Raw genomic sequence first — 72,089 nt, 5'->3', positions numbered from 1 at the left:
TAATATACGGGAGACTGGAGCACCGGTGCTCCAAACTCCAGTATATTATACTGGACATTTATACTTGCTGGAACTCCCGTATATTATGCTGGAGTTCTAGTGTACTTATGCTGGAACTCCAACATAGTTATCCTGGAACTCCCGTATAATATGCTGGAGTTCAAACATACTTATGCTGGAACTCCAGTATAATATGCGAGCGTATTTTTCGGGTTTTGAACAGTGTTTTCGCTCAGATTTATCTTTAAATGAAAAGTGGCTAAATTTCGATTACTTTTGAAACTGTGGCTATTTTTGAATGACTAATTATAAATCTGGCTATTTTTAAATTTCTCCCTGCTTGCTAGCCTAAGTAAAAGTAGATTGGTACTGGGCTGATCATGCGCGCTTATCAGGTTTACTTATAGGAATTTAGCGCCGTGTATCAACTCAACTTACTAATTAGCTAGAATTAATCTTTATTCGCATCATGTAGCCAATAAATGTGTATCATCATAATAATATATATATATATATATATATATCAAAATATATATCACAACTTATTTTTCTTCTTTGTGTATATCAAAACTTTATATTCCTTCTTTGTATATCTAAAATATAAAATTGTAAATATAATTAGTTATAATTTATTATTGTCTCTATCCAAGTGCATAAATAAGTGTACTTTCTGTATATTGTAGTGTATAACATATCATATAATGTATATACTAAAATTGTAAATCATAACTTTATTTTGTTCTTTATACCGCAACAAATGTATATATATATATATATATATATATATATATATATATATATATATATATATATATATATATATTAAAATATACATAAATATCCATCCATTCAATCGTTTAAATTAAAAATAATTCGTAGATAATATGTATTTAATTTATATATAATATATGTATAATCGAGTACAACTTATATATACCAACTTGAAAAAAAGTAACGAGTGAACTCCGCTTAGTGTCAATTGAACACTTGTAAGTTTTGTACTTGCAATATGAATAAGAATAGATTAATATATTTGTCTAATAATACGATCTTAGTTAAGATTTTTTAATTAGATATCTTCCATTAGGATATATAAGAAATTGAATAGAAATCGCTGGAACTGCTGAAATTGAGCTTCACTGGCCACGTGTAATCTCACTTTCTCTTTGAGAAAGGGACACAAGAACTAAGAGTATGTATACAAATGAAGATATTAGACACAAGAAAAGCTCTAAAAGAATTCTTATTTTCTGTAAACTGAAATACATTAACGTCAAGATTATGCACTAAGGTAAGTAATATCCATTTCAACTCTAAAATCCTACATTTTGAAATGATTTACTGAAATGGGAAAACCATTGTCTAATTCCACAAGAAACTCTATTCTATTAAAAGATAAACATTCAAGTCACTTGTAAGACAAAATTGTTGTCATATATAGCTATAGTTTACTAAAATTTCATAGTTAATTTGTAGCGTGAAATACGTGATGTTATGCCATAGATAAGGGCAGAGCTAGTGTATTGGTTATCAGTTCATCTAAACTCAATATATCTTAATAAATTTATTTAATATTTATAAATTATTAATTTAGAACTTAACAGCTTAAAACAACTAAAATCTTGAATCCATAAGCTTCGAATTGAAGAGGACCCTTGGCGTAAATGGTAAAGTTGCTGCCACGTAGCCAGGAGGTCATGGGTTCGAGCAGTAAAAACAACCTCTCACAAAAATGCAGGGTAAGACTGCGTACAATAGATCATTGTGATCCGGCTTTTCCCCGGATCCCGCGCATTGCGAGAATTTAATACACCGAAATGCCTTTTCATAAGCTTCAAATTATGGCTGCCCCTCTAACTTTTATGAACGTATGCCTAAAGATTTGACTATACTCAATACACACGTCAAGGTGGCAGGATTAGGTATCAAAATAATTCAACTGAGCCTACAATTAGACTAAATATAATTATCTATATAACATGAAGTAACCTTCCAAAAAATAGCAACACTAAGCAAGAAATGGCTCTCATTTCTATAATGGCCTCAATAGGTTACTTTGAGATATTTGTTGCAATCTTTTGCTTTTTTGTGTTTTGTGCTTTAGGGGATAGAAGTGGCCTACCATGTAATTGGCCATTTCTTGGAATGTTTCCTGGCCTTCTTTTCCATGTAAATAGAATTCATGAAAGGTGTTTTGAAGTTTTTTCAAGAACTGGAGGTACTTATTTACTAAAAGGCCCTTGGTTTGCAAATATGGACATTCTTGGCACAGTTGATCCTGCAAATGTGCACTATATCATGAGTGCAAAATTTGAGAATTTTCCAAAAGGGGAAGAGTTCAAGAAGATTTTTGATGTTTTAGGAGATGGAATTTTCAATTCTGACTTGGATTTATGGAAGACTCAGAGGAAAATTACTAGGACTTTGATCACTCATCAAAGGTTCCATAATTGTTTGGTGAAAACTAGTTGGGACAAAATTGAAAATGGACTTATTTCTGTCCTTGAATTTGTGGCTAGAGAAAGTAAAATTGTGGATTTGCAAGATGTTTTTCAAAGGTTCACTTTTGATACAACATGTCAATTGGTCACAGGCTATGATCCTGGTTGTTTATCTTTAGAATTCCCAGATAATCCCTTTTCAAAAGCAATGGATGAGGCTGAAGAAGTATTATTTATTCGCCATTTATTGCCAGAAAGTGTTTGGAAATTGCAAAAATGGCTAGGTTTTGGACATGAGAAGAAATTAAGCAAAGCATGGCAAGTTCTTGATCAAGTTATAGGCAAGTATATATCGATGAAACGTGACGAATTGAGCAATGGAACAAAGCTAAAGGAAGACAATGAAGAGGGTTTTGATCTCTTAACATCATACATATTAGATGATGGGCTAAATTTTGATGACAAGTCCCTAAGGGACACTATACTAAACCTCATGATCGCGGGACGTGACACGACTAGCTCAGGTCTTACTTGGTTCATTTGGCTTGTTTCAACACATCCTGAGGTGGAAAAAAAGATAAGGGAAGAACTTATGGCAATCATTTCGGTGACAGAATCCCAAAAATGGAGGCTTTTTAGGGCAAATGAGTTGAAAAATGCGATTTATTTGCATGCAGCATTGTGTGAATCGTTGAGGCTATATCCACCAGTTCCATTTCAGCACAAGACTCCACGAGAGCCGGGTATTCTCCCAAGTGGGCATCATGTTCATCCCAATATGAGAGTGATGTTTTCTTTGTATGCTATGGGGAGGATGGAATCAATATGGGGGAAGGATGCCTCGGAATTCAAGCCAGAGAGATGGATTTCGGATCGTGGCACGGTAAAACATGAACCATCTTATAAGTTCTTGGCTTTCAATGCAGGGCCAAGGACTTGCTTAGGAAAAGAAGTGGCTTTCACTCAGATGAAAGCTGTGGCTGCTGCTATTATCCATAATTACCAAGTTGAAGTTATCAAGGGACACAAAGTTTACCCTAATGTATCCATCATTCTCTACATGCAACATGGTTTCAAAGCTAGAATTAAGAAGAGATGGACTTAGTTTTAGGTTTTACTATTCGATCTATATTTTTATTTGGGGTCTGTTTTTCTATGGAATTAATTAATGCCATCTTCTTGACTACGCAATGTATATTCAAGTTCCCTGTCATGTAATTCACTTGTGTTTCAGGTTCAAGTTGTACTAAAACCAAAATAAAAAAGAGAAGTTAAAGTAATTAGCTTGCACATGTGGTGATGTAAAGTTGTTGTATATGTTGGAGGAAAGAAATGATTTTAAATACAAGTCTTAGCCTCTTTTAGTGCAGTTTGCCTTTTATTTGTTTTACTAAAGACTTGGTAAATTCCTGACCATGACAAACTTTATCTAACACATTATTATCACAACAACAAATTCAGTAAAATCCCACAAATAAAATCTGGGGAGGATAGTATATACGTAAACCTTGGGAAGATAAATATTAAAATTTTATCAACACATTACCTTAATATAAAATTTAAAAGGAAAAAAATAGTTGCAAATTCTGTTAGGAAATCGATTTTCTATGTTATTGATGGGTTTCAACGTCCACCTCAACTCAGAAGGCAAGGAGCTCACCAAGTGAGCTAGCACCTAATGTAATACAAAAAGTTTTAAAAAAAATACCGACCTTCTACATCCGCCATTGAATACAAGAAATTACTATTGGAAGAATTGCAAATTAAGTGAAGTAGTTTCTAACTTTAAAAAAAATTGTAAATTTAAAGAAAATGATGGTCCTCAATCCATTGATTAGCCTACTATCACGACTTCATGTTTAATTAGTTGGAAATTTACTTCCAAACTAATTGGTTGTTTTAAGATATAAGTAGGGGTGGCAAAATGGTTAAAAGAAAACAGTCAACGACTTATATTATCCATTAAAAATGGGTTGAATAACGAACTTTTTAAAAACGGGTCAAATATGGATAAGAACCATATTATTCATTCAGAAAATGGATAATCAATGGATAACTAATAGGTTTAACTTTTACATTTGTAAAGCTTCAAATTGGGGGTTCCTCAAGTTTGGGGGACTAGAAATTCTCTCAATAGTGATCATATTCAAGAAGTCGTGGATAATATGGTTACCCATATTATCCGCCTTTTTATCCGTATTAAATATGTTGGTAAACCTGTATTTGTAAATAATGATTCTGGAAATTAGAACGTTAGCTTATAAACGTAAATATAAATGATATAAATGAAACAGAAATTAATTCGAGCCAACTGAATTCACAGTGTTTCCTTAAGGAATTTAATCCTCTCCTAGTACCCAAGGTTATAGATTATTTCCTCCCAGGATAGAATGAATTACACACTGGTGTAGCGGTACTTCAAACCCCAGTGTTTCAGCGAACACAAAGTTCGGCAGCAAATCACACTTACGATTGCTTTGTTTGTAGTTTAAAACAATGCAGAACAAGGGAGGAGAACTCAGAAGTCGAATGGAAATTCTGAGAGGAAGGAATGCAAATTATAGCCAACGTTGAGTTTTCGGTGAAGAGAAGATCAATAGCTCTCAATTATGTTTTTGGTGTGTCATTCTCCAACTGCTGCTGCTCATATTTATAGTAGTCAGTTGTGAGACCCCCCCCCCCCTCCATGGTGGAGCATGCACTAGCTTGTTATGGAGCAAGCACTTAGCCATGGTGGTAGGAGCACTAGGCGGCTGCTATTGCAACTAGTGGTACAATACACGGATTGGAACATATCTGTTACAAACACGTATAATATTACGTTAATATCTACTATTAACAAATAAATTTGGTCCAAAAAATTAATCAATCAATCAATCATTTGACCAAATCCGAAGCCGAAAAGCCAAAGCCGAAGTCGAAGCCGTAGCCGAAACCGAGCTGAGCGAGCGAGCGAGCGACGACGACGGCGCGAGGCTTGCCTTCTTCCTAACTCTTTAAGAGCTACATGAAGTGCATTTGTATATAAATCCATCAAACTCCTTTTCCTCTACCAATGAGGGACAATGTCTCATTAAAAAGAGAGGGAAACTTAAAATTTTACTCAAAATTTTCATTTCCCTCCATTTCCTATTCACCCTCTTTTTAATACCTTTCTATATTAAAAAGAAACTCAACAATCCCCCACATGAATAGGGAATGGCTATATCACGGAAGTATGCATAAAAAACTTGTGTGATTTGCAAGCAAGGATTAATTGCATCTGGATAAGTAGGTTTCCCTTTGAACTTTCCATAGTGAACTTATGTCGGATATACTCGGTCAATCGGTAGATTTGATATCTTTGAACCGTCGAACTTTAGTGTATACCTAGACAACCATAAGTCACACAATCAACCCTTAACCGTCTTTGGTTCTCATTGTTGTGTTCGTTTCAGCCATGAACGTTGCCTGGTTTCATAAGTGTGTAGAGAATTGGCCTTGCAAAATTCTCCTTGAAGCGGCTAACACTTCACACTTATATAGGTGATTCCTAAACGTGTCATCTCGTAGATACACTATTTAATATACCCCGTATCAAATTTAGAAATCATTAAAAAGCCTTAATGTTTTATCCTTGGTACTGAACATTGTCTCATCATGAGAATGGACCAAAATTTTGTTGACAATGTTGAACCGTCATTAATGACTTTGTTTGATCTCCTTGAACCTAGATCTTGGGATCTCCAGTCTTCTAGGTAGAGTTACTGCCATAATGACTTGTTCTCGGCCATAGTCCCATTCCCCTTGATGATTTCTCAACTACCTCTTTAGTTAGGCCTTTTGTAAGTGGATCCGACACATTATCACTTGACCTTACATAATCAATCGTGATAATTCCTCTAAAGAGTAGTTGCCTAACGGTTTTATGTCTTCGTCGTATATGACGAGATTTACCATTATACATAACGCTCCCAGCCCTTCCAATTGCCGTTTGGCTATCACAATGTATGCATATTGGTGTCAACGGTTTGGGTCAAAATGGAATGTCTTCCAAGAAATTTTGGAGCTATTCAGCTTCTTCACCGGCTTTATCTAAGGCTATGAACTCAGCCTCCATTGTATAGCGGGCAATACATGTTTGTTTGGACGACTTCCAAGATACCGCTCCTCCACCAATAGTGAATACATATCCACTCGTGGACTTAGAATCAGCTGAACCGGTGATCTAATTTGCATCACAGTATCCCTCAATCACCGTAGGGAATTTACTGTAGTGCAAATCAAAGTTCTAGGTATGTTCTAAATATCCCAAAACTTGTTTCATTGTCATCCAATGAGATTGGCCTGGATTGCTCGTATATCGGCTCAGTTTACTTATAGCACAAGCTATATCTGGTCGTGTACAATTCATGATATACATTAAGCATCTCAACACACAAGCATAATCCAATTGTGATATGCTTTGGCCTTTATTCTTTACTAGTGCAAGATTCACGTCAATTGGAGTCTTTGCAACTTTAAAGCCCAAGTGCTTGAATTTTTCAAGTACTGTCTTAATATAATGAGATTGTGACAATGCCAGACCTTGAGGAGTCTTATGGATCTTAATTCCTAGAATTAAATCAGCAACTCCCAAGGTTTTCATATCAAACTTGCTAGTGAGCATACGCTTAGTAGCATTTATGTTGGCAATGTTATTACTCATTATCAGCATATCATCCACATATAGGCAAACAATGACTATGTGATTTGGAATATTTTTAATGTACACACATTTATCACATTCATTTATCTTAAAACCATTTGACAACATTGTTTGGCCAAATTTCGCATACCATTATTTGGGTGCTTGTTTTAGTCCGTAAAGGGACTTAACAAGTCTACATACCTTCTTTTCTTTACCTGGAACCACAAACCCTTCAAGTTGTTCCATGTAAATTGCTTCCTCCAAATCTCCATTTAAGAAGGCTGTCTTTACGTCCATTTGATGAATTTCAAGACCATAAACTGCAGCTAAAGCTACTAGCATTCGTATGGACGTAATTCTCGTCACTGGAGAATATGTATCAAAGTAGTCAAGACCTTCTCGTTGTTTATACCCTTTGACAACAAGTCTTGCCTTAAATTTATCAATAGTGCCATCATCTTTCATTTTTCTTTTAAAAATCCATTTACAACCCAAAGGTTTTGTAACGACCCGACCGGTCGTTTTGAGCTTTTGTACTTTGATCGCCAGCTTTCGGGCATGACTTGCCCCGTGTAATTTATTATGACTGATGTAGATCATTGGTTTTGGTTTTCAGGAAAAATTGGAATGGATTTGAAGAAACAGTCTCAGTTAAAAGCTTTGAATTTGAAAGGTTGACTAAGAGTTGACTTATTTGTATATGAGCTCGGATCGAAAATTTTATGATTTGTATAGTTTTGTTGGGTGATGTATGACTTAGAAGCGCGATCGGAATGTGGCTTGAATTGGCAAAGTTAATATTTTGGCGAATTCCGGTTGATAGGTGAGATTTTGATCCGAGGGTCGGAATGGAATTCAAAGAGTTGTTGTAGCTTCGTTATGTCATTTGTGATGTGTGTGCAAAATTTCAGGTCATTTGAACGTCGTTTGGTCGGCTTTTTGATCGAAAGTGTATTTCGAAAGTTTTTGAAAACTTAGGCTTGAATTCGATGAGTTTTGGGTAATTTGATGTTGTTTGAGGTGTTTTGATGATTGGAACAGGTTTGAATGATGTTATGAATTATATTGGCATGTTTGTTCGGGGTCCCATGAGGCTCGGATATGTTTTGGAAGAGTTTTTGGAAGATTTTGCCGTTTTGAGCATAAGCATGTAATGATCCAAAGGTCAATTTTTAGTTCTAGAGATCGAAATTTGATTTCGAGACTTCCGAAATTTTGATAATGAATTATAGGACTGATCTGAAAAGTTTGGTCTAATTTCATCAAGTCGCGATTGGGTTTTTGACACGAAACATGAGTTAATTATTTAACGAGTGAAATGGGTATTGAACTGAGCACATGAGCTCCGAATTGAATTTCAATTGAAGGGCTATGTTTATATTATTATTTGTGACTCATAGGAACAAGAATCATCGAATTCCGAGTTCGTATGATGGAGTTAGAGACTTTTTAGTGAAAAGAAAAGCTGCTGCAATTTTCTGGGCAGTTTCTGCATTTTTCGCACGTGTGAACAGTAGTCGCACCTGCGTGAACAGTATCCGTGTACAGTACCATGTACAGTAAAAATGAACAGTACCCGTGTACAGTACATATGAACAGTATCCCCATATACATTACCCAGTAACAGTACCGTGAACAGTAATCACGAAAATTTCTGGACAGTGTATGATTCGGGCAGTCCGAGAGTTTTATCATTTTTGGAGCTATGGAGCTCGGATTGAAGCGATTTTCACCATATGGATTGGGGTAAGTGTTCTATATCCAAAAGTGATTATTTAATGATTCCATGGTTATTTTCATCATGAATTAGTGAATCAAATGGAAGAAATTGGAGAAAATTTGTAAACTTTTCAAAAACGAAAATTCTAGATTTGGAGGCCGAATTGTTATCGGAATTTAGTAATTTTGGAATGGTTGGACTCGTGGTTGAATGGGTGTCACACCTCCTTTTTACCGGCCCCGCGAGGGGCGTAGGAGTTTTTTCCAATTAAAGGACAATCGAAACGGGATTTATTTATTTATTTCAGAGTCACCACTTGGGAGATTTAGGGTGTCCCAAGTCACCAATTTAATCCCTAATCGAGGAAAAGAATGACTCCATATTACAGTCTGCGCACCAGAAATCTGGATAAGGAATTCTGTTAGCCCGGGAGAAGGTGTTAGGCATTCCCGAGTTTCGTGGTTCTAGCACGGTCGCTCAACTGTCATATTTGGCTTGATTATTTGATTTAATACATGTTGAACCTATGTGCAAAATTTAACTTTTAACCGCTTTTATCATTTACTGTTATTTTTATCAAGAATTGCAACATCGTGGAAACACATCTCGAACCACGTCACAATCAATGTACCCGTGGTTAGAGCCACATTTCAACTCTGTTGAGATTGGGATTTGGGTCACATAAATGTGCACCCGAGTTTAGGAAGATAACATTATTAAATACGCGCCTAAAGTGACTAGCGTATCATTTACTTTGGGTAGGGCCGTGGGATTTTACTAAACGGTCCATCCCGAAGTCTAAGCAATTTTAAAGCAAATATTTACTGAAGGCCCCGCAATTTTGGTATTTTTGTTCGGCGAGGCTCATCTCATTCTTATTTTTTGTTAAAAGGAATTTGCAACGTCATGGACACGCATCTCGAACCACGTCACAATCAATGTACCCGTGATTAGAGACACATTTCGACTCCGTTGAGATTTGGATTTGGGTCACATAAATGCACACCCGTATTTAAGAAGGTAAGATTAATTAAGACGCGTCCTAAAGAAACTACGTATTGTTGTTTTAGAAAAAGGCCGTGAAAAATTCACTAAACGGCCAAATCCAAAGTCTAGTAATGGTTATGTATTTATTGAGGGCCCCAGCGATGTGCGATTTATTTGGCGAGGCTCGTCTCATTTTTTATTTTAAAGGATAAACCTACAGTGACTACATTTGTTCTATTAAGTTTGTCTCTAAAATAAAATAAAATCTCCCAATTAATTACATGCTGAAAAACGTAACTTATTAGTTATTAGTTTACGGCTAATACGAATGGAAAATTGCGATCGAGTTTGTACAAAGAAAGACTGCTTTCATTCTATATTCTATTATTTAATAATACTAGAACATGAGATTGACACACCATAATATCAAAACAAATTAACTAGTCTTTGATTAATTTAAACTAACATTATTAGATGAAGAAGTTATACATGTGCAACCCCATTACTCATTAATCAGTCAACTATATCTTTATACAAAGAAGGGAAAATTCTATTCAAACACAAATCTAAACAGGAGGAATTCAACCGGAACAGAGCCGGATTAATATTTCATTTCACTTCAAGCCAAGAGTGTACAAATGTGTACCTGGAAATGGCAGTATAAGAAGAAAAGAAGGAGGAGTCAGCAGCAGTAATAACACATCAACAGCAGATTCAGCAACACCGCAAAACCAGTAACGACCAGTAGAATAACCCAGTAACAGATTGAAAACTCAGCAATACCAAAGTGCAATCGCAATCAAAGCAGAAGAGAGACGGATACAAGATGCAGTAGTTTACTGATTTTGAATAACACTCGAGGAAAGGCAAACGGAAATTATTCAAGTGAAAGTTCAAATTGTCTTTCTCTTTTCAAAACTCTACCACACTTCTTCAGATTTTCAGAATGTATTACTCTAAAAAAATATTCTCCCCAAAAATCTCTCTAGAAAAAAAATCATCCCCTGATCCTCCTCTCATCCCCCCTTATATACAAAGCAAGACCCTCTTTTACCTCTTTCCCCTTTAACTTTTATTATTACCCACACTTTTACTTTAGTAAAAGTAGTCAACATGGGCCCCCGTGTTCCCTCTTTTTGAAAAGTAGTCAAAGTGGCCCCCATGTTCCATCTTTTTGAAAAGTAGTCAAAGTGGGCCCCCTTGTTCCCTCTTTTTGAAAAGAAGACATCATTATCCACCTTTTCCTTTTTGCTTTTATCATTACGTCTTGTCCCCCACCATAATTAAATAATCTGCAATTGGTTAATTCCCGTATTACCCCTAAAACTACTGTTACTGCCCTGATTCAAAATCTGTTATAACTTCAAAAATCTGTCCAAATAACAATTATCGCACATTTAAATAGCAATTAACTATAAAAATCACACAATTTAGACGTTAAATGCTAAAAATGCAACGTACATTATTTTTATGATTTTGTAAAACAAACTTAAATAAATACTAAATGCAAATGCGACATATTTTTGTAATTTTTTATTAATTTAACCAATAAACACGCACAGACAGAAATACAAATAATTATCAAAAATGTCACAAAAATTCTCAAAATTGCACCCCAAGGAAAATCATTTTATTTTGAATTTTTTGGGAGTAATTCTCATATAGGGCAAAAATCACGTGCTTACAGCTGCCCCTCTTTGCTCGAAGACACGAAGGGTTTTCGTGCAAAGATAAAGTGAGTGATTTTTGCCCATCCGAGTACTCCGTGTGAAGCATTTTTTTTTGTATATAAAAAGATTTGACCGAACCTTTGCTTCAGAGGTTTCCTACATATCCTGGGCTAAACAGGAATCAGGTCAATGTAGTTCGGGAACTTTTGGTAGCTGGGACTACCGCGGGATTGCAAGGTTACTGTTGTTGCATGCTATTACCACTGCTTACCGATCTCCTTGTTACACCGTGCTTAAAAGAAAACAAGAAGCTAGGCTAGACTGCAACTTGTTCTTGTTGCCTTACTTTCTTGTCTGCTTGCATTTCTTCCGGTGATTTTCTTCCGTGAATTTGGGGATGACACTGGCCTTTTGCTTTTCTGAATACCAGTTTTTATCATTTGTTCGGTCCGCAGAAATGTATTCCCGCATTATACTGGTGGGCGACCTAGAACAGAAATGAAAAGACAGAAATGTATTCCCGCATTATACTGGTGGGCGACCTAGAACAGAAATGAAAAGACAGAAATGTATTCCCGCATTATACTGGTGGGCGACCTAGAACAGAAATGAAAAGACAGAAATGTATTCCCGCATTATACTGGTGGGCGACCTAGAACAGAAATGAAAAGACAGAAATGTATTCCCGCATTATACTGGTGGGCGACCTAGAACAGAAATGAAAAGACAGAAATGTATTCCCGCATTATACTGGTGGGCGACCTAGAACAGAAATGAAAAGACAGAAATGTATTCCCGCATTATACTGGTGGGCGACCTAGAACAGAAATGAAAAGACAGAAATGTATTCCCGCATTATACTGGTGGGCGACCTAGAACAGAAATGAAAAGACAGAAATGTATTCCCGCATTATACTGGTGGGCGACCTAGAACAGAAATGAAAAGACAGAAATGTATTCCCGCATTATACTGGTGGGCGACCGAGAACAGAAATGAAAAGACAGAAATGTATTCCCGCATTATACTGGTGGGCGACCTAGAACATGAAATGGAAAGATAGAAATGTATTCCCGCATTATACTGGTGGGCGACCTAGAACATGAAATGGAAAGATAGAAATGTATTCCCGCATTATACTGGTGGGCGACCTAGAACAGAAATGTATTCCCGCATTATACTGGTGGGCGACCTAGAACATGAAATGAAAAGATATAAATGTATTCCCGCATTATACTGGTAGGCGACCTAGGACATGAAATGTATTCCCGCATTATACTGGTGGGCGACCTAGAACATGAAATGAAAAGACAGAAATGTATTCCCGCATTATACTGGTGGGCGACCTAGGACATGAAATGAAAAGACAGAAATGTATTCCCGCATTATTCTGGTGGGCGACCTAGAACAAAATGAAAAGACAAAAATGTATTCCCGCATTATACTGGTGGGCGACCGAGAACAGAAATGAAAAGACAGAAATGTATTCCCGCATTATACTGGTGGGCGACCTAGAACAGAAAAGTATTCCCGCATTATACTGGTGGGCGACCTAGAACATGACATGAAAAATGATATGCCCGCATTATACTAGTGGGCGACCTAGAATATGAAATGAACACACAAATAAGTATTCCTCTCGTTATTCAGGTGGGCGCCTGTCGTCAACAACAACTTTGAAAATAAAATCCTATTTGAGGGCGGATGAACCCGACATATCCTATTCGAGGGAGGATGAACCCGACATATCCTATTCGAGGGCGGATGAACCCGACATATCCTATTCGAGGGCGGATGAACCCGACATATCCTATTCGAGGGCGGATGAACCCGACATGTCCTATTCGAGGGCGGATGAACCCAACATATCTTATTCGAGGGCGGATGAACCCGACATATCCTATTCGAGGGCGTATGAACCCGACATATCCTATTCGAGGGCGGATGAACCCGACATGTCCTATTCGAGGGCGGATGAACCCGACATGTCCTATTCGAGGGCGGATGAACCCGACATGTCCTATTCGAGGGCGGATGAAACCGACATGTCCTATTCGAGGGCGGATGAACCCGACATGTCCTATTCGAGGGCGAATGAACCCGACATGTCCTATTCGAGGGCGGATGAACCCGACATGTCCTATTCGAGGGCGGATGAACCCGACATGTCCTATTCGAGGGCGGATGAACCCGACATGTCCTATTCGAGGGCGGATGAACTCGACATGTCCTATTCGAGGGCGGACGAACCCGACATGTCCTATTCGAGGGCGGACGAACCCGACATATCCTATTCGAGGGCGGACGAACCCGACATATCCTATTCGAGGGCGGACGAACCCGACATATCCTATTCGAGGGCGGACGAACCCGACATATCCTATTCGAGGGCGGATGAACCTGACATATCCTATTCGAGGGCGGATGAACCCGACATATCCAATTCGAGGGTAGATGAACCCGACATATCCTATTCGAGGGCGGATGAACCCGACATATCCTTCTTCCTGAATTATTTACTTACCTACGTTGTCTTCCCTCGTAACTGCTGGGGATTATTTTGCTGGGGATGAATTTTCCTTTTCTTCCTTACCCACTCTGGGTTGTCCGACCCTCTTGAAACTTGGTCGAAACTCTGTCGAAACTCTGTCGAGGATGCTTCTACATCTCGATGATCCGCTGGGGATAACTCTGCTGAGTAAATATGTTATCTTACTCCTTCCAAAACTACTTCCTTTTAAGTAGGATGTTTCATTCCTCTGCAAACTACTTCCCCCTTTTTCTTTTTTTTTTTCTTTTTTTTGTTGCTAGTTTCTTCCTTCGAAGACTACCTCCCTTAAGACTCGTTTTGCCTTTCCCCGAAAGGAACCGCTGAGGATACCGATTTTCACCAAACTTGTGTCGGACTCCTCGAAGCTGCTGGGGATAACACTGTTGGGGAATTATTTACTTACCTATTGGGGGATAAAATGTTATCAGCTGGGGATAACGCTGTCGAGGATAATACTGCTGGGGGATTCTGATTCCTTCAGAACTAGTGCTTCACTCTTCGGAAGGCTGTTGGGAATGATGCTGGCCTCTGCTTTTTCTGAGCTCAAGTTTCATCCCTTTATTCTGTCTGCTGGGGAACAACTTCCTCCATTGAAACTTATTGTGTTGGGGGCAACACTGGTTCAAAGACCACTTCCCTTGAGACTGGTGTTATCTTTATCCTTCCTCGACTGGGTACCTGACTTCCAGAAAATTTTCTAAATGAAAGAAAAATTTTCTGCCCCAGTTTGACAGTCTCCCTTATGGCATGCATTTCTGTCATCAATGCCATTTCCTTTACCTGTTTCAAATCAAACAAAATTTGTTAGTTTAAAACGCGGTGGTTGGTTGTGGTACTCCTACTGGGATGGTTTTTCCCTTTCTCCTTCCCTGCTCTGCGTTCCAAACTTGTTGGGGATGATATTAATTGCTGGGGATAATCCCTTTCTGTTGGGGATATCCCTCTTCTTTTGTGACATAGCCTGGAAACTTGCACTTCACCGATCTTTTAGTATCGTATGAATTTCCCAAATCATGCTCACTGCTCTCCTTGCTTTGTCCACGGGTCTCGGCCTTGAGGTTTATAACCTTTGATTTTGGCAAGGATATCCCTCTTGACTTCGTCAATCCTTTTGTCAATTCCCTTTTTCTGGGGATATCTTTCTTGACACTGGCCTCGCGCTTGTTCCTTGCTGACTACACCACTTGGATGTACTAGCCAGATCTCATCTTGCATGATTGGAAAGCTGATGGCAGATTTCGAAGTCATTTTTCACTTGTTTTGACCAAACAGACTCTACTGGGGAATTTTTCTATGAAAGGAGAAAGATAAAAAGGAACAGAATAAAAGACAAAGCAAAAATATGACTCTTTGACAAAAAAAAACTATAAATAAAAACCTATCAAATGCAGATATCGACTCTAATGGTCATGACATGCACATGTGGCCTATCCTCCGCCGTCAATCATCTTTCAAGATCTTCCCTTGACGATTCCCCATCTGATTCTCAATCTTATTCGACTTGTAGTGCCCGAAGGGTTTTCACTATCAAGCCTCTCTCATTTTGGTTTTTCTCTTAGCTTTCATCGCCTTATGGTGTCCGTGAAGATTTTCACCGATAAGACTCTCTCATTTGTATCACTTTCCAGTTGGGGATTTGGAGTGTTGCCGATATGACTCTCTCTACTAGGGAATAGAGTCCTTTCTGTTGTGGATCATAGTGTTATGTTCATCGGTAAGACTCTCATTTGTCTAACTTGGCATCTTTCGAAGACTGATCAGAAGGTCTTTCTTTGGACCGTAATGTGGGTTTTTGGATAGGTTAGAAAGAAAGGGTATTAAAGGCTCAAAAAACAAATCAGTTTGGGGTTCAAAATTACAACCTTCGGAACCATATTTGTTTACAACAAACGCAACCCTTGCCCCAGTTTCTTGCTTGGGGATTATTTACTTATTTTTTTTTCAATTTTTATTACACCATGACCGAGCCGTGAGGCGCCTACGTATCCTCTTTGAGGAATCAGGTCGAACGTAGATCCCAATTCCTCTGTTTTCTTCTGACTTTTTTTTTTGTTATCATTTTCCTTTTCTTTTCTTTTCTTTTTCTTTTCTCTTTTTCGTTTTGTTGTTTTTTTTTCTTTTGTTTACCTGCCATGCTTGCATTTTCTAGTCGTTGCTAATGATTCCGAACGAGGGGTATGAAAGAAAAGTAAACAAGGCTCAAAAGGGGTAACGAAGGATAAAGTGTTTCGGTAGCAGAACAAAATGCCTTCGTCATTCCAGTCTTCAAACATGCCAAGTGCAAACAACACAATTTAAACAAAGATTTGTAGCCTCTTCTGATGGTGCTGGACTTGACAATTATATTCAACATTTGCTTTTTCATTTGTCATCTCTAAAGCACCGTTGGACAACACTCTCACTCGCATTATCATGAACGACCCTCATGTCAATTTGGCAAACCTTGCATTTCACGGTTTTCTTTATGTTTTACTTGCCCCAGTTCCACATGACTCGGGTTCCAAATAATCTCTAAAGCACCGTTGGACAACACTCTCACTCGCATTATCATGAACGACCCTCATGTCAATTTGGCAAACCTTGCATTTAACGGTTTTCTTTATGTTTTACTTGTCCCAGTTCCACATGACTCGGGCTCCAAATAATCTCAAACCGTTCTTATTTCCTTTAAATGCTTTGATCACCTTCCCAGGGTTTTATGATTAACTTTTAAGATTAGACCCAAACTGTGTGCGCATGTCATGTCACTAGAATAGGCGTTGAATAAAAATGATAAAAAGACTAAACAAAAGAAAACTGGAAATAATAAAAGACCGGATTTTGCATTAGATTACCGGTGAAATGGTTTGAATAACAAGACAAACAAAATAAACCAGAATAAAATCCTAAAACAAACTGGACAAAACTTAAACAGACCGCTATGACGAATGGAAAGATAAGAAGGTTTGACACAACCCTAAGAATAATCCGGTCAACAGAAATGACAACAAAATAAGCCATCAAAAACTTCTCTTTTGATAACCAAGGAACGAAGCCCCCTCCCAATTATCAAACCTGGCATCTTAGCCACTGAGCTTTGCATCGATACTGCCAAAACCATTACCAGCTTCAACATCATCAACCTTGGTCAGCGAGTTCGTGTGCTTCATGTCACTGTCATTGATCACAATTGACCCTCCCTGAATCATCCTTTCTATTTCCTTTTTCAAGGAATGACAGTCTTCAATGCTATGTCCTCTGACATTGGAGTGGTATGCGCATCGTGCTGCCGGATCAAAGTTCCTTGCACGTGGATTTGGAGTACATGCGGGGAGTGGCTCAATCAAGCCAACATGCCTTAGCCTTTCAAACAGACTGGCATAAGATACTCCGATAGGGGTGAGAGCCTTTCCTCGTTTCAGCAACCTCTTCATTCTTGCATGTTGACAGGGCCGGAAACCTGATCCAGATGGTTTTTGGTAGGCTTGTGTGTGTGGGTAGGCATTTCGTGGAGTCGGGTACCTGGAAAGTGAAGTATGGCTTTTAAGGTCACGGGGAGAGAAGTGGTGTTGGGGAGCGGAGAAGCATTGAGGAGTGATGGAGCTACTCGGGTAGCTGGGAAAGCTGCCATAAGTGGATTGGGATGGAGAGTATGGGGGATCTTCCATTATGGTGTTGGGTGCTTGGGTAATGACAGAGTTCAAGAGGCTTGGCGGTGGAGGGGGCGGTGTTTTCCCCGTTATCCATGCCTGATACATGTCTGCCATATGCTGCCTCAGCATCTTCACTTCTTCTACCAACCCGTTGTTCCGTTCGACCAATTGTTGTCGGTCATTGGTACCGACCCACTCTGTTCTGAGGTTCTGTGTCATTTGCTTTGGAGGGAGGAGTTACCACAACCAACCACTTTTCTATATATGAACACAGCAAAGGGAAGCCATTACGTTAGTGTTAGGGCATTTGACAGATAATCATATATCAGAGATGGAATGCACCTAAGCAGTTAAGCCGTTCTATCAGAAATGCGATACACTCGCGCTTTCCTTTATTTTTCTTTCTTCCTTTTTTTTTCTTTTTCAGTGGTGGTCGAATCTTATGGAGATTGCCTACGTATCATGACCCCGCATGAATCAGACCTTGCGTAGTTCGGACCAATAAAAGATAAACAATAATAAACATTTTTTTCTTATCAATAATAAAACAAACTGGGTTTCAAAGGTTTAAAGATGACCTACAAACTCGAAAATCAAACAACCCATATATTTTAATCAAGAGATTTATAAACTCAAAAACAAAAGGCTAGCTCCCTTTCTCTGTTCGACAAATGCAACCAAATGGTTATTTTTGCAAATGTGGCCCCTTCCAAATTTCACATGAATTTTGAGGTCGGGGAGGATTATTTTATGACACTTTATAAACTTGTCCGTTCTTTTACGAAAATAGCCTTTCGACAACTGAAAGATACTCTAAGGCTATTTCGGCAAGAACGGTTTAAGACGCGGCCGAAGCTGACTTGGCTTATTTTTTACAAAACCCAAAGGTATTCACCTGACCGCTGACTCTTTTTTTTTCAAATTACAATAAAAACGTGGTGTTGCAAACACGGCCCTTCAGCGCCTCGAGGACGAAGATTTTTTAAGGCTGTGTGGGTCAACTGGACCAAAATCCTAAACATGACCCAAAAAGTGGCTGTTTATGCAAAGTCAGCCTTCCGGCGTCCCTTTCGGGAACATTCGGCTATTTTTGACAAAAACAACATCACCCTGACTTATTTATGACTCTTTTTTATCATTTTTCAAAAATAGAAAACTCAACATTGCAAACACGGCCTTTCAACGCCTCAGGGATGAAGATTTTTAAGGCTGTGTGGGTCAACTGGACCAAATCTTAAAAAATGACCCCAAAGGTGGCTGTTTATGCAAAGTCAGTCTTCCGGCGTACCTTTCGGGAACATTCGGCTATTTATGACAAAACAGCATCACCCGACCTCTTTATGACAGAATTGAAATTTGACATGTTTTTTTTTATTATTATTTATTTATTTGCTTTTGGCTATTTTAGTAAAAGGTGGGGTTGGACATCACCCGACTTATTTATGACATGTTTTTTTATTTTTTTTTATTTTTATTTATTTATTTATTTGTTTTTGGCTTTTTTAGCAAAAAGGGGGGGTTGGACCCGATGAGGGTTGCCTACGTATCTCACATCCGGTGAGAATCAAACCCGCGTAGTTCGGGTAGGTCATGAATAAGTAAATGAACTAACATTTTTTTTTAATTGGAATTTGTGAAAGAACTGCTTCAAAAGAAGAAAGGAAGTATTTTTTTGGTTGATTTTCTTTTTGAAAGAAAGACTTGTAAGAATTCCTTTTCTTTTGATTTGAACTTTGAGAATTGCAAAAGTAAAAGGAAGATATTTTTTGTCTGAATTTTCATTTGTTTTCTCTTATTCTAAAGAAGAAAGAAAATATTTTTTTTGGAATTTTACCTTTAATAAAAGAAATACTTCTAAAAAAAATATTTTTTGAATTTTGATTTTTCTTTTCAATTTTGAAAGAAGAATCAAAATATTTTCGGATTTTTTTCTTTTTATAAAACATTTTTATTATTTTTTGTTTTATCAACAATGTTAAAGATATTTATATTATTTTTGCAAGACATATCTTTTTGGAATTTTACTTTGAATTTTCTTGGCAAGACAAATACTCTTTGCAACAAATAAAGATATATATATCTTTTGGAAATAAAAAAAACTTTTCGGATTTATTTATATATATATATTTGCGACAAATAATGAAAGACTCTTTTTCATTTTCATTTTCATGGCAAGACAAACTATTTTCCTTTTCTATTTTTTTTTGAAAAACAAGACAGAACAACGACTCTTTTTTTCTATTTTTCCTTTGCTTTTAATAAAACAAACTAATAAGACATTCTTTTTCTCATTTTTTCAAAATTTCGGCAGAGTTTTGACAGTATTTGGGTATTGGTTTTTTCAAAAATAAACAATCAATTCCCTAACCGCTATTTCTTTTTTTTCAATTTCAAAATATTATTCCTAATATTCACAAGTCAGTCAACACACAAGTCCGAATCAAATAAATGTGCAAGTAGTAGCAAGTAAGATGCATCAGGATGGTCATTTTCATTTTTTGGTACACCTGTCCTAGACAGACCCAACTCCTGTGTTGAGCCTCCAAAGTCAAATGCACGTGATGCAAACAAACGTTCCTACTAGGGATCCGGCATGAAGTCGAGTTATACTAGGTTTAAACCTTGGTATTTGTTCTAGACTGTGTACCCGAGCGGACAACTCGAGTCGAGGAGGGGCAACTTACCGGGAACCAAAAGGTCGTCCGGCTTCGTAACTTATCCGTCCTCTTTCTTATTTCGGGTATTGACGCTAACAGAATAGGGAGCCTCGACCAGCGAGCTTCTCCCCGGAGGTAAGAAGAGAAAGGTTTCGACACAGTTTATATACAGTTCAAATAATATCAAAGCGGTAAAAGCATCATTTAGCACATTAGGCATGTATCATGTAACGAAATCAGATAAAAACCAAATATAACAATTCATCTAAAGCTCGAATTTCTAACCCTGAACCAGTGGTTCTGGGCCATTAATCCCCAGCAGAGTCGCCAGAGCTGTCACACCTCCTTTTTACCGGCCCCGCGAGGGGCGTAGGAGTTTTTTCCAATTAAAGGACAATCGAAAAGGGATTTATTTATTTATTTCAGAGTCGCCACTTGGGAGATTTAGGGTGTCCCAAGTCACCAATTTAATCCCAAATCGAGGAAAAGAATGACTCCATATTACAGTCTGCGCACCAGAAATCTGGATAAGGAATTCTGTTAGCCCGGGAGAAGGTGTTAGGCATTCCCGAGTTCCGTGGTTCTAGCACGGTCGCTCAACTGTCATATTTGGCTTGATTATTTGATTTAATACATGTTGAACCTATGTGCAAAATTTAACTTTTAACCGCTTTTATCATTTACTGTTATTTTTATCAAGAATTGCAACATCGTGGAAACACATCTCGAACCACGTCACAATCAATGTACCCGTGGTTAGAGCCACATTTCAACTCTGTTGAGATTGGGATTTGGGTCACATAAATGTGCACCCGAGTTTAGGAAGATAACATTATTAAATACGCGCCTAAAGTGACTAGCGTATCATTTACTTTGGGTAGGGCCGTGGGATTTTACTAAACGGTCCATCCCGAAGTCTAAGCAATTTTAAAGCAAATATTTACTGAGGGCCCTGCAATTTTTGTATTTTTGTTCGGCGAGGCTCATCTCATTCTTATTTTTTTTAAAAGGAATTTGCAACGTCATGGACACACATCTCGAACCACGTCACAATCAATGTACCCGTGATTAGAGACACATTTCGACTCCGTTGAGATTTGGATTTGGGTCACATAAATGCACACCCGTATTTAAGAAGGTAAGATTAATTAAGACGCGTCCTAAAGAAACTACGTATTGTTGTTTTAGAAAAAGGCCGTGAAAAATTCACTAAACGGCCAAATCCAAAGTCTAGTAATGGTTATGTATTTATTGAGGGCCCCAGCGATGTGCGATTTATTTGGCGAGGCTCGTCTCATTTTTTATTTTAAAGGATAAACCTACAGTGACTACATTTGTTCTATTAAGTTTGTCTCTAAAATAAAATAAAATCTCCCAATTAATTACATGCTGAAAAACGTAACTTATTAGTTATTAGTTTACGGCTAATACGAATGGAAAATTGCGATCGAGTTTGTACAAAGAAAGACTGCTTTCATTCTATATTCTATTATTTAATAATACTAGAACATGAGATTGACACACCATAATATCAAAACAAATTAACTAGTCTTTGATTAATTTAAACTAACATTATTAGATGAAGAAGTTATACATGTGCAACCCCATTACTCATTAATCAGTCAACTACATCTTTATACAAAGAAGGGAAAATTCTATTCAAACACAAATCTAAACAGGAGGAATTCAACCGGAACAGAGCCGGATTAATATTTCATTTCACTTCAAGCCAAGAGTGTACAAATGTGTACCTGGAAATGGCAGTACAAGAAGAAAAGAAGGAGGAGTCAGCAGCAGTAATAACACATCAACAGCAGATTCAGCAACACCGCAAAACCAGTAACGACCAGTAGAATAACCCAGTAACAGATTGAAAACTCAGCAATACCAAAGTGCAATCGCAATCAAAGCAGAAGAGAGACGGATACAAGATGCAGTAGTTTACTGATTTTGAATAACACTCGAGGAAAGGCAAACGGAAATTATTCAAGTGAAAGTTCAAATTGTCTTTCTCTTTTCAAAACTCTACCACACTTCTTCAGATTTTCAGAATGTATTACTCTCAAAAAATATTCTCCCCAAAAATCTCTCTAGAAAAAAAATCCTCCCCTGATCCTCCTCTCATCCCCCCTTATATACAAAGCAAGACCCCCTTTTACCTCTTTCCCCTTTAACTTTTATTATTACCCACACTTTTACTTTAGTAAAAGTAGTCAACATGGGCCCCCGTGTTCCCTCTTTTTGAAAAGTAGTCAAAGTGGGCCCTCATGTTCCCTCTTTTTGAAAAGTAGTCAAAGTGGGCCCCCTTGTTCCCTCTTTTTGAAAAGAAGACATCATTATCCACCTTTTCCTTTTTGCTTTTATCATTACGTCTTGTCCCCCACCATAATTAAATAATCTGCAATTGGTTAATTCCCGTATTACCCCTAAAACTACTGTTACTGCCCTGATTCAAAATCTGTTATAACTTCAAAAATCTGTCCAAATAACAATTATCGCACATTTAAATAGCAATTAACTATAAAAATCACACAATTTAGACGTTAAATGCTAAAAATGCAACGTACATTATTTTTATGATTTTGTAAAACAAACTTAAATAAATACTAAATGCAAATGCGACATATTTTTGTAATTTTTTATTAATTTAACCAATAAACACGCACAGACAGAAATACAAATAATTATCAAAAATGTCACAAAAATTCTCAAAATTGCACCCCAAGGAAAATCATTTTATTTTGAATTTTTTGGGAGTAATTCTCATATAGGGCAAAAATCACGTGCTTACAATGGGTCGTCGGATTTTGTGAGTTTCATCGAATTTCGAAGCGTGGGCTCGGGGGCTGGGTTTGAGCAATTTCGAGATTTTGATGTTAAATTGGATATTTTCGAGTGGGCTTCGCTCCCTTAGCATATTTTAATGATTATGTACTGATTGTGGCTAGATTTGGAGCATTCGGAGGTCGATTCGTGCGGGCGAGGCATCGCGGGCTAGATTTTGGACCGGATCGAGGTAAGTAATGATTGTAAATACTATCCTGAGGGTTTGAAACCCCGGATTATATGTCGTTGTGTTACTTTGAGGTGACTTGCACACTGGATGACGAGCGTGGGGTAGAGCACCGCTGGGCTTTGTGACCTAGTCCATCCCGAACGAAAAGTTTAATGCGTATTTGATAGTTAATTGTTTGACATTATTATATTTTTGGGTTGTATGCCATGTTTGGGGCCTTGTGCCGACTTGTTGAGACCCTTAGGGGCATTTTTACTATATTTCCTCACTCTATCTGTTTGAAAGCATATTCTCGGTCATGTTTTACCTGTTTACTGCTCAAATCTGGCTTTATCACTGTGTTCTTAAAATGTGGAAATTGTTTTGGGCTAAGTTCCCTGTTTTACTGAGATAGACCGAGGGTCTGATTGTGAGATTGATGACTAAGATAGACTGAGATTCTGATGGTGAGGTTAATGACTGAGAGAGGCTGAGGGCCTAGTTGTGAGGATTATATATATCTATGGATCGGGTTGCACGCCGCAACAATGTATATATATATATATACATATATATATATATATATATATATATATATATATATATGTATATGTATATGTATATGGATCGGGTTGCACTCCGCAACAATTCTTATATGGATCGGGTTGCGCGCCGCAGCAATATAGCGCTTGGGCTATAGGAGCCCCTCCGGAGTCTGCACACCCCCAGTGAGCGCAGTCGACTATTTATATGGATCGGGCTGTGCACCACAGCGATGCATGGATCGGGCTGTGCACCGCAGCGGTTACTTTGATTTCAGTTATTATGAGAGATATACAGATCGGGCTGCACGCCACAGCGGTTACTATATGGTACCAATTGAGCGTGAATGCTGAGTGCGAGTACTGATTGGTAAGAGTTGAGTCACGAGTGACACAGAGGCTAGCCCGAGGGGCGATAGATATATACATGCATATGAGTGATGTTTTTGCCTGAGAGGCCTGTTTATGGACTTATTGATTCCACTCCTCTTTAAAGTGAATTTCTATCGAATATGTTGATTTATCGACTGTTTTCACTCATCTTTATATTGAGCCTCTGTCGGAAAGTTGAACAAATGTTTTAAAACAACTTTTATTTAAACTGGGGTTTATGAGATGTTCAGAAATTAATCACTGATTTAGCATTGGTTATTTCCACTAAGATTATTAAGTTATGAAGTGTTTATGATTACTGTTTTGCTGGAGGGGCTGTTTTACAAACTATGTTTTGTCCGAGGGGCCGATTATGGCTTTAATCTCTATTATTATCTTAAATGGTATTGAACCCCTACCGAAACTGCTGGAAAGTATTTCAAAATGATTTTTACTAAAAGCTGGATTTTAAAAGGGAAGATTGACTCGTATTATGATTTGAAGGCCTGTTGTGTTTATTGAGCCTAACGTGAATGTGGATTCATTGTTTCCTGCTGCTCAGCCTTTATTTACTCTTATTACTTAGTGGGTTGGAATACTCACATTACTCTCTGCACCTCGTGTGCAGATTCAGGTATATCGAAACCCGGTAGCGGGTGTTGATAGCTCAGCCGCGGAGTCATCAGAGTTAGCAAGGTGGCTGCATGACGTTCGCAGCACCGCTTCCTTCCCCTCATTGTTGTTACTGTATTTAGTACATTTTTAGACTTTTGTTGTATTCAGACCTTGATAGTTGCTCATGACTAGTGACACCCCGATGTCGGGCTGGTATTTTATTCTGCACTGTTATTCCAGGATTTTATTATAAAATATTGTTTAATTTAACGACTTAAAAATGACTCTTAATGCTTAAAGGGTTAAGGTGAGTGTTGTGTCGGTTGGACTTGTCTTCACGAGAGGCGCCATCACGACCGGGCCGGTTTGGGATCGTGACAGGTTTATTTCCAGGAGGAAGATCAACCAATTCTCATGTATGGTTGTTCAATATGGATTCTATTTCACTATTGACTGCCTCTTTCCAGAACAATGATTCCGAAGAAGACATAGCTTCTTTAAATGTTCGAGGCTCATTTTCCAATAAGAAAGTCACAAAATCTGGTCCAAACGAAGTAGACGTTCTTTGACGTTTACTACGTCTTGGATCCCCCTGATTAAATGTACTTTCTTTTGTTTCTTCCCGAGGTCGTTTAGATCCTTCACCAATCGACTCGCATTCCTTTTTATACGGATATATGTTTTCAAAGAACTCAGCATTATCTGATTCTATAACCGTATTATTATGAATGTCGAGATTTTCTGATATATGAACCAGAAATCGATATGCTAAATTGGTCGCATATCCTATGAAAACACAATCAACTGTTTTTGGTCCTATTTTTACCCTTTTGGGTTTAGGAACTTGCACTTTTTCCAAACACCCCCACACTTTAAAATAATTCAAGTTGGGCTTCCTTCCTTTCCATTTTTCATATGGAATGGATTGTGTTTTGCTATGGGGTACTCAATTTAGTATTCGGCTAGCCGTAAGAACGAATTCCCCCCACAAGTTCTGTGGCAAACCAGAACTTATCAACAATGCGTTCATCATCTCCTTTAATGAACGATTCTTTCTTTCCGCAATCCCATTGGATTGGGGAGTGTAAGGGGCTGTTGTTTGATGAATAATTCCATATTCTAAACATATTTGTTCAAAAGGAGATTCATATTCACCACCCCTATCACTTCTTATCATTTTGATTTTCTTGTTAAGTTGCGTTTCAACTTCATTTTTGTATTGCTTGAATGCGTCTATTGCTTCATCTTTACTATTAAGTAAGTAAACATAGCAATATCGAGTACTATCGTCAATAAAAGTTATGAAATACTTCTTTCCACCGCGAGATGGTATTGACTTCATGTCACAAATATCTGTGTGAATTAAGTCTAAAGGATTTGAATTCCTTTCAACCGACTTATAAGGATGTTTAACATACTTAGATTCCACACATATTTGACATTTTGATTTTTCGCATTCAAACTTAGTCAATACTTCCAAGTTAATCATTTTTCGCAAGGTTTTATAATTTACATGACCCAAACGTACATGCCATAAATTATTTGACTCAAGTAAGTAAGAAGAAGCTGAAGTTTTATTATTAGTTTCGACAACTATTACATTCAGCTTGAAAAGGCCCTCAGTAAGGTAACATTTTCCTACAAACATTTCATTCTTACTTATCACTCCCTTGTCAGATACAAAAACGCACTTGAAACTGTGTTTTACAAGAAGTCCAGTAGAGACTAAGTTCTTCCTAATTTCGGGAATATGAAGGACGTTGTTCAAAGTCATGACCTTGCCAGAAGTCATCTTGAGAAATATCTTACCATATCCTTCAATTTTTGTTGTAGCAGCATTTTCTATACAAAGTGTCTCTTCGGGTACAGCAGAAGCATATGTAGAAAATGCTTCCATCACAGCACAAACATGGCGAGTGGCTACAGAATCAATCCACCAATCCTTAAGGTTTCCTACCAGGTTGCATTCAGAAAGCATGGCAACAAGTCATCAACATCATCATGCTTTTCTACCATGTTTGCTTGACCCATTTTCTTGTCTTTCTTCCGAGCACGACACTCTGTAGATTTGTGTCCGATTTTCCCACAGTTGTAGCGGTTTCCACTGAACCGCTTCTTGCTTGGGTTGTATTTCGGACCAGAAGCCTTCTTTCTCTTTTTGTTATCTTCAACAATATTTGCTCCCATTATTGTTGAATTTCCACGACCTTTCCTTTCAGCTGCTTTATTGTCCTCTTCGATTCTCAATCGAACAATGAGATTTTCAAGGGACATCTCCTTTCGTTTGTGTTTCAAGTAATTTTTGAAGTCCTTCCACAGTGGAGGCAACTTCTCAATTATTGCTGCTACTTGGAATGCTTCATTGATGATAAGACCTTCAGCAAGTATATCATGAATAATCACTTGCAATTCCTGGACTTGGGTAATAACAGACTTGCTATCTACCATTTTGTAGTCCAAAATTTTTGCAACGACGAATTTCTTCATCCCGACATCTTCAGTTTTGTATTTCTTTTCAAGCGCATTCCACAATTCTTCTGACGTCTCCACGCCACTGTATACATTATACAGATTATCATCCAGTCCGCTAAGAATATAATTCTTGCACAAAAAGTCAGAATGCTTTCACGCCTCAATCACGAGAAAGCGTTCATTCTCTGGAGTTTCATCAGGCAGATCAGGAACATCTTCCTTGATGAACTTCTGTAGACATAATGTAGTCAAGTAGAAGAACATCTTCTGCTGCCAATGCCTGAAATCAATCCCGAAAAAATTTTCGGGTTTTTCTGCCGGTGCCAAAGCCGGTGTTCGGCTTGTCGATGCGTTGGCAGTCACCATCGGAACAGCTTGATTTCCGTTGTCATTCGCCATTTTTTCTGTAAAAAATGACACAAACAAACGTTTAAAACTGGAGTAAAAAATCACGTAGATTTTAATCTCCAACAAAACGCCACGAAGGCTTTACTCTCCAAACGAGAGTACACAAAAACCACAAAGGTTTTAGTTTCCAGAATAATAAGAATAACACAAATACAGAAATTAAAATTATTAAATTCCTTAAGCTTGTTGGTAAACCTGTATTTGTAAATAATGATTCTGGAAATTAGAATGTTAGCTTATAAACGTAAATATAAATGATATAAATGAAACAGAAATTAATTCGAGCTCACTGAATTCACAGTATTTTCTTAAGGAATTTAATCCCCTCCTAGTAGGAAGAAATGCAAATTATAGCCAACGTTGAGTTTTCGGTGAAGAGAAGATCAATAGCTCTCAATTCTGTTTTTGGTATGTCATTCTCCAACTGCTGCTGCTCATATTTATAGCAGTCAGTTGTGAGACCTAGGCGGCTGCTATTGCAACTGGTGGTACAATACACGGATTGGAACATATCCATTACAAACACGGATAATATTACGTTAATATCTACTATTAACAAATAAATTTGGTCCAAAAAATTAATCAATCAATCATTTGACCGAAGCCGAAGCCGAAGACGAGCGAGCAACGACGACGGCTCGAGGCTTGCCTTCTTCCTAACTCTTTAAGAGCTACATGAAGTGCATTTGTACATAAACCCACCAAACTCCTTTTCTTCTACCAATGAGGGACAATGTCTCATTAAAAAGAGAGGAAAACTTAAAATTTTACTCAAAATTTTCATTTCCCTCCATTTCTCATTCATCCTCTTTTTAATATCTTTCTATATTAAAAAGAAACTCAACAAAATATGGGTCGGGTCGGATAATTTATCCTTTTTTCCATTACCTATTGTGACCTGTCTCATATCCAACCTAACCCGCACGTTTGTCACCCATATATATAAGCAACTTCTAAAATAGACTTCAGTCCCATTATCGTTTAGCATCGTGAGAGTTTAAAATGTATAGCATTATATATTGTTACTGCTACAAGAAATCTCCTATTCTAGTGAAATGTTAATTATATTATCACCTAACAATCTAACTTAATTATGGTTGAGAAATTAATTGCCAGCAGATGCACAGAACGATTTCGACTTTTCATCTGTCAATGAATGGTCTTAATTATTTGTGAATCATTAGTAGTTGATTCCTGCAAATTATGGTTTTGATCCAACTGCCAGAGATTAGATTAAATGGAGTAAAACTAGAAATGTGTATACCAAAACTAGAAATGGAGTAAAACACAAAGTATCAAACATCACGTAAAAACAAGTAAATGTTGATATTACTTCCCTTACAGCTTGTTTGGATGGTTGTTACACATCGTTTCATAATGTATCGTATTGTATTATATTGTATTGTATTGTATCGTTTGCAGACGAATATAATGTTTAGATTGATTGTATCGTTTGCCGTTGTTTCATGATATTATGCACCAGCAATATGAAGAATAAATCTGCAATATTATAAAGAAAAATTATAATACTGGGTAACTTATTATATAAAAAGGTAGGGTAAATAATAAAATAAAATTAATTTAATAATAGTGAAGGGAGAGATGAGAGGAAAAGACAAGATAACGACGCAACCACACCAAATCGGTCGTTACATAAAGTAGCATATTTCGTCGTTATATAACAATGGATTTAACGATACGATACATTAAAATTTAAGTAATAACTAAAAAAAATATCGTATTTAAAGTAACAATGCGATACGATACAATAGGTAATGACCATCCAAACAAGCTGTTAATGTACAAGGTTATATGCATGCAAATATTTAAGGTAATTACAGGCAAATTTCTATAATAAACATCAATTGGTAACATTAAAAAAAAATATTAATCTATTATGATACGTTAAACTATATTGAACATGTAAAAAAGAATTAACACTTTCATTATATGTAATTTACATCCATATAATTATAGTACTTGGCCGTTTTATCCTTTTTCTAAGTATGACCTACTATGTTTTATTTTCATCGTTCAATTGATATTCTCTCTCCCAGTGGCGCCACCTATATTTATTACATAATTAAGCTATTTTTTTTTTTCTGAAAAAAAAAATTAGGAAAGAATATTACTTTCTTCATAGCCCACAAGCAATTGAAACTGGTCAAATGAGTGAATTGGTCATAACTAAGTACTCTAAAGCTTACCATTGTGAGTGCACGTGCTTTTGAAAACAACAAATTAAAGAAAATCGACTATCAGCTGTATCCAGACAGTATTCACTTAATTTGTGCTTTTTTAAAGGTATTATCACTTTTAGCACGCGCCAGAAACTATTTATATTTGGTAGCCGAAAAAGTATATAAAATTTGCATAGTTTTTGTACATAACATACAGAATGTATATGTATATATACAAAAAATATACAATTTTTCGGTTATTATTTTAAAAGTGACAATACAGTGTCATTTTTCCTTTTTTTATAGTCGCATGCTTTCAATAATGTATAGTTAGTACTTCATTATCCTTTATCAGATGTCTCGAGCTGAATCCTGATACGGAATCAGCGCATTACCCACGAGAGCGGAACTTCTCAACACGAATCCAGAGTAGTTAGACATGGATGAATCGTGTTTATTTACTGAACGTATTACCGCGGTGGTCATTCTCTCTATTTCTTATTCAATTTGAGGATGATACAGTGTTTATTATTTACTGTATATATTGAACGAACGAAATGGGATGGCCTCAACTTAGGAAAAATCACACAAAATTTTGGAGATTGTTACAAATAAAGAATCCACGCAGAATCGAGCATTGTTTATAACAACAGATATAATTGTATTGCCTACCCAATATATTGGGGCCATTTGACAATTTACATCTCAAGTACACGAAACTCGTACCAGGTACCAGCGAACTCAAAAAAATAATATAAGCAAAAAGAAAGCCGCCCTCGGCTCTAATGACTGACAGCCATGCTAGCATACACTAAGTAAGACGAAAATATACTAAAAGATCACAAAACCTTAAGCAATCGTTAGGTTTATCTAAGCGATGCTATTCATATTGTACGACAACAGCTTCCTCAGCCACAATCCAGCCATCCTCACTAGAGTTATCCAGACGGTACTCTGAACAATTCTGAAAATGACACAGACCATGAGGTTACAACAAGAACTCGGAGAAATAGAGAGCATAAACTATTGTCCACAATTAACAACAAAAACGAATAGTTCAGGTATATTAGGAGAAAAACAGCAAACGACAAAAATAGATTACAAGTTAAATTTAGTCAAATATCAGCATTCACTTGCAGAAAGAAAAGAATTAAGAGGAAATGAGTTAATTCAAACTGCAGAAAACAGTTCCATGGTAGATACATTTCAAGAAGTGAAAAAGCTGAAGTAGAAAGTCAGAAGCTATTAAAGTTTTCCTTCAATTCAACTTCTTACTTTCTAACCTCTTAATTTTATTGCTGTAGGTTTTGTTTTGCTCTATCAATGTCACATTTCATTCCTCTTACATGATACATCGACCAAACAAAAGGGCAGCCCGACGCGCATAGGGGGACATTCCTCTCTTACATGATACATCGACCAAAAAAAGGGCAGCCCTATGCACTAAGCTCCCGCTATGCTCGGGGTCCAGGGAAGGGCCGGACCACACGGGTCTGTTGTACGCAGCCTTACCATGTATTTCTACAAGAGGCTTTTTCCACGGCTCGAATCCGTAACCTCCTCCTGGTCACATGGCAGCAACTTTATCAGTTACGCTAAGGCTCCCCTTCATGATACATCGACCAAGAATCTAGAATTTGTTGTCTATCTTTATTTTTACTCCACACATAGTAACGATTGATTTGTTTTTCCAGAACTAAAGAGGGAAGTGTAGAATAAAATGTGCGGGAGTTTTCTTTGAAAAGAACATGTATCCAACATGCCAAGTTAAAGGCTGACCTGTGAGCAAGTATAGACTACTAAAGTCATCCAATTCCAATTATCCAAAACAGGTCTCTCTTTCTCGCTGACTGCTTCCTGCAGAAAATATAGCAACGGAGGCATCAGTTGCATCTCATAATGACGTGACGCACCACAGAGCCTGCACGTCCCCGGATCAACAGCATGTCCAGAAGCTAGAAGCGGCTTTCCACCATATGAGTATCTACGTGTAAAGACAGTAAAAGAGTCTTTTAGTAAGGATGAAAGTCACTGATAATGAAATTGGTGATAATTTAATTATTAACTGATGTAAGGAGGTAAAAATAAAAGAAACCTTGTTCTGTAGAAACGAAAAGGACCCCTAAACCAACAGAGAACTATATGACACACTCTGTATTTACTCTGTTTTATATATTTACCTTTTTCAGCATAAAGTATGATACTCTCCATAAAATGAAGTAGAAAATGGGGGAATAGGGCTACAACTCTCGAAATGAACGACCGGGTCGTTATAGGGATCTTCTTAGCATAATATAAATTATGAAATATGACATTTCGTGGATGATGAATTCCAAGTTGAGGCAGCGTATATTTTGCCGAGTTACTTTTCGTGAAGCTTGCAAACATTGATAGCAACTAGGAGTTTATTGTGACTATGGTATATTCCAGCACAAATGGAAAAACAAGGATTGAATTTTGGGACGTTCATTATGTAAAAGCTGCCCATATAAAGTCTCCTAGGTTAGTTAGAGGGGATTTCAATGTCATAGTTTATTAAATTAAAAAATTTGGTGGACTTACAGTGTATTATCAGGAGGTAAAATATTTTGTTCATTGTATAAGGACTTGTCTATTAACTGGCTTAGGGTTCAAAGGCAGAATATATACTTGGTGGAATGGAAGGTTTGATCAACAATGCATCTTCAAAAGTCTTGACATGTGCCTTGGTAATAAAGCCTTGCAAGATCTTGTTCAAAACTTTGTAGCGGAGCATCTGATAAAACAAGGGTTAGACTTGTTACACCCCGTACTTTGAAGTTGGAATTCATCTTAAGTGAATCAATATATCTTGGGGAGTTTAAGGATTTTTACCAAGATAATGATGAGTTAAAACATGTGTTAAGGAGTATTGTGAGGTTTGCAGACCGATAAGGCATGATGTTACACCCCATATTTTCGTATGCGAAAGCATGTCGCAAGTCAACTGATGTAAGCTTGGAAATGAGATCATCTTTGAAAGTATATAAAGTAAGTTACTCATGTGACTTGGAGGTTTTAAAATTTTTAAAATCATGAATAACAAGTACCAAGAAGGTTGGAAGTCTTAGAAGCTTAAAGAATTGAAGAAAATAAGTTTCGTCGAAAGTCGACAAGTTAGGAATATTATAACATGCACTTTGGAGTGAGACTAGAGTGATTAGTATGATAAGAAGGTTGTATTATGATTGATTTATGTCATGTTTTATGTTTTGAAGTTAGACGAGTAGTGAAACAATAGTTGGCAAATGTCATCACAAGTTACATTCATAAATGTGCTGAAAATTAGGTCAAATATAACAGAGCTATTCTCTAAACATAGTAAGAATTAAATGTAAGTTCCACCTCTAAATTGAAGAGATACGAGCTAGTTTCTAACGCATTAAACCATTTATCAACAAGACATCGAAATAGAGAGTGGACTAACAAAAAGTGCCCAGTAGATCGATCACAGTATGCCAGGCAACAACTTCCGGAACAATATCTAATTAATAGAGAGAAAATCTTGGCAGGATAAAGTGCAGTGGACGATGCAAATAAATAAGAGGAAAGATGTTATATCGTCGCTGCCCGAAATAACCTTTTCAGTAATGTACACATGATACAGCAAGAAATAACATGAGAAGATTTGAACATGTAATTTAAGTTGTACAAATAGTAATACACTACAATTGGAGATGAATAAGGTAATCAAAGCCGAAAGCTAGAAGAGCTGCAGGAAAGGCAGAAAGCTTACTACATACTTCAAGAAATCAAAAGTACATTAAACTTGGACTTTGCTTACTGCTTTGGAGGAAATAAAAAGGTAAATAAAACTGAGATTTTGCGTCTCAAAGTCTACTCCAGCAAGCAAAACTTTAAGTTCCTGGAGGCAATACTTAAAAGTAAATTCAGTAGTACGATGGCTAGCTTTTTAGAGTTTTACCTGAAACATTGCTCTGGATACGCATCTAATCGCTTTTTGAACTTAAGGTAAATCCGGTCAGCATTCAATGCCCTATCATACTCGTAATCTTCCACCTCCCATGTTTCTTCTGGAGTATCAGGATCATCTTCTTTGTCCTTGATTGGAGATAAGATGCTTTTTGAACTGACAGAAGCATCCTTTTTGGAAAGTTTCTCTTCCTCAGCATATATATAGAAGCACGGAATCACTGCGACCAAAGAATCATTTCAGAGTACACAGAAAGATAAAGTAATCATACAAATGATACTCCCAGTGATAATCGCATATCTCATATGTCATTGAAAACACTTGATAATAGCCTATGAAGACCTAAATTTTTGACAGCTGTCAACTCCTCAGCAATTCAACGACTTTTTTGTACATAAAGTAAATACACGCATTGGGCCCTTGATCGATCTATTTAGCTCTTCTATCAAGAAACAGCACCAACTGCCTCCCCCGAAAGAAAAGCAATGAGCAAATTACATATTGTTTTACCAATAAGACATGCCATTTTCATTATCCATGAAAAACATCTTTCAATTTTAGTGTTCTCTATCATAGTGCTAAATTTATGAGAAAAAAAATTTGACTGCACCCAGTAAACAGTTTGATCTCATCTTCTATCATGCAAAGTTAAATAAAGACACCTTACACACATCATACAGAAGGGGCTCTAGCAAAAGATTCTATCAAGTGCAATTAACGTCGAGCAAAACAGAACAGAAGTTACCTGGTGTTTTTTCATCAAGTTCTCTAATCGCGAGGTCAGGGGTTGAAGTTTCTGCCGTTACTTCATGACCACGGATTTGTTTCTTGGAGTGAGAAGCCACGGATGCAGCTTCAGAAATTGCCCTAGCCAACTCAGCAAGATCAATGTCATCATCATCATCCTCTTCCGAAGAGTCAAATGTCCATATATCCTTCTTCCGGTCTTTCTTTGAATCTGATACAGAAGATACAGGTGAAGCGACATCCTTATAAGACTGGCTCTTTAAACCTTCACTGCTTAGAGACTTTTGGATTCTAATAGCTCTCCAGCTGTCACGGAAATGTAATAGATAGACCACAGAAGTTAAATCCAAATGATTACTAAGCTCCCAAGCATTTTACAAAAGACAATAAGTTTGAATACTAAAAAAGACCTTACAGGAGCACTCCCACATTCTGGCGCCAAACAACCAAAAACATAGATTGCACGCTCTTCAATGTTCAAATTTTTCTTTGAAATTGGAGCATAAACCTAAGGAAAAACGCTAGGAGAAAAGTACTTAAAATTCTAGAGCTTTAAAATACAAGTACTCAAGTAATTCAAAAATTAGCCAAATGGTTTCCGAGTACCAACCTGTGCAAGAAGACATAAATCGTTTTTGCAAGCACTGCATTTGAGCAAATCAACACATGTGGTAGGAAGAGGAATAGGCCAATCCTGTTCAAGAAAAAAAATAGAATTATAATTATTTTTTAAAAAGAAAGCATCATCTAACAATAAACTATGCCGTATCCAGAAGGATTCTCTTACAGGAAGTCCACCGATTTTTGTTGTATAATGATCAGCAGCTTCGTGTATATGACCTGCCCATGATCCTGGCATGCCTAAAAATGCTCCCCCCATCTTGTTTTCTAATCCAAACAAAACAAGGTCAATAACAAATGCAGTTCAAATGAGACCCCCTTTGTATTTCTTAGTACATGCCTCATATAACACCGAGCCAAGAGTTTATGAACAAAGTTCAAATCTTAAATCGCTGCATTTTTTGCAGAATAAAGGGAACGTCTAGGCAGAGACAAACTATAATATGAAAATGTTACTCCCTCCATCCCAAAAAGGATTATACTTTTCGGATTTCGAGAGTTAAACATCTTAATTTTGAACGCAAATTCAGACATAGAATCTTGAAGTTTCTTGAAATAAAGTTTGACCACATACTATAAATCACAATAATTAACAATTCAAAATATTTAAAAGGCATATGAAAAAGTTGCGATCAAAGAACAATTTGTCCGAGTCTTGAAATCCGAAAAGTATCATCCTTTTTGGGGTGGCACGAGTAATTAAAACTGTACAGTATACTCGATTCCACTGATGAAGAACCATTACTAAGTTACATAGATGAATTTGTATAAGCACAAATAAGCTAGTTACCAAATTTTTTCCCTAAAACTTCTTGCAAGAACTAATCCATTTCAGATATCAAAGAGAAAATAAACAATTTACATAATCACAGAGCTACTAAAAATAAAACAAGTTTACAACCAAAAAAAGCTAGTTTATTTTTTTTATAGGAAGGAATTAACAAAGCTAGTAACAATAAAATTCTGTCCTTGTACCTCAAGTTTAAGTTTCAACTAGTACCACAAAAATGCCACAGTAAAACAATCACTATACCCAAAACACCTTTTTTTCCTTTAATATGAGAAATCATTATGAATATGCCACCAATTCATGGGTTTTTTCCCCTCATGTTTGCATCAAAATTACAAAAAGGAAGCAGCAAAGACAAGCATTTGAATACCAAAAAAAAAAAATACGTATTCTTCTTTTTTAAGTAAATATCCAAATAAAAATCAGTTCTTGATTGGTTGAAGTTTTCACTTACTGAACATTTGAAAAACCTCAAATTCAACGACCTTATGCTACTTCTTCACGGAGATTCTTGAAACGGCGTGCAGACCGGAAGTAGCAGCTCCAGAACTTTGAGGCTGTGAGACACGTTTTGATTTTTCAGGTTTTTCCCAAAATATAGTGCTAAATTTACCCTTTTCATAAAAAGGTACGAGAAATGACAAAAATGGTCCCTTAACTTTAGGGGTAGGTTTATAATGGTCTTTTAAATATACACCTATCAATCTTAGTCCATTAAGTATTCAAAACCTAAACAATTTTAGTCTCCATCCATATTTTAAACTAACGGTGTTAGTTTCTTTAGAACTCAATAAGAGCTCCACAAATGGAGTGAAGGCCATCTTTGCGATGTCTCCTGACCGCTTCATCTTCCTCCAGTTTGGAAAAATAAATACAAGGCAAAGACTCACAATTTTTTGTGAAATGTAGGCAACAACCGAATGGCTATTTTTGCCTTCTGATTTTACAATACAGCTCTAGGACATGAAGGGTTTCAGAGACTGAAAAAAGGGAAATTTTCTCTCTTCTTAGTTGAGAGTAGATCATTTTTGGCCGAACTACCTCGCCGGAGAACGAAGCACCGACAGCACCTAGGCAATTACCGGATTCTTGTTTGGTCTTATCTTTGCAAAATAAACTGCATGATATTTAAAACTAGACTATAAGTGCTCCCTCATGGTCACAGTTTATGTCCGGATTTTTGTTGAATTTTGTGCAGTTTGGTGGGATTTTTTGCAGTTTGATGTAATGACTACTTATTGACATGGAATGGAAAGAAAAAAAAAACGGTGTTAGTTAAAAAATGGATGGAGACCAAAATTTTCTAGTTTGTGAATAATACTATAGAGGATTGAAACTAAAAGGTCTATATTTAAAGGACCATCATAAACCTACTCCCAAAGTTAAGGGACTATTTTTGTCATTTCTCAAAAAGGTACTACACCCTCGGTCCCAATTTATGTATTGTATATAAGGATTAAAATACTTATTTTATGCGAATTGAGGTATAAAAAATTGAACTATGTTAAGAAATGAGAGCAAAATAGAATAATATAGTTATAAAGACAAGATATATAGGAGGAGAATGTATAAGTTATCTTATTCAAGTGTGTTTCTTGTGTATTCTTTCATATAGGCAAAGAATATCCTATTTATACTATACAAGATACACCCAAAACTCACTAGATACATCCTAGGAATTAATAGGTGCATCTATCCAAGTAGTACATTGTATAGAATGTATGGATGGATTAAATGAGCATACATATACATTCACTTTATTTATAATACTCCCCCTTGGATGTTCATTTGAAAGATAATGTGCCTCGTTAAAACCTTACTAGAAAAAACCCAGTGGGAAAAATCCCAGTGAAGAAAAAAGAGTACACACATCTTGTAATACGCATTGAGTGTTGCCTCATTAAAAACCTTACCAGGAAAACCCACTTGGGACAAAACCTTGGTTAAGGGAAAAAGAGTACGGCGCGTATTATACTCCCCCTCATGAAAGCTTTATTTGATATCTTGGAGGCGACGCATTCCAATCTTATGTCTTAGCTTCTCAAATGTTGATGTTGGCAATGCCTTAGTGAATAAATCTGCTAGATTGTCACTTGAACAGATTTGCTGAACATCTATCTCACCATTTTGTTGATCGTGTGTGAAAAAGAACTTTGGTGAAATGTGCTTTGTTTGGTCTCCTTTGATATATCCTCATTTAAGTTGAGCTATGCAAGCAGCTGTCACGACCCAAATTCCACTAAGGGTCGCGATGGCGCCGGACGCCGTTGTCAGGCAAGGCAATCATAAATACTTAATTTAGGCCTTGTTTTAATAATGTTGAAAACTATGGTTTTTCCTTCAATTGTACTAGTAAAAGATAACTGTTTCAAATTAAATAAAAATGTTTGGAATTAATACAAATAACCCATAATTATCCCAGAACCCGCTATCACAAGTGCATGAGCATTAATTAGGGAATGAAATAAAATACAGTAATTGTCCGGAATACAAAGTGGACAGAAATGAAATAATACAATACGATATTCTGAAGGAGACTCTACCGGCTGCGGGTCGTCTCGATAAATACAACTCACCTAAGTCTCTGTATCAACCATGCCGCTATGCCACTAAGCCACTAACCACACATGAACATGTGCAGCAAAAATGCACAGCAAGTGTAGTATGAGTATGAAAACAATGTGTACCCAGTGAGTATCTCGTTTAATCTCGAAGAAGTAGAGACAAGAGGTCGACTTCGACACTTACTAGTGGTCCAATAGTAATATATTATTAATACGAATAATCATGGATCTATTAAAACGGCAGTAAATTCAAATAAGTCACGAAGTAGGTAAACGTTCCTTTTTATATTAAAAGTCTCCGAATTCATAATCTATTAATTATCAATTTATCTCAGGTCAGGGAGAACAAATATCAATTTCCATAAATCTCAAGGCAAGCAATACAAGCATGCGCAAATCATGTCGAGGTCGTACGACCCGATCCAACAATATTAAAATTGTGCACTGCCAGAGGGTCGAATGGCGCGAACCATAGCTGCATCTATTTAATCTACCGAGGCATTCGGCCCATTCCGAAATTAAACACATACAGACAGTCAATCAAGAAGTCAACAGGGACAATTATCCAAAGAAAAGTCAATTCTCTTTTTACAATTTAAGAAAATGAAGTTTAATCCTTTCAGAAATTCATTTACTAATTCGATGTGATTTAAGCAATTCAAACTGTCAATAATTACAAATATTCCAAGTATAGCATGTTTTTGAGTCCTAGACTACCCAGACTTAAAAATAATAGTAGCTATGCACGGACTCTCGTCACCTCATGTGTATGTAGCCCCCAAAAATAGAAGCACAAATCCAGTTAATTCACCTATGGGAACAATTCCCTCTTACAAGGTTAGAAAGGAGATTCACCTTGCTCCGAAGTTCCATAACCGACATTCCATGCCCTTCCGAAGACTCAATTCGATGCAAAAATGCTCCAAAACTAGTCAATAATTATGCAAACTCATTAATATATGTACAATTACTCATTATAATCCAATTTATAACAATTCCTAACCCCGATCGAAAAGTTGACAAAATTTTCCTTGGGCCCACGTGCCCGGATTCCAAAAATTTTAGAAGATAAAGTTTACCCATAATCTCACGAACTCAAATATATGATTTGCTCTCAATTTCATGCCCAAAATCGTGGTCAAAATTCAAGAATATCAAATTCCTAGGTCTTCCTCAAAACCCTAAATTTCTACAAATTTCCTTGACCATATCCATATACAAACCTTGTATTTAGCTTGTAATGAGTAGGAACAACTTACCTTGACATAGATGACGAAAATACCCACTTGAAGCTCTACAAAAATCTACCCCCATGAAAGATTTGAGATAAAAATGAGCCAAAACCGTTTTAAAACACTTCACTGCCCAGGAGACCCTTCTATGCGATCGCATTCCTCCAACCGCGATCGCATAAGCCAAATCCCAGCGGCCTCCAAAATGCACTATGTGATCGCACAATCTTCCCCGCGATCGCATAAGCCAAAAATCCAGCAGCCCCTAAAATGCACTATGCAATCGCACTTCTCTCCATGCGTTCGCATAAGCCAAAACAGCAGCCTCCAAATTTTGCACTATGCGATCGCACTCCTCTCCATGTGATCGCATAGAGTAAAAATCTGCTGCACTAACACCAGAAAATCAGCAATCACCCACAAGGCTAAAAATGCCCGTTGAGCATCCGAAACACACCCGAGGCCCCTCGGGACCTCAACCAAACCTACCGACCAGTCCCATGACTTAACACGGATCTACTCGAGGCCTCAAATTACATCAAACAACATCGAAATCATGAATCACCCTCCAATTCAAGTTTAATGAACTTTAAAATTTCAAACTTCTACATTCGATGTTGAAACCTATCAAATCACGTCCGATTGACCTCAAATTTTGCGCACAAGTCATATTTGACATTACGGACCTACTCTAATTTCTGAAATCATATTCCGACCCCGATATCAAAAAGTCCACTTCCGGTCAAACTTCTCAAAAACCTTCAAATTTCTATCTTTAGCCAAATGACTTCAAAATGACTCACAGACCGCCGAATCCACTTTCGATCGCGCTCCCAACACCAGAATCACCATACGGAGCTATTCCCAGACTCAGAATGCCAAACAGACATTGATAACACTGAAATGCACTTCAACCCAAACTTATGAAATTCTTCTAAAAATTCTAACTTTCACAATAGGTGCCGAAATGTTCCCGGGTCTTCCAAAACCTGATCCGGATGTATGTCCAAGTCCGAAATCATCATACGAACCTGCTGGAACCTTCGAATCCCAATTTCCGAGGTCGTTTACTCAAAAATCCACTCTTAGTTAATTCTTTCAACTTAAAACTCCCGAAATGAGAATTCTCTTTCCAAATCAACTCCGAACTTCCCGAAATTCAACTCCGACCATGTCTACAAGTCATAATACCTGAAGTGAAGCTACTCATGGCCTCAAACTGCTGAACGACGCGATAGAGCTCAAAACGACCGATCGGGTCGTTACAGCAGCATTGTCTTCATACAATATCGTTGGAATCTTCGTTTTGAAAGAAAGACCACACAATTGTTGAATATATTGAGTCACTGATCTCAACCATACACACTCTCGACTAGCTTCATGAATATCTATTATCTCTGCATGATTGGAAGATGTAGCAGCTAAAGTTTGTTTTGTTGAACGCCATGAAATAGTTGTACCCCCACAACTAAATAGATAGCCTATTTGAGATCGGGCTTTATGTGGGTTAGACAAATAACTTGCATCTGCATAACCAATCAGTTGTGAATCGGATTCATAAGAATAAAATAATCCCATATCAATAGTCCCTCGGAGGTATCTAAAAATATGCTTAACACCATTCCAGTGTCTTGTTATTGGAAAGGAACTAAATCTTGCTAATAAACTTACTGCAAAAGTTATATCTGGTCGAGTATTATTTACAAGATACATTAGTGCCCCAATTGCACTAAGATATGGAGTTTCATCACCAAGAAGCTCTCCATCATTTTCATGAGGTCGGAATGGATCTTTATTTATTTCAAGTGATCTCACAACCATCCGGATACTCAATGGATGTGCTTTATCCATATAAAAACGCTTTAGGATCTTTTCGGTATAAGTTGATTGATGGACAAAAATTCCATCTTTCATATGCTCAATTCGTAGACCAAGACAAAATTTTATCTTTCCAAGATCTTTCATTTCAAACTCTTTCTTCAAATAATCTACTGCTTTTGGAAGTTCCCCAGGAGTTCCAATGATATTTAGATCATCAACATACATAGCGATTATAACAAATTCAGATCCAGACCTTCTTATAAATATACAAGGATAAATTGGATCATTCTTATATCCTTCTTTCAGTAAATACTCACTCAGGCGATTATACCACATTCGCCCTAATTGTTTCAATCCGTATAAGGATTTTTGAAGCTTTATTGAACAAGTTTCTCGAAAACTTTTATTAGTTTCGGGAACTTTAGGCCTTCGGGGATTTTCATATAAATTTCGTTATCTAATGTGCCATATAAATAGGCTGTAACAACATCCATTAGATGCATATCAAGTTTTTCATGGACTACCAAATTTATAAGATACCTGAAAGTGATTGCATCCACCACAGGAGAATATGTCTCCATATAATCAATGACAGGTCTTTGTGAAAATCCTTGTGCCACAAGTCGTGCTTTATATCTAACGATTTCATTTTTGTAATTTTGTTTTCGCACAAAAACCCATGTGTATCCCACTGGCTTTATTCCTTCAGGTGTTCGAACTATACGTCCAAATACATTACATTTTTCAAGTGACGTTAATTCTTCCGGGATAGCGTCTTTCCATTTTGGCCAATCATTTCTCTGTCTACATTCAACGATAGATCTTGGTTCAAGATCCTCATCTTGTTGCATTATTTCAATAGTAGCACTATAAGGAAAAATGTTGTCGACAATAATATTATTTCGGTCCACCTTTTGCCGTGGAGACATAACTTATTGAGATCTTTTCATTCTTATTATTTTCAGGTACCTAGACCTCATCTGAGGTCTTATCAATTGTTATGTCACGGGGCTCTTTTTGAGAAATTGCCTCCATATTATGATCTCCTAGATCATTTTCTCCTTTTTGCTTTCGAGGATTTTTATCTTTGGAACCAATTGGTCTACCACGTTTCAAGCGTGGATTAGACTCATTTGCATTTATAGATTGTCCAACCGGGATATCAATTTGAATAGGAGCATTAGCAGCTAGAATATGTGACTTAGTCACCCTTGGTAGGTTAGGGAATGCATCTGGCAGTTGATTTGCAATGTTTTGCAAATAAATTATCTTTTGAACCTCGTATTCGCATTGATTTGTTCGAGGATCTAAATGAGATAGCGATAATGCATTCCAATCTATCTCTTTTTGCAACTGCTTATTTTCTCTCCCTAATATTGGCTATATTGATTCATCAAAATGCCAATCAGCAAATCTTGTCGTAAATAAATCTCCAGTCATAGGTTTCAAATATTTTATAATAGAAGGAGATTTGTACCCAACATATATCCCCAACCTTCTTTGGGGTCCCATCTTTGTGCGTTGTGGTGGAGCAATTGGAACATATACTGCACATCCAAATATTCTAAGATAGGAAATATTTGGATCCTGACCAAAAGCCAATTATATTGGGGAGACTTTATGATAACTTGTGGGTCTGATCTGCACAAGAGCTGCTGCATGCAAAATAGCATGGCTCCATGCCGAAATGAAAAGTTTTGTTCTCATAAGCATTGGTATAGCAATTAATTGGAGGCGTTTGATCAACGATTCCGCTAGACCATTTTGAGTATAAACATGAGCAACTGGATGCTCAATTGTTATCCCAGTTGATATGCAGTAATCATTAAAGGCCTGGGACGTAAATTCACTAGCATTATCAAGACGAATTGTCTTAATTACATAATCTGGAAATTGTGTTCTTAATCTTATTAATTGAGCTAGTAACCTCGCAAAGGCCAATTGCGGGTTGATAACAAGCACACATGTGACCATCTTGTAGATGCATCTATCAAAATCATATAATATCTGAATGGTCCACATGGAGGGTGTGTGGACCCATATATATCACCCTGTATACGTTTCAAAAATGAGGAGATTCAACTCCAACTTTAATTATTGATGGTCTAATAATCAGTTTTCCTTGAGAACATGCAACACAAGAGAATTCTTTAGTTTGAAGAATCTTCTGGTTCTTCAATGAATGACCATGTGAATTCTCAATTATTTTGCGCATCATATTATAATCGGGATGGGCCAACCGGTCATGCCAAATAATAAAATCGTTAGTAAACTCCTTGTTTACTATGGCATGTGATTCAACTACACTAATATTAGAGTAGTATAATCCGGAGGAAAATTCGGGAAGCTTTTCAAGCACATACTTCTTTTCCACTTTTATTGTAGTAATATAAAGGTATTCAACCTTTTCTTCATTAGTGGTCTCAATATGTGTGACAACCCGGCCGGTCGTGTTAAGAATTTATGCCTCGATCCCCTATTAACTGCTTTCCCCGAGTTTATTTCTGCTATTTTGATTTGCCGGGATGTTCGGTTTTGAGTTTCGGGGAGTTATGGGACACTTAGTCCCCAAATGAGAGCTAAAGTATTGGAAAGTTGACCGTAGTCGGAACAGTATGAAGACGGCCTTGGAATGGAAATACGATGGTTCTGCTAGCTCCGTTAGGTGATTTTGGGCTTAGGGGCTTGTTCGGATTGTGTTTTGGAGGTTCGTAGCTAATTTAGGTTTGAAATGCCGGAAGTTGAAATTTTGAAGTTTCCGGTCTGATAGTAAGATTTTGATCCGAGGGTCGGAATGGAATTCTGGAAGTTGGAGTAGCTCCGTAGTGTTGAATGTGATGTGTGTGCAAAATTTCAAGTTATTCGGACAAGGTTTGATTGACTTTTTGATCGAAAGCGTATTTTGAGAAATTTAGAGTTCTTAGGCTTAAATCCATTGTTAATTCGAGGTTTCGATGTTGTTTTAGGTATTTTAAGGATTGGTACAAGTTTGGATAGTGGTTTGTGACTTGTTGGTGCCTTTGGTTGAGGTCCCGGGGGACTTGGTATGAATTCGGATGGTTGACGGAAGGATTTGGAGTTTGAAGGTTGCTGCAACAGCTGGTTTACTGTCATAACCGCACCTGTGGTTTGGGTCCCACAGGTGCGGAGCTATAGAAGCGGCGGGGCAAGCGCAGATGCGGAATTGGGAAGGATCAACAGGTTCCGCAGATGTGGGTAATTCACCGCAGAAGCGGTATCGCACCTGCGGAAGGGTAACCGCAGATGCGGAAATTGGCCTTTAAGTGAAAATCGCAGATGCAACGAAGTCCTTGCAGAAGCGGTCCCAGGGCTGCAAATGCGAAAATCGCTGGGCAGAACATATAAATTCTTGTCTTCGCAAAATTTAGCCATTTTTCATCTTTTCAAAACGGGAAGAAGCTTGGGGAGCACTTTTCAAGAGGGATTTTCAGAGGAGTTCATTGGGGTAAGGTCTTTGGTCCCTAAACTCGTTATAAGAGTGATTTTTATCAATTTAAGCATAAAAAATTAAGAAAAATCAGTGGTAATTAGGGGGTTTGGGCTTGTCTAATTGGAGACCTTTGAGTGATAATTTGAGAGACAAATTAAGGTCCGATTTTGGTACTTTGATATGACTGAACTCGTGAGAGTGCGAGATTTCTAGAAATATAAATTTTACTCAATTCCGAGACGTGGGCCCGAGGGGCGTTTTGGTCACACATAATTTCGCGTATTAGCTTAGAATTTAATTGTAGACTCAGTTACTTGAAGTATTATTTACATTATGCAACTGAATTGAATAGATTTGAACCATTTGGAGTCGAGTACTCGTGGCAAGAACGTGGTCCCGGGTTGATTTTGAGTCGGTTCGAGGTAAGTGGCTTGTCTAACCTTGTGTGGGAGACCTTCCCCTTAGGATTGGTATATTTGGTAATTGAAATGCCGTGTACGTGAGGTGACGAGTGTGTACTTGTGCTAATTGTTGGAAATTCGGTTTTCTTTAAGTATTTACTAGTATGTTTCTTTTCCTGTTCATATTACTTGCACTATTAAGCATGTTTTTAGCTTAGGAAAGCATGTCTAAGTGACTTAATTGCCTTATTTGCTCAACTTGCCTTACCTGAATTCTGTGCAGCATGCTAGGCTAGAGTCACTTGTTGCTTTAATATGAAATTTTGCCATTTCTATATATCTTCCTATTGTTGTTGTGTATTTATTTCGGGACTACGGATGTGGGATTCCGGTAGCTCCCCCTTGTCTGTTTATTTTGGGACTACGGATGTGGGATTCCGGTAGACCCCCCTGCACAATTATATGTAACTACGAGAATGCACCCGGTAGATTTTCCTAGTACTAAGTATTTACATTTGAGACTACGGAATGGAATTTTAGTAGATCCCCACGCAATATGAGTTGGACTACGGGACGGGATCCCGGGAGATCCATTGGATATGTATATATGGGACTACAGTACGGTATCCTGGGAGATCCCCGATTGTTATTATTGGTTCTGAGCTGTATTTCTTTTCCGTGTTTACCTTGCTTCTATATAGCTGTTGATGTCCTGTACATCTTGTGTTATTCTATTGTCGTACTTATTGATACTGTTCTGTTCTATATTTTTTATCTTTATATTTTATTTAACCTCAGTAGGGCCCTAACCTTCCTCGTCACTACTCAACCGAGGTTAGGCTTGGCACTTACTGAGTACCGATGGGGTGTACTCATGCCCCTTCTGCGCATATTTTCATGTGCAGTCCAGGTACCGCTACTCAGGCCTACCATCCTTGAGGGAGGCAACTGCTCTAGAGATTTCGAGGTACATTTGCCGCGTCCGCAGACCGAGAAGTCCATTTCTATTCTAGCTGTTAAACATTGCCCTTCTGTATTTTTCTTTCTTGTTAGATATTCTGGAGTTAGACTGTTAGATATTCCAAAGGCTTATGTTTCCGTGAGTTTTCAGGTTTTGGGATAGTGTACTTGGTTTTGAGAATGTTGTGTTGTATATGCCTAGCAGCACTATAACTATTGTTCCATTAAGTTATTTTTGGTTTTTGATTATTTCTTCCACAAGTTTTGTTTATGTTCCGCATTTGTTAGGCTTACCTAGCCGTAGAGACTAGGTATCATCACGACAGTTCACGGAGGGCGAACTGGGGTCGTGATAAGTTGGTATCAGAGCTCTAGGTTCATAGGAGTCATGGATCACAAGCCGGTTTATTAGAGTCTCGCTGATCAGTACAGAGACGTATGTACTTATCTACGAGAGGCTATGTAACTGTTAGGAAAAACTTCCACTTCATTTGATTTCCTTGTCGTGTGATATTTTGACTTCACAATTCTAAACTTTTGTCTTCTATTCTCTCACAGATGGTGAGGACACGTGCTACACGAGATGATCAGGCACCCGTGCCCCCTACTGCAGCCGTCAGAGGCCGGGGCCAGGGTAGAGGCCGAGGACGCGCACGTGGTGCAGCCAGAGCACCTGTGCGAGCTGCCACCGAGGTACCACCAGCAGATTTAGCTGGAGTCAAAGCACCTGATGCTCCTACCGCTACTACTACTCCAGCTCTTCAGGAGACTCTGGCACAGTTCATGAGCATGTACACTACTTTGGCTCAGGCAGGGTTGCTTCCCCTTGATGCAGCTACATCTCAGGCTAGGGGAGGAGCACAGACTCCTTCCGCCCGCACTCCTGAGCAGCGAGTGCATGTTGAGCAGGTCCCTCAGATTATTCCTATACTACCTACAGTGCCAGTTCAGCCCGAGGTTAGGGCAGCGGCTTCCGAGGAGGAGCAGCTGAGGCTTGAGAGGCTCAAAAGGTACAAGCCTCCTGTATTCAGTGGTCTAGCATCGGAGGATGCTCTGGGATTTCTAGATGAGTGTTACCGCATTCTCCGCACCATGGGTATATCAGGATTGAGCGGGGTTTCCTTCACTACCTTCCAGCTTCAAGGAGCCGCCTATGAGTGGTGGCGCACCTATGAGTTAGACAGTCCAGATGAGGCTGCTTCACTGACTTGGACTCAGTTTTCAGATCTATTCCTAAGGGAGTATGTTCCTCAGAGCCTCAGGGACGCATGGCGCGCAGAGTTTGATCATTTGCGCCAGGGTGCTATGACTGTCTCAAAGTATGTTGTCCATTATACTAGCTTGGCTAGACATGCCCCAGCCTTGGTTTCTACTGTTCGCGGGAGGGTTCGTCGGTTTATTGAGGGCCTTATTCCCAGCATCAAGTCTAGCATGGCTCGTGACTTGGAGATGGATATTTCTTATTAGCAGGTGGTGAGCATTGCTAGGAGGATTGAGGGTATGCATGCTAGGGAGAGAGAGGCCAAAAGGCCTCGAGAGTCAGGCCATTTCTCTGGTACCCGTGCCCTAGCAGCAGGTCGTCATGGTAGGGTTTATATGAGTCGACCTGTTCATTCAGCTCTTCCTGCAGCCAGTTGTATTCCAGCTCCTCCTAGACCTCAGGAGCCTTATTATGACCCACCAGTGTCTAGCGCACCTCTTGCGCGGGGTGCTTTCAGAGGTCAGTCCAGCAGACCTGGCCCGAGCCAGTCATAACCACTACGTCCTCCCAGAGCTTGTTTTGAGTATAGTGACACACGTCATATGGTGAGAGATTTCCCTAGACTTTGGAAGGGTGCACCTCCACAAGACTTCTCAGCCACAGCGTGCCCCGCAGAGTTCTCAGGCTATGGTTACAGCTCCAATTGCTACCCCATTTGCTCAGCCAACTAAAGGTGGAGGTCGGGGAGGTAGAGGTCTCCCTAGATGGGGAGTCCAAGCCCGATACTATGCCCTTCCTGCTCGTACCGAGGTTATTTCCTTCGATTCTGTCATCACAGGTATTATACTGGTTTGTCACAGATTTGCATCGGTTCTATTCGATCCAGGCTCCACTTATTCTTATGTGTCTTCTTATTTTGCTCCGCATTTGGGTGTATCTCGGGATTCTTTGAGTTCCCCTGTTTATGTTTCTACTCCTGTAGGAGATTCTCTTGTTGTAGACCGCGTTTATCGGTCGTGTTTGGTTGCTCTTGGTAGTTTTGAGACCAGAGCCGATTTATTATTACTCAGTATGGTTGACTTCGATATTATCTTGGGCATGGACTGGTTGTCGCCCCATTATGCTATTCTTAATTGTCACGCCAAAACCGTGACACTGGTTATGCCAGGTGTACCGCGTGTTGAGTGGAGGGGTACTTTAGATCACACTCCCAGTAGAGTTATTTCTTTTCTTAAAGCTTAGTGTATGGTTGAGAAGGGGTGTGATGCATATTTAGCTTATGTAAGAGACGTCAGTATTGATACCCCTTTAGTTGATTCAGTCCCAGTACTACGGGACTTTCCCGATGTGTTTCCAGTTGATTTTCCAGGCATGCCGCCTGATAGAGATATTGATTTTGGCATTGATCTATTGCCGGGCACTCAGCCCATTTTTATTCTTCCGTATCGTATGGCTCCTACTGAGTTGAAGGAGTTGAAGGATCAGTTACAAAATTGCTTGATAAGGGTTTTATTCGGCCCAATGTATCATCTTGGGGTGCTCTTGTCTTGTTTGTGAAGAAAAATGATGGTTCTATGCGTATGTGTATTGATTATCGCCAGTTGAACAAGGTTACAGTGAAGAACCATTATCCTTTGCCTCGTGTTAATGATCTGTTTGACCAGCTTCAAGGCGCATGGGTGTTTTCCTAAGATTGATTTGCACTCAAGTTACCATCAGTTGAAGATTTGGGAGCCAGATATCCCGAAGACTACTTTCGGGACTCGGTATGGTCATTACGAGTTCCTTGTCATGTCATTTGGGCTGACCAATGCCCCAGCAGCCTTTATGCATTTGATGCACAGTGTGTTCCGACCGTATCTTGACTCGTTCATCATTGTCTTTATTGATGATATTCTGGTGTATTTCCAGAGTCGGGAAGATCATGAACAACACCTAAGGACTGTGCTTCAGACTCTGAGAGAGAAGAAGTTATATGCTAAGTTCTCGAAATGTGAGTTTTGGTTGGATTCAGTGGCATTCTTAGGCCACGTGGTATTGAGTGAAGGTATTCAAGTGGATCCGAAGAAGATAGAGGCCGTGCAGAGTTGGCCCAGACCATCGTCAGCTACCGAGATCCATATTTTCCTTGGCTTGGCGGGCTACTACCGTCGTTTTGTAGAGGGATTTTCATCGATTGCAGCCCCTATAACCGGGTTGACCCAAAAGGGTGCTCTATTTCAGTGGACGGAGGAGTGTGAGGCGAGCTTTAAGAAGCTCAAGACAGCTTTGACTATAGCCCCAATTTTGATACTGCCTACAGGTTCAGGGTCTTATACGGTCTATTGTGATGCCTCAAGGGTTCGCCTCGGAGCGGTGTTGATGCAGGACAGTAGGGTGATTGCCTACGCATCAGGATAGTTGAAGATACATGAGAAGAACTACCCTGTTCACGACCTTGAGTTAGCTGCCATTGTTCATGCCCTGAAGATTTGGCGCCATTATTTATACGAGGTTCCTTGTGAGATTTATACTGAACATCAGATCTTGCAGCACATGTTCAAACAAAAGGATCTAAATTTGCGCCAGAGGAGGTGGTTAGAGTTGATGAAGGACTATGATATCACTATATTGTATCACCCGGGCAAGGCTAATGTGGTGGCTGATGCTTTGAGTAATCGGGTAGAGAGTTTGGGGAGTTTGGCTTATTTACCAGCATCGGAGAGGCCTATGGCGATGGATGTTCAGGCCTTAGCCAGCCAGTTTGTGAGATTGGATCTTTCGGAGCCCAGTCGGGTTTTAGCTTGCGTGGTTTCTCGGTCTTCCTTATTTGATCGTATTAGGGAGCGGCAATATGATGACCCTCATTTGCTTGTCCTCAAGGACAAGATTCAGCACGGTGATGCTAGAGATGTGACTATTGGTGATGATGGGGTATTGAGGATGCAGGGTCGAATTTGTGTACCCAATGTTAATGGGCTTCGAGAGTTGATTCTAGAGGAGGCCCATAGTTCACGGTATTCCATCGATCCGGGTGCCGCGAAGATGTACTAGGATTTGAGACAGCACTATTAGTGGAGGCAGATGAATAAAGATATAGTTGGATTTGTAGCTCTGTGTCTCAACTATCAGCAGGTGAAGTATGAGCACCAGAGACCGTGTGGGTTTCTTCAGCAGATAGAGATTTCGGAGTGGAAGTGGGAGCGGATCACCATGGACTTTGTAGTTGGGCTCCTATGGAATTTGAGGAAGTTTGATGCTATTTGGGTGATTATGGATCGGCTGACCAAGTCCGCTCATTTCATTCCTGTGTGTACTACTTATTCCTCGGAGCGGTTGGTGGAGATTTATATCCGGGAGATTGTTCGTTTGCATGGTATTCCAGTGTCCATCATTTTAGATAGAGGTACTCAGTTCACATCACAGTTCTGGAGGGTCGTTTAGCATGAGTTGGGTACTCGGGTAGAGTTGAGTACAGTATTTCACCCTCAGACGGATGGACAGTCCGAGCATACTATTCAGATTCTTGAGGATATGCTCCATGCGTGTGTGATTGAGTTTGGAGGGTCTTGGGATCAGTTCTTGCCATTGGCGGAGTTTTCTTACAATAACAGCTATCAGTCCAGCATTCAGATGGCACCATATGGGGCTTTATATGGGAGACGGTGTAGATCCCCGGTGGGTTGGTTTGAGCCGGGTGAGGCCAGATTATTGGGCACAGACTTAGTTCAGGATGCTTTGGAGAATGTTAAGGTGATTCAGGATAGACTCCGTACAACCCAGTCCAGACAGAAGAGTTACGCGGATCTGAAGGTTCGTGATGTTTACTATATGGTTGGAGAGCGGGTTCTGCTTCGAGTTTCGCCTATGAAGGGCGCTATGAGATTTGGGAAGAAAGGGAAGTTGAGTCTGAGGTTTATTGGCCCTTTTGAGATATTTAGGCATGTTGGGGAGGTTGCTTATGAGCTTGCCTTACCTCCCAGCTTGGCAGGAGTTCATCTGGTATATCATGTTTCGATGATCCGGAGGTATCACAGTGATCTGTCGCACGTGTTGGAGTTCAAATCAGTCCAGTTGGAAAAGGATCTATCTTATGTTGAGGAGCCAGTGGCAATATTGGACAGGCATGTTAGAAAGCTGAGGTCAAAGAACATTGCTGCAGTAAAGGTTCAATGGTGGGGTCAGCCAGTCGAGGAGGCGACCTGGGAGACAGAGCAGGATATGCGGAGTCGTTACCCTCATTTTTTCACTACTTCAGGTATGTCTTTATACTCGTTCGAGGACGAATGAATGTTTAAGTGTAGGAGGATGTGACGACCCGGCCGGTCGTCTTAAGAATTTACGCCATGATCCCTTATTAACTGCTTTCCCCGAGTTTATTTCTGCTATTTTGATTTGCCGGGATGTTCGGTTTTGAGTTTTGGAGAGTTTTGGGACACTTAGTCCCTAAATGAGAACTTAAGTATTGGAAAGTTGACCGTAGTCAGAAAAGTGTGAAGACGGACTCGGAATGGAAATCTGATGGTTCCGTTAGTTTTGTTAGGTGATTTCGGGCTTAGGGGCGTGTTCGGATTGTGTTTTGGAGGTCCATAGCTAATTTAGGTTTGAAATACCGGAAGTTGAATTTTTGAAGTTTCCGGTCCAATAGTGAGATTTTGATCCGAGGGTCGGAATGGAATTCCGGAAGTTGGAGTAGCTTCATAGTGTTGAATGTGACGTGTGTGCAAAATTTTAGGTAATTCGGACAAGGTTTGATAGACTTTTTTATCAAAATCGTATTTTGAGAAATTTGGAGTTCTTAGGCTTAAATCCATGGTTAATTCAAGGTTTCGATGTTGTTTTAGGTGTTTTAAGGATTGGTACAAGTTTGGATAGTGGTTTGTGACTTGTTGGTGCCTTTGGTTGAGGTCCCGGGGGCCTCGGTATGAATTCGGATGGTTGATGGAAGAATTTGGAGTTTGAAGTTTGCTGCAACAGCTGGTTTACTATCATAACCGCACCTGCGGTTTGGGTCCCGCAGGTGCGGAGCCGCAGAAGCGGCGGGGCAAGCGCAGATGCAGAATTGGGAAGGATCAGCCGTAGATACGGGTAATTCACCGCAGAAGCGGTACCGCACCTGTGGAAGGGTAACCGCAGATGCAGAAATTGGCCTTTAAGTGAAAGTCGTAGATGCGACGAAGTCCTCGCAGAAGCGGTCCCAGGGCCGCAAATGCGGAAATCGCTGGGCAGAAACATATAAATTCTTGCCTTCGTGAAATTTAGCCATTTTTCATATTTTCAAAACGGGAAGAAGCTTGGGGAGCACTTTTCAAGAGGGATTTTCAGAGGAGTTCATTGGGGTAAGGTCTTTGGTCCCCTAAACTCGTTATTGGAGTGATTTTTATCAATTTAAGCATGAAAAACTAAGGAAAATCAGTGGTAATTGGGGGGGGGGGGTTAGGGCTTGTCTAATTGGAGACCTTTGAGTAATGATTTGAAAGACAAATTGAGGTGCGATTTTGGTACTTTTGATATGACTGAACTCGTGAGAGTGCGAGGTTTCTGGAAATAAAATTTTTACCCGATTCCGAGATGTGGGCCCGAGGGGCGTTTTGGTCAATTTGCATATTAGCTTAGAATTTAATTGTATAATCAATTACTTGAAGTATTATTTATATTATGCAATTGAATTGAATAGATTTGGGCTATTTGGAGCCGAGTACTCGTGGCAAGAACGTGGCCCCGGGTTGATTTTGAGCCGGTTCGAGGTAAGTGGCTTGTCTAACCTTGTGTGGGGGACCTTCCCCTTAGGATTGGTATATTTGGTAATTGAAATGCCGTGTACGTGAGGTGATGAGTGCGTACTTGTGCTAATTGTTGGAAATCCGGTTTTCTTTAAGTATTTACTAGTATGTTTCCTTTCCTGTTCCTATTACTTGCACTATTAAGCATGTTGTTATCTTAGGAAAGCATGTCTAAGTGACTTACTTGCCTTATTTGCTCAACCTGCCTTGCCTGAATTCTGTGCAGCATGCTAGGCTAGAATCACTTGTTGCCTTAATATGAAATTTTGCCATTTCTGTATATTTTCCTATTGCTGTTGTGTATTTATTTTGGGACTACGGATGTGGGATTCGAGTAGCTCCCCCTTGTTTGTTTATTTTGGGACTACGGATGTGGGATTCTGATAGATCCCCTTGCACAGTTATATGGAACTACGGGAATGCACCCGGTAGATTCCCCCAGTACTAGGTATTTACATTTGGGACTACGAAACGGGATTCCGGTAGATCCCCGCGCACTATGAGTTGGACTACGGGACGGGATCCCGGGAGATCCATTGGATATGTACATATGGGACTACAGGACGGTATCCTGGGAGATCCCCGATTGTTATTATTGGTGCTGAGTTGTATTTCTTTTCCGTGTTTACCTTGCTTCTATATAGTTGTTGCTGTCCTGTACATCTTGTGTTATTCTACTGCCGTACTTATTGATACTATTCTATTCTATATTTTTTATCTTTATATTTTATTTAACCTCAGTAGGGCCCTGACCTTCCTCGTCACTACTTAACCGAGGTTAGGCTTGGCACTTACTGAGTACCGTTGTGGTATACTCATGCCCCTTCTGCGCATGTTTTTCATGTGCAGATCCAGGTGCCGCTACTCAGGCCTTCCATCCTTGAGGGAGGCGACTGTTATAGAGACTTCGAGGTACATCTGCCACGTCTGGAGACCGAGAAATCCCTTTCTATTCTAGTTGTTAAACATTGCCCTTTTGTATTTTTCTTTCTTGTTAGATATTCTGGAGTTAGACTGTTAGATATTCCAAAGGCTTGTGTTTCTGTGAGTTTTCGGGTTTTGGGATAGTGTACTTAGTTTTGAGAATGTTGTGTTGTATATGCCGAGTGGCATTATAACTATTGTTCCATTCAATTATTTTTGGTTTTTGATTATTTCTTCTGCAAGTTTTGTTTATATTCCGCATTTGTTAGGCTTACCTAGTCGTAGAGACTAGGTGCCCTCATGAGAGTTCACGGAGGACGAACTGGGGTCGTGATAATATGATAGCCATTTTGGCGAATATCTTTGAAACTCAACAAGTTTCTTTGAGACCTACTACAATATAATGCATCATTAACAACCAATATTGTTCCTCCTAGTAGTAATACAGTCGCTCTTCCAGAGCCCTCAATTAATTTTGTACTACCAGATATTGTTATGATATTGACTTCTTTCATAATTAAATAAGAGAAATATCTCTTATCTTTTAATATGGTGTGCGTCATAGCACTATCCAGAAGACATATTTTTTCTTTATTATTCATACGGTCAACTGAAGACTGGGAAGTTTTCATATTCTTCAAGAAGAAGAAAAAATACATCATAAGTAATATTGAAAAATTTAAGAACAAAAGAAACTACATTTATGAAATTAAATACCGACAACATAAAATGTTTTATTCAAAATATGAACTTCATAAAAAGAAATACATTTATTCTTATAATTTTTTCCAATAATAAGTCTTCAGTTATGATGCTTAAAGAAGTATCTAGCATCTAAATGAGTAATATCTTCAAGACCTTCAAAAATATCATCTTTATAGGCAAGGTTTGCTTCAACTTTATCATGATTATTCATAGGGCCTGCCTCAACATCATTTTGAAAAGTCAAGTGAGTCTCAACTTTATTTTGTTTCCCTTTTATTGATGCTTGATAAAGTTTAACAAAATGTTCAGGTGTACGACAAATTCGTGCCCAATGATTTTTCATAACACATCGGTGGCAAACATTACCTTTGCCTTTTGAAGGGTTTTTCTGAGAACCCTTATTGTTTTCTTGTTTATAAAGACCACCACCATGGTGATTATTATTTCGCCCCTTGCCACCCCCACGTATATTTATACGGCCACGATAATTATTTTATCTTTTTTTCAGACTTTGGATCTATCGTTCCAAGATTCGCTTCTGGAAATGGAGCTGACCCAGTGGGGCGGGTTTCATGATTTTTCATTAAAAGGGCATTATGTTGTTCAGCCACCAAAAGGCATGAAATTAACTCAAAATATTTCTTAAAGTCCTTTTCACAGTATTGCTGCTGTAACACCATATTTGAGGCATGAAAAGTGGAAAGAGTCTTTTCCAGCATGTCCTCATCATTCATAGGTTCCCCACATAATTTTAGTTGGGAAATTATTCTATATACAGCATAACTGTATTCACTTATGGTCTTATAATCTTGTAAGTGAATCCACTCTCGACGAGCTCTTGGCAATACCGTGGCCTTTAGGTGGTCATATCGTTCCTTCAAACTAGTCCATAATTAAAATGGATCTTTCAAGGTTAAATATTCACTTTTTAACCTTTCATCGAGATGATGGCCAAGGAAAATCATGGCTTTCGCGTTATCCTGACTTAATGCTTCATTTCCTTCTTTAATAGTGTCACCAAGACCTTTAGCATCAAGGTGAATTTCAGCATCAAGTAACCATGGCAAATAATTATTTCCAGAGATGTCAAGTGCCATAAATTCAAGTTTTGACAAATTCAACATAGTGAAAACTATCATAGAAATAAGTGAATTAGAATGGCAAGAATTATTATCAATGAAAAAATTCAGTGCAGTACATAATCGTGTATTAATATTCTATATGTATAATTATCAAACAAACAATTATGTGCAGTGCGATGAAAAATTAGTGTTTAATATTACCCAGTAAAACTTTAGACATGTTTTTTCATAGAATAAATAAGTTGAATTAATATGTACTATTATAATTTTGTTCTACTTAGAATACGTTTCAATAAGCTAAGTAAGCATAAAACTAGATGATATCAATTCTGACAAGTTTCAACATTCAATACGTACATCTAATAGTTAAGTCGTTAATTTTAAAGTCATTAATTAGTTTGTACACTTAGGTGATAAATTTATTGAATACACATTTAAACCTTTTGAAAATTTTGCGAGAATTCCTTCTAAATGCATATTCTGTTGGAATATTTGGATATGGGCTTAATTAGTCTAATTATTTTAATTCAATTTTAATACTTATTTATTTATGTGTATGATTAAACTTCTTCTTAGTTTATATAATGAAATAATAATTTAACTGAAACTTATTGTTTTCATACTAATGCAATTATTATAATCATATTCAAAACAAGTTATGCATATGATAATTAAATTGCAGGTTAAAGAAGATCCTAATAGAAATATTATAAACATAGGAATGTACACCTAAATCGGAAAAGAAACGGACTACCTCTTTTAGGAAGAAGATAAAATTCGGATGAAGCAGATAACCTCAGTTGGTTAGAACCTCGTGGTGATAACGTATTAAGAAATGAGAGCAAAATAGAATAATATAGTAATAGAGACAAGATGTATAGGAGGAGAATGTAGAAGCTATCTTATTCAAGTGTGTTTCTTGTGTGTTCTTCCATAGGCAAAGAATGTCCTATTTATACGATACAAGATACACCCAAAATTTATTAGATACATCCTAGGAATTAATAGGTGCATCTATCCAAGTAGTACATTGTATAGAATATATGGATGGACTAAATGAGCATCTATATACATTCACTTTATTTATAACAAGGTATAGTATTTTTTAAAATAAATTTTTTACATTTGATCACATGAAAAGTACTACAAGTCAATATGACTAATGGTTCAAAGTAGGAAAAATGCATAAGTACCCCCCTGACCTATACCCGGATTTCCAATTAGACACTTTTTCTTTGCGGGAATCCTATTACCTCCCTAAACTTATTTTAAATGGAATTATTTGCACCCTAAAACTAGACAACCAAACTCTTGGGAAGTGATGAGCTACACGCGCCCCCACATGTATTTTTAGTACTTTTTTTATTCTTTCTTCTTTTTCTTATCCTTTTATCTTATTTCTTATTATTCTCATTTTTTTGGTTATTTTATTCTCTTTCTTTTTGTTTTGGTCACCGACGACATAATGGTGGTCGTCGGAATTTCACAAACACCATTTTTTCCTGCGAATTTTTTTTTCCGACAACAGATTTTTATCTCGATCTAAGTGTGTTTTATTTTATATATATATATATAAATTTTTCTTGAAAGTGTAATTTATGAGTTGGAGGAAAATCAAAAAAAATAAAAACGAATATAAGCTGAGAAAATTTTTTTCAGTTAAAATTTCAATACATTATTTTTTTCCGGCGTGAGAAGGTTTTCTGATGATGAATTTCCCCCCAAATCTGAGTGTATTTTGTTTCTTATGAATATATATTTTTGAGAGTTTAATTTGTGTGTGAAAAGAAAAAATGGAAGAAAAACGGTTAGACAAAGTCGCCGGTGAATGAATATCCGCCGGAATTATAGAAGAAACGAAAAAAAAAAGTAAAAGAAAAAAGACAAAAGAAAAAGGAAAATATAGTAAGAAAAAATGGTAAAAAAGAATAAAAAATAATCTGAAAATCATCTTTTCTTGCTTCTCAAAGGAGAGTGAAATGCACACACTCTGCCACGTCAGCATTAAGGGTGCAAATAATTTTATTTAAAATAAGTTTAGGGGGGTAATAGGATTCCCGCAAAGAAAAAGTATGTAGTTGGGATTCCGGGTATAGGTCAGGGGTAGGGGTGTCAATGAATATTTAAAAACTGATTAAATCGACCGTACCGTACCGAACCGATTTTTAGGTTTTTCTAAAAAAAACGTAGGTTTTTACATATATCTATAACCGTACCGATAATTAGGATAGATTTTTTATTTTACAAAAATAAACCGAAAAATTACTGAACCGTACCGAATAAATTTACATGTGAAAAATATATCTATACATTAAATTTAAAAATATAATATTAAATTTTTCCTTGAGCGTTGGAATTATGAAAACAGTTACAAGCCACAAGTAATTAAACTCAAAATCCTAATTTCCAAACCTATTATGCTACTCCTATTGAAACTAAATTATTTCCTTCATATTCAGTAGTAAGATAAAAAGTATTCTGGCGATTATGAGTAGCAAACTACAATATGTTGAATATGTTTCCTTTCATATGATTTAGATTTATCTTTTTAAATCTTAATCTTCTATAAACTTTTTTGATTCCCAACTTGGTTATTATCTTTCCACTCGTGTGATATATATATATATATATATACATACTTAATTTATTTTACGTTGTTGTAGAAATAGTCGATGGATCTATAATCTGGTCATCTTTCATATTTTCTTAATTTATCACTCTTTAAACAGTAAAAATGTTTAGAGAGTTTGGCTAAGTTTTATACATGTACGTATTTTATTGCATTCTACTTCTAATAGTGACTTTTACATGACATTAAAAAAATACCGAAAATTAATCGAACCGTACCGATACCGAAGAGTAACCGACATGATTGGGGCGGTTTCGAAAAGTTTGATTTTGGTTATACACAATAGAATAATCGAAAAATTGGTATGGTACAAAATTTATAAAATAACCGGCCGAACCAAACCATTGACACCCCTAGTCAGGGGGTGCTTATGCATTTTCCCTTCAAAGTATTTAAAAAAGTTTGAGAAAATTATTCGACTCCCCAAATAAATTACCTTCAAAGCGGATTCATGATAAATTTATGCTTGAACTAAAAAATACTAGATTCATATAAATCCGACACTAAAAAACTAAGTCCGCCTTTGATTACCTTCGCATAAAAGATGAAGGGAATATATGAAATGTCACATTGGCTACGTTTTTCTATATATACAATAATAGAAACTTATTCACCCATTTTCTCTAGGTTTTGTAGTTTTTAAAAATTATTTTAGGTTTTTTTTACAAATTGGATATATTCCACCTTAAAAGGCTCTTATCCCATTATTAATGCATTTAATTAAGGAATTCAATTATGTCCTTTCCTTTTTTTTTCTCTCCCTCTTCTTCTATACAGATTTAAGTGATTGACTGTTATTTGAGGGTTGAGTTGCAGGTCGCATTTGCCAAGGTTTTGTCCTTCTCCTTTTATTTTCTTTTTTCTTCTTTTCATCATCTCATCGAGTAGGCGCAATAATCTTCAATCTACTCAATAAATCTATATATATATATATATATATATATATATATATATATATATGCTTAACATACATTCCACAAATGGACAAACCTAATATTTAGCAATTACATCATGTAATGGTTTCACGTAGTGATGTATCAAAAACAATTCAAATAAACTTTTGAGGCAATTTTAATGCAATTCTGGAATAATCCTTGTAAATTTCTTATACAATTCTAATACAATACTATATTATACTTGTATTACTATTGTATCAAATTGTTTTACATATTGATGTATTATATATAATTCATATACAATTATCATATATTTATGATACAATTCAGAAATAATTTTGAAATATTTTGAACTTTTTCTTCTTCAAGTTTCAATATGTGTTATTACCCAAAAGGTCATCACTTGTTTTTAAAAGTAATTCTGCATTCCGAAGTTTTGAAAACCTCTTTCTGTTTTACCTTGAGTGTGTGCGCAGTCCGGACGTGTTTCCAGAAAGTTTTTATGTGAAATCTAAGTTAAATAAGGAAATTGACCTTTAAAATTAATTAAAGTTGACTTTGGTCAACATTCTTGGTAAACGGACCCCGACCCGTGATCCGATAATCTTGTAGGGTCCATAGTAAAATATGGGACTTGGGCATATGTCTGGAATCGAATTCCAAAGTCCCAAGCCCGAGAAATGAATTTTTGAAAGAAATTATTTTACTGAAATTATGAGGGGTTTTGAAAATGTAACGATGCTTGAAATAGATGGTATCGGGCCCGTATTTTGATTCCAGAGTCCGGTACAGGTCTTATATAATAATTAAATTAAATCTGTGAAGTTTGGTAAGAATCGGAGTTCGTTTAGTACCAATCAGACCTTTATTTGAGAAAATAGTAGTTTCAATGTTCTTGAGTGATTTTATGAAATCGATGTTGAATTCGTAGTTGTTGATGTTATTTTTGATGATTTAATCGCACGAGCAAGTCCTTATGATGTTTTTAGACTTGCGTGCATGATTAGCTTGGAGCCCCGAGGGCTCGGGTGAATTTTGTATAGGCCACGGGGTGAATTTAGACTTGGAAAATAGTTGTTGCAGGTTCAGAGAAGTTGCAGGTCTTTGAGATGGGCGTCGCGGTCCGCAGTAGAAACTTCGCGACTGCGGTGGGTTCTTCGCGACCGCGGTGGGATCTTTGCGGTCCGCGGTGGGGAAAGGCCATACCTTCGCGGTCGTGCTCGATTTCTCGCGGTCCGCGATGGAGCTCCGCGGATGCGGTCCTTTTTATGTGGTCCGCGGTGAGGGTCTGAGAGGAGTATATTTAAATGGAACTTTTTAGTTATTTTCAATTTTCAAAACTCTAAAACATAAGAGGCGATTTTCCAAACACTCTTTCTTCCCCAAAACACTAGTAAATAATTTTTAACTCATTTCTCTCACTCCTTAACTTCTTTTTACAAGATTTCATCCTAGAATCTAGGGTTTTTTCATGGTGGAATTTGAAATTTTGGGTAGAACCTAGGAATATTGAAATTTGGGGATTTAGACCTCAAATTGAGGTCGGAAACCAAAACCAATTGTATATCCGAGCTCGGGGATGAATGAGTAATCGGGTTTTGGTCCGAATTTCGGGTTTGGACCAAGCGGACCCGGGGTCGATTTTTGACTTTTTGAGAAAAACACTAGAAAACTTATTTTCATGCATTAGAATTGGTTTATTTAGTATTTGTTAATGTTATTAAGTAAATTGTGGCTAGATACAAGCGAATTGGAAGTGGAATCGAGAGGTAAAACGGTAGTTAAGGCTTGATTGTGTTCATGGCATTGAGGTAAGTGTTTGGTCTAACCTTAGCTTGAGGGAATAGGTATTGTGCCTTATTTGCTATGTGCTAGTGTAGTATACGACGTATAGGTGTGGTGACGAGTATCTATACGTCGGTGTCAAGCATGCCCGTGAGTCTTAAATTGTAATTGTTGTATCTCTTAATAAGTACTAAAGTTGCCTAAATCGTTGATTATCCATGTTGAGCAAGATTTATGATTATTTTCTTGGTATTTGATTATTGTCTCTAGTTGAGGTTCAATTGTGAGGTTGATTATTGGTACAAGTTTGGTTATAGCTGATTCCCTTATCGGGACGTATTTAATTCTTGTTGTTGATTCCCTTTCCGGGATATTGTTATTACTATTATTTGGGTGAGGAAAGATTGATAAAGCACGAAGGGAGATGCCGTGCACATTCATATTTATACATTTGGTGAGGAAAGAGTGATAAAGCACGAAGGGTGATGTCGTGTACATGTTTATTGATATTGATGCATATAGTAAGAAAGAGAGATAAAGCACGAAGGGTGATGCCGTGCACATTTTCATTACTTGATTGCATTGGTGAGGAATGAGAGTAAAAGCACGAAGGGTGATGTCGTGCACTCATTGCCTGTTTATTTTTATTTCTTGCTGCTTTGATTCAAGTACCCTAATTGTCTTATTCCACTATTATTGTGGTTCATTATATTGGCATTTCCCCCATAGCATGTTACCCTTTCCCCGTTACTTCCGAATTACTTTTATTACTATTTTTCCTGTTAGATACTGTTTAGCTGCAGGTTATTGGTTGTTGTGTCCTAGCCTCGTCACTACTTCGCCGAGGTTAGGCTCGACACTTACCGGCACATTGGGTTAGTTGTTCTGATACTACACTCTGCGCTCTTTTATGCAGATCCCGGTACTGGAGCATATGAACCTTAGCTAGGGATTGCTGCCTTCAGTCCAATCGGAGACCCGAAGTAGTCCTGCAGGTGTCCGCAGGACTTGGTGTCCCCTCCCTATCTAATTTTCATCTGTTCTTTACTATTTCAGAGACAGACATGTACTTTTTTGTTCAGACTTTATTTGTAGTTTTCTTAGACAGTCCGTGAGAGTGACACCAATTCTAGGTAGTATATGTTATGGATTCGCATTGATATTAGTTAAATTGCTAAATTTTCATTCTTCCGCTTTATTAATTTCCGCTATTTATGAGTGTTAAATTATAATTGTGAATCAATTAAAACTGAAGAGAGTAAGATAAGTGGCTTGCCTAACTTTCACTAGTAGGCGCCATCACGACTCCCGAGGGTGGGAAGTCCGGGTCATGACAATATGAAATTCCACCTAAACCAACGGTAAGCTCTATAAAAATCAGCACAAAATCACCAATAATCATAACTTTTATTTTCAGATTGAAAATCGAAGAGAAGAATACATCACATGCAAAAAACATATAAACCAATTAAAACTGATACCATTCTGATACAAATATTTTATTATACTTGTATTGTATAATGTATCCATGTATTGATGCATCAGATACAATTATAATACAATTTCAATACAGTCCTGAAAGAATTCTGGCACAATTGCAATACAATTATCATACCATTATCATACAATCGTGATACAATTGTAAAACTTCTTCTCTTCGGGTTTCAATCTGATACAAATATTTTATTATACTTGTATTGTATAATGTATCCATGTATTGATGTATCAGATACAATTATAATACAACTTCAATGCAGTCATGAAAGAGTTCTGCCACAATTGCGATACAATTATCATACAATCGTGATACAATTGTAAAACTTCTTCTCTTCGGGTTTCACTATGAAATTTTACCTAAAATCAACTCTAAATTTAATCAATCTCCCGCAAAATTGAGATATAAACTCCAAAATACATTCTCTATCCTTTGCAAGAACATCCAATCCAAATAAATCACAAATTCGTAAAACTCAAATATTGAATTCAAAGCTTCGAAACTTTTAAATGGTTGTCAATGGAGAACGTCCATTTGCTGCTGCAAACTTAGAGATAATATTGACAGATTTGTGTGAAGAGGAGGAGATTTGAACCGATTTGTATGAAAGAGAAATAAATCTTTTGAAATCTTTTTAAAAATGGGATGAAAACGTAATAGAAGGGGCTTTGTATAATTGAATACAGAAGGGAGGGGATAGGGGAGACGTGTGTGTGGGTGGGGGGGGGGGAGGGAGGGGCTATATCAGTTACATCCTAATTTTAAGGAATACTCTCTTTATTAAGGTTTTGTATATAAGTAGTAAATATAGATAGAGAATGTAATTTTTTATGAACCTAAAGAAAAGTAATAAAAAAGTTTCTATTATAGTATAGCTAGGCCGTTGCATGATCGAAACATCTGATTACTTTTGTTGTTTTAGCCTATAAAATTGTGACGAATAAAAAAGCCGATAAGTAATTTATATTCATTACTTTAATAATTAATATTCTTGAGAGGTATCAATCACTAAGTACGTTAAAATACTAACATCAACCTCATTATTTTGACTAGTTAAAAGTACATTGTTTCCGTTGTAAAGATGTCTATAAATAATAATTTAGCACTTGTATCAAATTATCAACGAATATTTGGTCCAAGGAGAATGAAAAGGTCTTTTATTGGCTTGTGTAATTGTGAGGAGATGATTTTAGTTCAATCTACAAATGTAAGGAAAAAGGTCATATTTGCTCGTGAAATACACGAAATGGCTCGTCTACACACTCCTTTAATAGTTAGTTCAAACAAGTCTATATTGTTACGAACTAGCTTATATTTTGTTATTATTCATCAATAAAAAAATGATTGGAATATTAGTCTCTAGCTAAATTTTTTAGCACCAAAATTACGATGTATCGACCATACAGCTAAAAATTAAATATCCTTCTAATTTTAATTAGAATTTTTACCGCCTATAGCAAAGGTTAACACCTTATTTATTTTAAATAAATACCATTTAAAAAAATTATATTCCATAGATACCTTTTAAGGTTTATAACAAAATATTTAATTTTGGTTACCTCCTAGCCCTAAGCCACTAAATACGCTAATCGGTTACACTATTTTCTTTCTCTCTCTACTTTGATACATCTCATTCTCTTCCCCCATCCCATAAAATTTTCGATCTCCTCCTCCTTCTACCGGATTTGTGCAAAGCCCACACCAGAGCAGGTTCACTCTCTGTTTCAGCCGGTTTAAAATCTATGGAACATTTAATCCGGTTGGTTTCTCACCAACAACAGCAGCAGCCGGTACACTTACTGCACACTTAATTATTTTTTGGGAACATAATGCGATAAGCATTTTGGCAAAATGCTCTTTGAACTTTATTTTATGGCCTTCCTAGATCAGAAGTGGCTTTGTTCTTGGAATCCCAAATCTGTTAGAAGGGTTAAATCTCCATATTTGAGTTTTGGAGTTGCTCAAGTATATTTGTCTCTGTCAACTTCGGTTTGTTAGTGGAGACAAAGGTGTCTCCAGAGATGGTGAGCCTGGAGATATCGATGTTGTAGGATGATTTTCTGTTAATATATTTCAATGTATTTTCATGTATTTCATTGTATTCATTATCTTTTTTTTCATTGTAATTCAATGTATCTCCTTGTATTCCATGTATTTCATTGTATTCACTGTCTTTTTTCTCATTGTATTTCAATGTATCCCGCTGTATTCTATGTATTTCATTGTATTCACTGTCTCGCTATATGCCATGAATGTATTCATAATTTTTTTAATTAATATAATTTATGTATTCAGATGTATTATATAATTCTCTGAAGATTGCTATGTTATTGGGGTATTTTTCGGTTGAGAATCTTTTTTATAACTGAAAATATAAAATTTGTGTGTTATAATTGAGTTTGTTGAGTTATATTAGGAGTCTATTATGTTAATTGATTCACTTTCCGTTTTAAAAATAGTGTACCCTATTTCACACCGTGAATACAGTCGAATACAATAATCTGTCCAGCTATAATCCCATGTTTCACTCCATGAATACAGTCGAATACACTCGAATACAACAACTGATTAGCTGGACTTCCCTGATTCACGCCTATTTTTGCTACTGTATTCATGAATACAATAGCTTAAATACATCAAATACATCTTATAACCACATAAAAGGTATCTATAATCCGTAATATAGCAAATGGTATCTATAGATGGCTAATTACTACTAAAAGATAGTGCTTTATGAAAATTTCCCATTTTAATTTCGTTATTTTTTCTTTCTTCTCCATCTCCTTCCAACTCTAAAGATCCCTCCCACACTCCCACAATATCCACCACCGCCACTAAAGAAACTCGTAAGAACTATTTTTCAAAAAATTCAAGATCCCATTGAAGAGAGTGTATGTTCTATGTTGCGAATGGCCAAGAACTCGGATTAATTAGTTTCTAAGCATTTTTGTTAGTCAATAAAAATAAATATAGTCAGTTTTGTAACGGCAAGAACTCAAATTAACCGAATTGTTAATGGAGGGAATGAACCATTTCGCATAATGTGTGAATATATTCCAAACCTTTTCCCCGATTGAAGTTGACCATTTTAGAATAATGAACTATATTGTCCTTTGACAAAAATTATTTTTTATTGACCGAACTCGTAGTCTCGCATTTGGTTATATATATTATTTAAAATTGGTATAAATTTTATATCAAAATTTTGGTATGTGAGATAATAATTCTGAAATTATAATTCCACGATATATAATACCCAGATATCTTTGTTCCGAACAAACGTGTGATGACCCAAAGGGTCATCTTATATTTTAGAACTCGATTCACCGTTCCGAGGCCTTAAAAACCTCATTTTATTTCTTCTCGATTTACATGCGCAGTCGCGGCGTGATTCCGGAAAGCCTTTATGTGGAAAATTTCTGAAAATAATAATTTTTGGCCTAAAAAGTTGATTTTAGTTGACTTCGGTCAACGTTTTAGGCAAATGAACCCGGACCCGTATTCTGACGGTCCCGGTGGGTCCGAAGAAAAATATGGGACCTGGGTGTATGCCCGGAATTGAATTTCGAGGTCTCTAGCCCAAGAAATGAATTTTTGATAAAATTGTAAGACTGAAATTATAATGGTTTTAAGAAATTGGTTAATATTTGATCTCGTTGGTATCGGGTCCGTATTTTGGTTCCGGAGCCCGGTACAGGTCCGTTATGATATTTATACTTTATTTGTAAAATTTGGGGAGAAACGGAACTGATGTGACGTAATTCAGACCTTTGGTTGAGGAAATAGAAGTTTTGAAACTTTCTTGAAAATTTCATGCAATTTGGTGCTAAATTCGTAGTTCTAGGTGTTATTTTGGCGATTTGATAGCGCGAGCAAGTTCGTATGATGTTTTTAGACCTGTGTGCATGTTTGGTTTGGAGCCCCGAGGGCTCGGGTGAGTTTCGGATAGACTTCGGGATGTTTTGGACTTAAGAAAATTTGTTGGTGTGCTTCAGGCCTGCAGACTTCACAATTGCAAGGTCTGACTCGCAAATGCGAGCCTCGCATTTGCGAAGCAGAGGAGGGGACTGGGTAGTTCGCATTTGCGACTGGGACTTCGCATTTGTGATAGTTGTAGAAATGCGAGGAGTTCGCATTTGCGAAGCAGCTCAGATCGCAAATGCAACATCTGCAGCTGATAAGTGTAGACTTAGACAAGATTTTTCATTCATTCTCCCATTTTTCAAAACCTAAACCTCAAGATGCGATTTCCAAAGACCATTTCTTTCCCAAATCATAGGTAAATGAATCTTAACTCATTTCTTTCAATCTTTTACTTCTTTTTACAAGATTTCATCCTAGAATCTATAGTTTTTCATGGTGGAATTGGGGATTTTTGAGTAGAACTTAGGAATTTCGAATTTGGGGATTTAGACCTCAAATTAAGGTCGGAGTCCAAAACCAATTATATATCCGGGCTCGGGGGTGAATGGGTAATCGGGTTTTGGTCCGAATTTTAGATTTTGACCAAGCGGGCCCGGGGTCGATTTTTGACTTTTGGGGGGAAATGTTGGAAAACCTATAATTATGCATTGGAATTGATTTCTTTAGCGATAATTGATGTTATTAAGTTAATTATGACTAGATACGTGTGGATTGGAGGTGAAATCTAAAGGAAAAGCGGTAATTGAGCTTTGAGTTGGCCGTTGGATTGAGGTAAGTATTTGGTCTAACTTTGACTCGAGGGATTAGGGATCCCCGACTTAATTGCTATGTAAAATTCCATGTGCGTGGCGTATAAATGAAGTGACGAGTACCTATGCGCCGCCAATTTATCTATTTAGCATGTTTCCTTCCCCACTCTTAATATAGTGTCTTCGTGCCTTAACTGCTACATGCTTATTGGTGTTTCCATGTTTAATTGCTTCTTGCTAAATGTTGTTTTCTTTGTTGAAGATATTAATTATTCCGTAATTTCATTGTACTTCATTATTGGTTTAAGTTGGCTTATCGGCATTTCATGGAATATTTTGGTTGGTCTTGCTGTGTAGTATTAATTGAGTGAGGTTTCATAATTTGCGTGGTCTTCTATTTGCTTTGGTTTGAGGCTTAAATATTATGGAGGGTTTTGAGCCATATTGTGAAATTCTGTTCTATTTGTGTGATTGGTAATGATATAGTGGGATCGGAGTGCACGCCGCAACAGGAGGAATAAGGGTGATATATTGAGGAGGAATAAGGGTGAAATGTGATTGTCTGGTGGGATCGGGTTGCACGCCGCAACAGGAGGAATACGGGTGTATTGATAAGGAGTAATAAGGGTGAGCGTTCATATTGTTACTGATTATATGGTGGGATCGGGATGCGTGCCGTATCAGTTATTTGTTTATGTATCCTTCCCTGTTGTAATGTTATTTTGTAGTGTTGTATCTCACTTAAGGATTGGTTATAGCTGGTACTGATGAGATATTTGAAGTGCTGTATTCATTTTTGTTGCGAGTTACTGTTTCATTTTGTACCGTACTTCCTTTTCGTTTTATTATATAATGTATGCAGGTTATATTGTAATTGCCCCGCCGTAGCCTCGTCACTACCTCGTCGAGGTTAGGCTCGGCACTTACCAGTACATGGAGTCGGTTGTAATGATACTACACTCTGCACTTTCTGTGCAGATTTTGGAGCTGGTAGTTGCTGATCGTGAGGTCGGTTGCAGACATTTCATCTAGGAGACCCAAGGTAGTCCTGCTGGCGTCCGCAGGCCCTAGCGTCCCCTCCTATGTTTTTACATTCCTGTTTTCTTTTCTTTCGAAACAGATATAATTTCTTTCAGACCAATGTTTGTAGATATTCATAATAGGTTTATGGATTGTGACACCAGTTTCTGGTTGGTAACAGTTTCGGTATTGTTGATAGTATATAGATAACCGATTAATTATGTACTTCCGCATCTATTTCAGTTAAATTTATCTTTGTTAGTATTACACTATGAAATGTAAAGGAAAAAGGTGAATAAAATTTTAACGCTGGCTTGCGTAGCGAGTGCGATGTTAGGCACCATCACGATCCCGATGGTGAGAATTCCGGGTCTTTGACAAAACGACTCCTTAAGAAGCCTAATATGTAGGTTCGAGATATACTAATAAAATCATATATCATTAATAGAAATCATTGCAGAGTACATGCGGTACCATTGTCAAAACAAACACATAAAAGAAAAGAATAAAAATAAAAACACACAACCAATAATATAATTTCATTTTTTTAACCTATAAGGTGATTCAAATTTATTCACCTCATCTGCATTGAACTTCTCAATATGCTCTCCCACCAACCTACCTCTCTAGTCTCTTTCATTTCATGAAATTATCGACGCATTTGATCGATTGCAAATTCTTCTAGAGTTTCAAATTCATCAAGTCTAGTGTTGTATTGAGTCACCTTATTTCGAGCATGCGCTGCAACAAGACTCACTAAATTTTGTACCAGGATTCTTAAAACGATCAAGAACGGCTTCAGCAGTTGGATGAAAAAATGAATGAGGCTTATTCGCTGGGGAGAAAAGAATTATACCTATATCAACATCGCACTCTCCAACCAGTTCACTAGCTTTATCATATAAGGTAGAACGACGTTTAGAAAATGAGGCATAACGATCGCTTTCATTTTCTATTTTCATCATGGGAATTTTTTGTTTCCCTTCGGTCTTCTTACCCTCCATTGCTACAATAAAATAAACTTTATCCATCAATTATTTTCAAGAAATGGAATACCATGGCTATTTATATATATTGTAAAAATTCACAATGGTAATTAATTAAATTTCTAGCTAAGTTGTGATTAGCAAGTGTATATAGATTTCGAAGGAACATTAGCTACGTACAAATATATTTTAATTTTTTAGCAACTAAATCAAAATTTTCGATTGCAATAATAGAAGCAAATTTAAAATTTATCTTCAAAAGGAAAATGTACTAATGTGCTTACTGAAATTTATAACAGCCAAATCAGATTCTCCACTTGCACTAAAGGAAATAAATCTAAAATTTTACTTGAAAAGGGAATTTTATTAAAGTGCTTACTGAAATTCATCAAATCCTAATTGACAACAGTCAATATAATTAGGAAAGACATAAATAACGTACACTTCTTTTAGTTAACTTTACAACATTAATAAACTTTTCACATGTATTAACATGGACAAATTTGGAGGTCAGCTTGAGCATAATTGGAGATTTTACTTGATTAGTAAATCTTATACTAATGTTACAACAATGAAAATCAAACTTTTAACATGCATTAACAAAATCTGAAATTTAAATTGAGTTTGAAAATATTTTAATGTGCTTACTAAAATTGATTAGAGGAGGACAAATATTTCAGATTTTAACTATTACAAATTTTAGAAAGGCATTAACCTCAATGGAAATTTGAAATTTAACTTGAATTTGAAAATTTTCAATGTGCTTACCCAAAAAAAAGTCCGAATATATGTAATTAGAGAACAAAAAAAAATAAAAAAAAAAATCAGATTTTACTATTACAAATTGTTCAGAAAGGCATTAACCTCAATGAAAATTTAAGATTTAACTTTAAAACGTAAATTTTTTATCGTAATAACAAAAATATTCGTTAAAGATAAATAGTAAAGTGACTCTATAATTGAAGTCATATTTTCTTGTTTGTCATATATACATACATATATACATACATATATATATATATATATATATATGATTCAAATATTTGGAATTATTAATTGGGGAAACATATTAACCACCTTCAATTAAAGAGTATGTGACCATGTCAACTTTGAGAAATTTAATAATTATGAAACTAATTAGTTTAAATGCTTCTAGTATCACATCACTTTTGTACAGGTGAACTAACCTATTTTTTAATAATAAAAAATCTGTTTAAGTGGTGAATTCAGTTATTTTTTCACATTAACGAGAACTAAAAATTTAAAACCATCCTTTATGATGGTTTTTAATTACAAAGCACCATATTATTATAATAATTAAAATATGTGTGCGGTCTAATTAGAAAGAAGTGGCAAACATTATTATTTTACAAATTAGACAAATCTATTGTTAAATTTTTTATAGGATGTTGTGGAAGTTCAAAAAAATATTATATTAAACTAATACATAAAAGATAGAAACATAGATATCAGTGTGTGAATAAACAAAAACAAGCACATATGCACCGCACCTGAGTTTTAAAAGACATTTTGATCTTATAAGCTGCAAAATTGTAAAAGATAAAAAGTTATAAGATAACGTTGTTTGTTTGTTGCACTTTCTTCTCTGCAAAGTGAGAATGCAACCTGAAACCAAATAAAAGAAAATTAATTTTTTTTGCATATATCTTGATTTTATCGATAACAAAAAAAATAATAATTTAAAATTAACGGACGAGAAAGGTAAACATATAACATACTCTTGAAAAATGCGTAGGGAAAAGCGTCATATCAACTTTAGATCTTGAATAATGTGAACTTACTCCATCCTTAAGGGAAAAGTGACTTTTATAGATACAGATATATAACTAATCAGAGACCAGCTTGCGGACAGCCTGTATTTGTGTAATATTATAGAGAGAAAAAAAAAACGTATCAAATGTTGATTACAAAATAAGCAACATAATAATGTCGTACATATTGATACTCTTAATTCGCTTACGAAAAAACTATTTTTATCGTTTAGTTGTATTAGGTGTATTACTGATCCTTGCATTAATATTTTACAGTTATCCCGTATAAAATACATATAATTTTTTACATAACTTATATACTCCTATGTATTAGTTATGTCAAAGAAAAATAGGAACCTTAATATACTAACAATGCCGAAATTTATACATGGAATTTATTTCTTTCAATGCTCCAAATATTAGTTAGATCACTTAGTATCCCTACTATCTAAATGGAATGCCATATTGACAATGATACTTAACCATCTACAATATATGATCGAATTATAGGTAATCTTTTTTGTTGTAAATTTTGCCTATAATTATTCAATGAATAAAGTGACGGATATATCATCTATATTCAGCCGTCTAGCTTTTACTGCCAAATATTTTTGAGGCATATCAAATATCAAGTATGCTAGAAATTGCTACCATCAAAGTAAATATTTTAGCCATGTATAATGTTATCTGATTAATAATGTTTATTTGTAA

General features: G+C 37.1%; 3 protein-coding genes across 4 annotated transcripts; 1 reads left to right on the top strand and 2 right to left on the bottom strand.

Annotated features, from left to right (window-relative positions):
* The first annotated feature begins 2,003 nt into the window (after window positions 1-2,003).
* On the top strand, window positions 2,004-3,783 carry LOC104211696 (alkane hydroxylase MAH1-like). Its single transcript, XM_009760793.2, has one exon. It carries the CDS (start codon window positions 2,020-2,022, stop codon window positions 3,544-3,546), a length of 1,527 nt encoding a protein of 508 aa, XP_009759095.1. The 5' UTR covers window positions 2,004-2,019; the 3' UTR covers window positions 3,547-3,783.
* A 26,689-nt stretch (window positions 3,784-30,472) lies between these two features.
* Window positions 30,473-37,298, bottom strand: LOC104224746 (probable 20S rRNA accumulation protein 4). Of its 2 annotated transcripts, XM_009776442.2 has the most exons (9): window positions 36,910-37,298; window positions 36,474-36,576; window positions 35,396-35,496; window positions 35,219-35,302; window positions 35,019-35,116; window positions 34,607-34,914; window positions 33,853-34,081; window positions 31,689-31,893; window positions 30,473-30,873 (listed from the first exon to the last, which is right to left on the bottom strand). In XM_009776442.2, the coding sequence occupies exons 2-9, from the start codon at window positions 36,478-36,480 to the stop codon at window positions 30,790-30,792; spliced, it is 1,116 nt and encodes a 371-aa protein (XP_009774744.1). In that variant the 5' UTR covers window positions 36,481-36,576; window positions 36,910-37,298; the 3' UTR covers window positions 30,473-30,789. The 2 variants fall into 2 exon arrangements, with proteins under 2 accessions (XP_009774744.1, XP_009774743.1); XM_009776441.2 differs by having other exon boundaries at window positions 36,474-37,298.
* Window positions 37,299-55,528: 18,230 nt separating this feature from the next.
* On the bottom strand, window positions 55,529-69,624 carry LOC138869409 (agamous-like MADS-box protein AGL23). Its single transcript, XM_070147025.1, has 3 exons — window positions 69,390-69,624; window positions 55,974-56,172; window positions 55,529-55,823 (listed from the first exon to the last, which is right to left on the bottom strand). Exons 1-3 carry the CDS (start codon window positions 69,622-69,624, stop codon window positions 55,529-55,531), a joined length of 729 nt encoding a protein of 242 aa, XP_070003126.1.
* Between the last annotated feature and the right edge of the window lie 2,465 nt (window positions 69,625-72,089).

The sequence above is a fragment of the Nicotiana sylvestris genome, chromosome 5, assembly GCF_000393655.2.
Source record: "Nicotiana sylvestris chromosome 5, ASM39365v2, whole genome shotgun sequence".
Taxonomy (NCBI): domain Eukaryota; kingdom Viridiplantae; phylum Streptophyta; class Magnoliopsida; order Solanales; family Solanaceae; genus Nicotiana; species Nicotiana sylvestris.
The sequence above is the reverse complement of the archived record's forward strand: the minus strand, read 5'-3'. Positions and strand labels throughout refer to the sequence as shown.

Bases quoted from the DNA above. Each gene is read 5' to 3' on its own strand.
- LOC138869409 (XM_070147025.1), bottom strand. From the start codon at position 69,624: ATGGAGGGTAAGAAGACCGAAGGGAAACAAAAAATTCCCATGATGAAA. The intron at 56,173-69,389 runs GTACAAAATTTA...TTTCTATGATAG, and splicing joins TGATCGTTTTAAGAATCCTG to TTTTCACTATGTTGAATTTG. The intron at 55,824-55,973 runs GTTAAAAAGTGA...AAGTGAATACAG, and splicing joins GGCCATCATCTCGATGAAAG to TTATGCTGTATATAGAATAA.
- LOC104224746 (XM_009776441.2), bottom strand. The intron at 34,082-34,606 runs GTAACTTCTGTT...CTTTGGTCGCAG, and splicing joins ACTTGATGAAAAAACACCAG to TGATTCCGTGCTTCTATATA. The intron at 30,874-31,688 runs GTCAGCCTTTAA...TGTCATTTTCAG, and splicing joins TAGTCTATACTTGCTCACAG to AATTGTTCAGAGTACCGTCT.
- LOC104211696 (XM_009760793.2), top strand. From the start codon at position 2,020: ATGGCTCTCATTTCTATAATGGCCTCAATAGGTTACTTTGAGATATTT.